The 71,734-nt window shown below is 37.5% G+C and overlaps 2 protein-coding genes across 2 annotated transcripts; one reads left to right on the top strand and one right to left on the bottom strand.

The window, feature by feature from the left end:
• Nucleotides 1-11,723: 11,723 nt before the first annotated feature.
• LOC145149766 (ABC transporter G family member 32-like) lies at nucleotides 11,724-22,540 on the top strand. The gene is made up of 25 exons (XM_079075232.1): nucleotides 11,724-12,285; nucleotides 12,433-12,553; nucleotides 12,658-12,746; nucleotides 12,825-12,909; nucleotides 12,992-13,151; nucleotides 13,276-13,352; nucleotides 13,448-13,501; nucleotides 14,207-14,297; nucleotides 14,374-14,675; nucleotides 15,505-15,783; nucleotides 15,851-16,167; nucleotides 16,245-16,405; nucleotides 16,482-16,585; nucleotides 16,652-16,811; nucleotides 16,897-17,019; nucleotides 17,847-17,941; nucleotides 18,024-18,356; nucleotides 19,332-19,622; nucleotides 19,707-19,790; nucleotides 19,852-19,985; nucleotides 20,109-20,336; nucleotides 20,469-20,640; nucleotides 20,759-21,013; nucleotides 21,104-21,410; nucleotides 22,265-22,540. Exons 1-24 carry the CDS (start codon nucleotides 12,026-12,028, stop codon nucleotides 21,374-21,376), a joined length of 4,248 nt encoding a protein of 1,415 aa, XP_078931358.1. The 5' UTR covers nucleotides 11,724-12,025; the 3' UTR covers nucleotides 21,377-21,410; nucleotides 22,265-22,540.
• Nucleotides 22,541-23,311: 771 nt separating this feature from the next.
• LOC145149750 (gibberellin 3-beta-dioxygenase 1-like) lies at nucleotides 23,312-25,289 on the bottom strand. Its single transcript, XM_079075231.1, has 2 exons — nucleotides 24,667-25,289; nucleotides 23,312-23,962 (listed from the first exon to the last, which is right to left on the bottom strand). Exons 1-2 carry the CDS (start codon nucleotides 25,149-25,151, stop codon nucleotides 23,410-23,412), a joined length of 1,038 nt encoding a protein of 345 aa, XP_078931357.1. The 5' UTR covers nucleotides 25,152-25,289; the 3' UTR covers nucleotides 23,312-23,409.
• Nucleotides 25,290-71,734: the final 46,445 nt, after the last annotated feature.

Raw genomic sequence — 71,734 nt, 5'->3', positions numbered from 1 at the left:
TCCGGACTCAGTTGTAAATATCTATGAAGACAAGGGCTCCGTGGTAATTATTGGGATTTAATTTGAAAGGAAAAGAGAAGAGAGGGTTGAAAATGTCATCATTGAGAATTAGGGTTAAAAAGATAAATTATGGATTGATTTTGAAAAGGATTTGTTGAGGGAGGGGCTGTTTAGTAAAATTCGGACTTAAATTGTAGAGGAATTGAAGGGGAAGGGTTTAAATGGTAAATTATAGACTCCTAATGAAAGGATTCTATGGAGGAGGGGCCGGAACTGTCATTATGGCAAAGATATGATGAGGGACCGGGTATATAACCCTAACGGGAACCCTAACCCTAGAGCGGATCTACAGCCGCCACCATTCCATTAGCCACTTCGCCATCGGGATGTCATCACCACTGTCGGACGACGTGTCTAACCGTGGATAACCACCGAGAAAGGTCGAGTGAAGTTGTACCGGTTGGAGACCGGCGAAACTGATGTCGTGCTTGCCGCCATCATCCCTTTGCCACCTTTTGGCCGCCGCTACTCCGCTGTCGAGGTCACAGATCGTCGGAGGAGCACCAGAATATTCCAGCGTCGTGTGCTCCAAGCCGCCTAGCGGCCACCTTGCCATCGAAGTGCCGCCACAGCAACCTGCTGATGGAGACGATGTGTGCGATCGGAGAGCCACCGTGATCGAAGAAGTAGTCACATTCGTTGTCGTGCGAGTCGGGAAACGATAATGTGTGTGCTGCTGCCGTCGTTCAAACGATGGTTGCCCTACAGTCTTTGCCGCCCTTCCTTTTCCGCCAATACATTGCAACCGCCTTTGTGTCGCCGCTATGGACGTTAGTATCGCTGCTGTCGCCGTCGGGAGCCACCAGGTGGGTGGTTGGATCCATTTGCAAGGGACTAAAACCCTAATGGGCCCAATGAAGCCCTAATTGACCTAAAAGCCCAAACATGTGACTAATGGGCCTAATGAACCTTAATTGATCAAAAGACCTAGCTATTGGGCCTCTTGGGCTAAGATGGGGTTGGAAACCCTAATTAGGGTTTAGAAAACCCTAATATTGGATTTATGGGATTGGACTTATAAGGACCCACATTTGGGCCATTGGAATGGAAGTGTGTATTAAGCCCACTCACACCATATGATTTATTTGGAAGAGTGATGGACTTAATGAATTAAGTCCTTAATGGGGTAAGTAGGGACACTTAACCCTAATCATCATTTTATGTGAAACCCTAATTTCACTTGGGTCTTAAGTTGGGCCTTTCTATTGGGCTTTGGTGATTAGGCCAATAATGGGTCATCCAAGAACAATCAATAGACTAAAATAATTAGATGGGCTTTAGGGTAAGGCCCATATGAAGGTTTGGGCCCAATTTTCCATAGATAGGCCATAGTTTGGGCCTTAATGGTTATATGATATTGGGCCATTAGAATGTCAACTATTGGACTGGACTTTTGGTTGGGCTTTAGAATGAGACCGTGTAAAGGTTTGGGCCCAATTTGGAAAATTGGGCCATGTGTTGGGCTTTGAGCCATAGATGGACTTTTGGGCCTTTGGATCGGGCCTTGGGCTTGAATCAAGCCAAGTTAGGGATAGAGTAGTCTTTTACCCCAAGCATGGATTTATGATTATGAGTTGGAACCCAATTATTAATTGGGTGTTGTTTTGATATTGACAGTTCGGGAACCTGTCATCCAGCAGCTGGATTTGGGTCTGCAGGACTTCAACAGTGTGAGGTGAATTACCTTCCAGTAGCGGTGGGTCTATGGCCACAATGTCGGCCCGCTAGTAGGAGTTGTATGTTAGATGATTGTCTCTGTGATATACCTCTATGTTTGCTGCTACCTGTTATGTTTTATGTGCTAGCATGATATGATGTTATGTGATAGTGGTAGTAGTAGGGGTGAAATAGTCCCCGGTTACCGGTCGATAGGACCGAAGGGGTAGATTAGTACCCAGCTATGCTAGACAGATTATGATATATGTGATATGATATTATGTGGTAGTGGTAGGGGTGAAATAGTCCCCGGTTACCGGTTGAAAGATACCGAAGGGGAGGCAAGCTCCCGGTTACCGGCTGAAAGATACCGAAGGGGTAGGTCGGGAACCCAGATATGCCTGACATGGAGTAGGTCAGGCACCCCAGTATGCCTGACAGTGGGGTAGGTTGAGCACCCCGGTATGCTCAGCAGGGTAGGTCGGGCATCCAGATATGTCTGGCAATATGTGATTGTATGGTATGTGGTATGATGGGGGAACTCAATAAGCTTCGTGCTTATGGTTTTCAGTTTTGGTTTCAGGTACTTCGTTTTGAAAGGAAAAGGAGACGGTTCGATTGCATCGCATCACACTATGGTTTTCCGCATATGAGATCTTTGGGATTATACTCTGATATTGTTTATGATAACATGTTTTGATTATTTCTACTTTGGTTTTGACATGACATGACATTATGGATGTTTTCTTATACTGTTGGTTTTATAATAACTTATTTAAAAACAAAATTTTTGGTCCTGGATTTTGGTATGTTACAAGTTGGTATCAGAGCCTTGGTTTGAGGGATTCGGACACACTCACGGGTGTGTCTGAACTCAAACTAAGGACTTGGTATGAAAATTTTCAAAAGTAAAAACCCTTTTATAAAAAGAAGTTTGAAAAGAATTTGAAAAGAGAACAGAACTTTGAAAAGAACAAAGTGTGTGATGCGTGCAATCATCCGAGCTCAAGTAAGTTTTCCCCAAGATACCCATACATGTTATGTTATGATATGATATGATATGGTTATGAGAACTGCATGTTAGATTAGGGCTGAGGATCTAAGAGGATGCATTATATGCCTATTGTATGTATTTGTAGACTTACATGCTAGTACTGATCAGTCAGTGATAGGATAGCATGTTTAGGTTATGCCTGATTGTATGAGCCTTTGTTGCATGTACAGATTCTTGATTAGAGGATAGAATGATTTGATTGGAATATGATGGTTAGATTTTCCATTGTCTTATTGCTTCTTGCTTTGTGCTTTGTGGGACTTTTAGTAATGTGAGCTAACTACTAAGCGAATATGCTAAGTCACATGTGGCACATGCTGGATAATCTCAGAGTGATAGATTTGACCCTATTCCAGAGCTCTTGTTTGAGTCCAACCGTTCTAGGGATGGGTCTTTTACTCAAAGGATTATCTGATCTATGTTGCATGTGGCTATATTCATGAGGTGGCTAGTTGACATTACTGGGAATCTTTCTGCAGCTGAGGAATGGGTGGGTTTGGGAACCTAGGGAAGCCTAGGATATGTTCCCGTGAGTTAGTAGTAAGGTTCAGTGAGACTTGGGTGTACCAGTTGAGGAAGTGACTTGGAGGATTCGGGAGGATTGCTGAGGAAAGTATGGATAGGTGTTGAAGATAGTATTGGGCCCGTACTACTGAAAGCACCGGATCCATACACAAATCGGTGAGAGTCCTGGAGAATCTGAGAAGCTTCGGGGAGAAGTTTATGACCCGGTTTGGGGATAGAGGATGTTCCAGTTGTTGCAGCTTAGCCATTGGCAAGTGAGTTAGTGAGTGTGGCAGGGTGTCAGACCCTGAAGAATATGATTTCCAAGAAGTTGCAGATGCGAGATCGATTTGGAGCACCCTGGAAAGAGAGGGCTGTTCCGGGTACGTATAGTAGAGGGTCCCGAGAAGAGACCCATGACTTCTGATCATCGGGTGAAAGGACAACAGGGTCGGATTCAGTGCAACACGTTCGGGAAAGTGCACAAGGGAGTTTGTCGCTCCAAGGGTTTAGGCTGATACAGGTGTGGCAGGGTTGATCATGTCAGTTGAAAGGTGATCGGTATTCCTCCAGATGTTGCGGGTATGTCATCTTCTAGTGCTACTAGGTGGATGTTGGGAATCTGTATCGCTTTGGAATTGTGAGTGAGTTTGGATAAGTCAGATCTCGAGTCGGATTCCTACTAGTGTCTGGGTTATCAAGGATCATATATGCCATCCTGCATGTCGAAAAGTCCTTGATGAACCCACAGAGGGACGCATCTTGCGGAGTGGGTTCCGCGCGTACCGTTATCATTCCGGATCTTTATCGGGATCTATGTAGGAGTATTATTTAGAGGATACTCGGTCAGGGTTGGAGTGATAGTTCTCCAGTGAAGTCAGCATTCAGGGGTTCTATCATTGTTCAGGTATGGTCGGTAATTGTCTATGGGTGAACTTTGGAGTTCAAGGCACTACCGTTGTTAGGGAAGGACTGGTAGCATGAAGATAGTGAAGTCAATTGCGAGTGTTAGACGCATGGGTGTTCGGTCATTGGATGTTCAAGAGAATTGAATTTTCGCATGGGCTGTGTTCGGTTAAATCTCAGTGGTAATGCAAGATTGGAAGTAGGAACGAGGATTTGTCAGCCAGAGTGAAGATTGAGGCCTTCAATTGACAACATGGGAGATGGATTGAGGTGTCAGAATGGACCATATTTCTAGAGTACTCATCAAGATTTCCGAGGATGGGCGATCTCAAGGTTTAACCGGTGATTAATCGCTAGCATTGGTAAGCAGGTTGTCATCAGCAGGATATTAGAAAGTGAGAAGGATTGGGAATCCTTCCATTCTTGTGTGCCGTGAAGACTTAGTCGAATCTAAGTGGGGGAGTGACTTTTTGTAAAGTTCTCCAAATGTGAGTTCTGGTTGCACGAGGTGCAATCTCTTGGGCACCTTGTCAACCAGAAGGGTATTCTGGTCGATCCGGCCAAGATAGGGGCCGTGATGCAGTGGGATTCCGAGGTCTCCATCTGAGATTCGGAGTTTCCTGGGTCTAACGAGTTATTACCGGAGATTTATATGGGACTTCTTCGAGATTGCAGTTGGGTTGGGCCCATTTATTTGTATGTTGGACTGGGCCCATTTATATGTATGTTGGGTTGGGCCCATTTGCCTGATTGGCTTGGCCTGTTTATATGTATGTTGGGCTAGGCCCATTTTCTTGATTGGGTTGGGCCCATTTACATGTATGTTGTGTCGGGCCCATTTGCATGATTGGGTTTGACCCATTTGTAGGTACGTTGGGTTTGGCCGATTTACATGTTAGGCTGGGCCTATTTGTATGGTATGTGGTATTTTGGGGAACTCACTAAGCTTTGTGCTTACGGTTTGTAGTTAAAACATTTTCAGCTACTTCCAGTTCCAAAAGGAAGGCTCCGGCTTGACTACACCGCATCCCCTGACGGCTTTTTCCGCACTGATTACTTTTGAGTTACTTTGATGTTTGAGAAATACATTTTTACTGTGGTTGTTTTGTAATATATGACTATATGAATTGATGGTTTAAAAATAAAAAAGTTTGCTACTATTTTTGGGACGTTACAAGACAAAACATCATAAGGTATATAATACTTATGATTTTAGATTAGGCATGTAATCCAAATCAAAATTATTGGATTATCCCACTTCTGAATTCATGTAACCCTAGACCATAAGAGACGAGTTATAGATTTCGGAAAGTGATATAATCACGATCCAAGTATTATTGTTATTTTGAAATCCTTATATCTAACAATGGGTGCTTTGGAAAACTAAAACATACATGGGTCATTTTCTTTCAAACATTTTATCGAACACCTTCAATGCATATGTTACTTAAACCTTTTTTTTTTCTTTCCTTTCTTTTGACATATATGGACATTGTTGACTAGTTTGTCCCTGCATGGATGAAAGGATATCTAATAAGGACCAAAGTTTGATATTTGGAAATGGACTCTCTGAAGTTGCTGATGATGATATTAAAATTTGGGTAGAGAAGGTCTGAGCGATACTTGCGTACAACACCCTATGGAAATGTCTTAGAAGATAGGCTACATGTTAAGAAATGTGTGATCTCTTCAAAACTATTCTCTTAGGCATTTCGTCTAACGCTTTCATTTGATACAATTTTATCAATAAATCTTTATGTAAAACTCAAACTTTTAAACCTAAACAAATAAATTTATCACAAAAATTTGTCAAAAGATATATTGTATATATAAATAAAAAAAATTAATATTTCCTTCATTATATATACAAAAGCGTAAAATAATTTATAAAATTTATAAAAAATATTCCTACATTAATCAACAAAAATATATATTTCTTTATAAATTAATGGTAAATAAAACTTAATTAAATTACATTTAACCTAAACGAAGATGTTATTTTATTTAATGTACTTAATGACTAAATGACATAACATGTACATATATAAAAGTTATTTTTTTATTTAATACAACCATATAACTTGACAAGTTAAGTGATAATTTGGTCATTTTGTATATCAAGTAGGGGTGAGCATTTGGACCGAACCGGATCGGATCGGACCGGCTTTTAGACCGGACTGGTTATGGAGAATATTCTGGACCGTGGACCGGACCGGATGAGTCGTGTCCGTGTCCGTGTCCGTGTCCGGGTCCGGGTCCAAGTCCAGGTCCAGGTCCGAGTTTTCCGGTTCATGGACCCGTTTGGACCGGTACAACTTTAATTGCATAGAGTACAAGTCGTTAAAATAAGTTTTTGGGTTTGATAGAACTCGTTAAAACGAATATGTTGTTAGGTTTGATACAATACAACTTGTAAAAATGATTACATTTCCGTTTCATGCATAACTAATCCACCTTGATGTATAATATTATAATTTGCAAAATTAATTTTCCAAATAAAAGCAACTAACATATAAATCAAGTTCACCAAGATCCCTTTCATATGATTTACTGTCAAAGATGCATAAAATTCAGAATTATAGTCTAAAATAATAGTTAAAAAGCTGAAATTTTTCAGCTTTGATAACTCAACTTTGAAAGACTGTAACTCATTGAATATAATACCAAAATCAACAAAATTATAGTATAAATTCATCTACAAACTGTAAATTAAACGTCGAAAAAAACCGCGTGTCAATCCGACTTAAAACGAACGAGTTATGGTTGTTTAAAAATTTTCACAGATTACAAAATTTTAAAAATGTTGCTGAAAAGCTGAAATCTTTCAGCTTTTATAGCTCAACTTTGAAAGACTGTAACTCATTGAATATAATACCAAAATCAACAAAATTATAGTCTAAATTCATCTACAGAATGTCACTTAAACGTTGGAAAAAAACCGTGTGTCAATCCGACTTAAAAAAGAATGAGTTATGGTTGTTTAAAAATTTTCACAGATTACAAAATTTTAAAAATGTTGCTGAAAAGCTGAAATTTTTCAGTTTTTATAGCTCAACTTTGAAAGACTGTAACTCATTGAATATAATACCAAAATCAACAAAATTATAGTCTAAATTCATCTAAAAACTGTAAATTAAATGTTGGAAAAAATCATGTGTCAATCCGAATTAAAACGAATGAGTTATGGTTGTTTAAAAATTTTCACAGTTTACCAATTTGTTTTTTTTAAATCGGGTCCAACCAGTTCTAAACCCGGTAAAAACCGGACCATAGCGGGAAAAAAACCGGACCGGTTTTGATGGATTCCTAGAACCGAGAACTGGCCAGGGGGTCAAAAAAAACCGTCCGGCCCGGTCCACCGGTCCAAATGCTCACCCCTAATATCAAGAATCTTCATATTGTAATATTATTCCTTTTTTTTTTCAACTTTTCACAACCTCAACAAAGGCATTATCCCTTAATTTTAAGACAAAATTGCAAAAATAGTCCCTATGGTATACATTTTTTTGGGGTTTTAGTCCAAACCACGACTTTTTTGGATTGATGGTCCTTTTGAGTTAGTTTCGTTGCGTTTTTGGTCCATCGGTAAACTGAAATGACTGTAATGCCCTTCTGATATTTTTTTTATGTTTTTTCTATTTAATTTAAATGAAAATAAATAAATAATTAAATTGGATCTCTCTCTCTCTCTCTCCAAATCATCTTCAGAACCTATCTTCATCTTCCTCACACTTCTTCATCCAAAACTACTTTTGTCAAAAATGAAATCGGAATACCTGTAACTGGAAATTCAGATGAAGAAAAAACTCCACATAAATAATTTTTGGGTTTTCTTTCTCGCTCTACAGTATACCAGAAGACCATCTTCTTCATGTTGGAGCTTGAAACTCGCTGGAACTCACCTCCAGCTCCTTTTATATTTGCTAAAATCCACATTCTCCTCCAATTATCTCTGCTGAAATCATAAATTTTGACAACTACACCTACCATATTTTTTGTTTGATGTCCCATAAAGTAGAGAACAAAAATATTGGGTTGATTCTTGGATCTATGCAATCGGATTCCCCCAATCGAAGACTTTAACCCATATGATTAAGGGCTTATAAATCCATTTTACTGGCCACCGAGGTGGTCTCCATTTTATTCACTGACATGGGTGGTGGTGGTAGTCATTCCATTCTCGATGCTTCCTCCATGCTAGTTCGATTCGACAAATGGATTCTCGATGAACACACATAATCGATACAGGTCTGAAGATGATGAATTTGTTGGTGTAAAAATGACGATGACTCAAAGTGTGTGTTCCTAGAATTGATAGGGGGGGGGAGATCGAGATCAAAGTTCTGGTTAGCTTGATAATCGGAACACTTTTCCTGGGTTATCTTCGCATCAAACTCACTCACACATATATACTTGAATCGCAGGTTTTAGGTGTAACTAACCAAAATCAAAATCAAATAGCACCCTCCTGGGTTGTCTTTTAGGAAGAATTACATTTCCAAGGTCGGATTGTGTGTGTGTGGGTCTGGTGGTGTGAAGAGGTTGTGAATACGATGAATGGGTAAGTGAAGTAGAGGGTTCGATGGTGTGGGTGGATTTAAATCCACAGTGTTCAATCTCCGACAAGGTAAGATGCTTCTCCGGTCAACCAATTTTTAGTTCTCCGGTCACATAGAGAGAGAAGCACTGGAAGAATCTAAGCTCCTCTTTGTTCATTACCAGTTAACTCATCTTACTAAAGAAGAACTTATGAAGGTACGTATGGGTTTAACTGGGTTTAAAGAAATGTGTATAGGATGGGGGAGGTATACGGAGGAGAGAGAGAGAGAGAGAGAGAGAGAGAGAGAGAGAGAGACCCATATTTTTAATTAATAAAATATTAAATTAAATAGAAAAAACAATATATATATATATATATATATATATATATATATATATATATATATCAGAAGGGCATTACAGTCATTTCACTATTCAGAAGGACCAAAAACACAACGAAACTAGCTCAAAAAGACCATCAATCCAAAAAAGTTGTGGTTTTGACACGGGGACCATTTTTGCAATTTTATCTAATTTTAATTTCTTTTTTCTAGAGTAAACTACATAAATGGTCCATGTATTTTGGTCAGATTTATAGTTTTGGTCCCTAAGTTTAAAATTGGTAGGATATGTCCCTATGGTTTATAAAATATTACAGTTTTGGTCCTTACTTCATATAAAAAGACTAACTTACCTTTTCTTTTTCTTTTTCTTTTTCTTTTAACAACTTATTATTATTATTATTATTATATAACAATTTTATTTGTTCTTTCTTTTAATAGAATTTGTATAGATTTCTTATAAAATTATTTTTATTTTTTTAAATTATATATATATATATATATATATATATATACGGTTTTATGCAAAAAAAAGTCTCATTATTTTGGGAAAAAGTTTTAATAAAGTCCAAAGAGTATTTTTTTTAATAGAAAAGTCCCGATTATTTAACATTTTGCCCAAATTAACGAAAAATTCATTTTTTATATTTTAACAGGAAATGAAAATTATGTGATTTTCTCAAAATAATAGGACTTTTCTGTTCAAAAAAAACTTTTAGGACTTTATCAAAAAATTTCTCAAAATAATAGAACTTTTCCGCAGAAAACCATATATATATATATATATATATATATATATATATATATATATATATATATATATATATATATATATATCATATTGTTATTTATTCTTAGCTTTATTTATTTATCTTTCTTTTTGTGGTTTAAATATCTTTTAATATTTTTGGCGTCTTATTAGAATATACGATTTAATATTATTTTTTTACGTTTTGTTCGTCCACATTATATAACGTTTTTTTTATGTTCTGTTTGTATAAACAAATTAAAATAGAACCCCAGATAAATATCAAACATCAAATATAATTATTTAATGTTGTTTTTTATGTGTTTTTCCTTAACATCATTCGTTTATGTGTTTTACTTTTTGTTATTCAGCTTTAAGAGGTTTTAACTATCATACCGTCATAACATCTATCAAAATAAGAACTATATTTTAACAACTATTTGATAGAAGAATAATCTTAAATAAAATATACTACTTGTTAATACTCATTAAGTATATATTGTTTGAAATAATAAAAAATTCCTCTCATATTTATTTTAACAAAATAAATAGGATTCAAATTAAAATACTAGGGAAATTTTTTATTATTTGAGACAATATATATTTAGTGGGTATTAACAAGCGGTAGATTTTATTTTATATTATTATTTAAACAAATAACTATTAAAATATAATTGTTATTTTGATAGTTGTTATGACGATATGATAGTTGTTTATCCTAATATTTAAAATTATTCGTTTAAAAAATAGCAATAAAACTTCTTAAAGCTGAATAAAAAAAAGTAAAGTACATAAATGAATGATGTAAAACACATAAAAAACAACAATAAATAATTATATTTGATGTTTGATAGTTATCATGGGGTTTTATTTTAATTTGTTTATTCGAGCAAAACATTTAAAAAATAGTTATATAATGTGAACGAAAAAAACGTCAAAAAAAATATTAAATCGTATATTCGAGTAAGACGACAAAAATATTAAAAAAATTTTAAACTACAAAAACAAAGATAAATAAATAAAACTAAGAATAAATAACAATATGATATATATATATATATATATATATATATATATATATATATATATATATATATATATATATATATATATATAATTTAGATAATTAATTTTGAAAAAATAAAAATAATTTTATAAGAAATCTATACAAATTCTATTAAAATAAAAAACAAATAAAATTGTTCAATAATAATAATAATAATAATAATAATAATAATAATAAGTTGTTAAAAGAAAATAAAAAAGAAAAAAATGTTAAGTTAGTGTTTTTATATGAAGTAATGACCAAAACTGTAATATTCATAAATTATAAGGCTATCAGTTTTTAAACTTAGGAACCAAAACTAGAAATCTGACCAAAACACAATGACCATTTGTGTAATTTACTTTTTTCTATACCGCAACATTGTTCCTTGTAATTTCATTTTCTTTATTTTAAGAAAACTATTGATGTCTATTTATTTGTTTCCGTCTAGAATGTGGAACAAAACATAAGTGAAATTTGATATACATGATTTTATTAATTTTTGTTTACTTTATATTATTTTTGAGTTCAAATGTTGTGGTTAAATATAATTTTAATATATCAAGTAAAGAAAAACTTACGGTTTTCGTTTATAGCAAGTTTTAAATAAACACTTGCTACTTGTTCAGTATTAATTTTCAGACAAAAAAAATCAATTACTCATATTCAAAGGGTTTATTCACTAAAAAAGAAAAATTATATACACAACACAAATTTAAAAGTTTAAACATACATCATTTGTTTGCTTAACAATTTTAAAAAATAATAATAATAATAAAAAAAAAATAAAAAAATAAAAGCATATATGCCGAACCCAAAAATCAAGAGGGAAATTTAGTTTTCCCAACTGCTTTTAACAACTTCGGGACAACCAGTCAACCCTCATTCATTCTTTCCCAATTCTCACCAATTCAACCTAAAACCCTAAATTCCATATACTCTCTCTTTCTAGGTTGAGTGTCCCCTTCAATTCTGCACCGAATTTCACTTTTTGATGGAGAAAAAGTTATACAATTAATACACAGAAGCTTCTTACTTCAACAAACTACCCTTCTCTTTTCAAGCCTTCAAAGTTGTTGAGAAAATGGGAAATTTTCTGAACGCCTTTACCTTAAATCCCCCACAATTCTCAACCGTCTTAGTATGGTTTGTTCAATCAATTCATTACGACAATGTGGGATTCTCTTGGAAACCTCTTCGTGAGGACGCAGGATAATGACGATGAAGCGCTCAAATTGGCTGCATTGCAGAGGTCTCCGACTTTTGTTAGGGCTAGAACTTCTGTGTTTAGGAATTTCGGAGGTGAGTTTACTCTTGTTGATGTTAGTAAGCTTGATGCTGAAGAGAAGAAGGTGGTGTTGGATAAGTTGGTGCATACAGTGAACTCGAACCCTGGGTTGTTCTTTGATAGGATTCGACAGCGATTCGATAAGTAAGTTTAGTTTAACAAATACTTCTTCTCTGTTATTCTTCTTCTCATCATCTTATCGTTATGTTTAGCATTAACAACATGAATATGTTATATTCAAAACAACTTTTTTTTGGAGAAATAAGACTTGCTATTCATGTACATTTCTAGTGTTGATCTCAAATTTCCAAAAGTGGAGGTGCGATTTGAAAACCTGGAGATAGATGCATTCATTCATGTTGGGAGCAGAGCTTTACCCACCTTGCCAAATTCTGTATATAACATGAGTGAGGTAGATTTTGGATGAATAAACTCGTATTTCTTTTTATTTTATTTTCTTAGGATTTGCTGTGTTGCATATTTAATTGACATATTACCCTGTAACACCTTTGCAAGGCTTTCTTGAGGAAGTTGAGGATTTTTCCTGGCAGAAGAAAGAAATTAAGCATTTTAAATGATGTTAGTGGCATCATTAGGCCTTCAAGGTAAACTTTTTTCAACAATTTACTTAAATACCCTCAAAAGTCAAAACTAGTCAATGTTAATTGGATATAAACTTGCAGATTGACTCTCCTCTTGGGTCCCCCAAGCTCTGGGAAAACAACACTGCTTTTGGCACTTGCAGGACGCCTTGGGAATGGATTAAAGGTATCTGAAATTTGTTTAGTTTTGTGAAGAATTAATGTTCATATTTATGATGAAATTTAAAAAATTGTTGCATTTTGTGAAGTTATCTGGAAAGATCACATATAATGGACATGAATTAAACGAATTTGTGCCTCAAAGAACTTCTTCATATGTTAGTCAGAAAGATTGTCATATGGCTGAGATGACAGTTAGAGAGACTCTTCAATTTGCAGAATCTTGTCAAGGTTTTGGTTATAAGCAAGGTAAACTCAAGGTGATCATACCATTTTTTTTTCTGTCTTTTATTAGATTTTGTTCCAATATATTCTATTTCAAGTTTCAACATCCCTAATGCATGAAATATGGTATTATGAAAACTTGATACAGATATGATTATGGAGCTTCTAAGAAGAGAAAAGAATGCTGGAATTAGACCCGATGAAGATCTTGATATATTTATAAAGGTGCATTCTTTTTTTTTTTTTTTGTGCTAATAATCCCTTAATTTTCTTCAAGACTGTGTAACTTTATCTATAATAAAGTTTATTTTTTCCTACAGACAGTGGCACTTGGAGAAGATAAGACGAGTCTTGTTGTGGAATACCTTATAAAGGTACACTTTTTAATGGTTTCAATTTAGAATTAATCACAAAAATGATCAAAATTGGTAAGTTCATATAAACAATGACCTTTTGGAAAATTTATTACAAATTGACCACTTGTTTCATGATTTTTTTGCAAAATACCTTTCTTCATGATTTTGCTTTTTCAGTGGTCCCCACATCATATTTCACAAAATATTAATCTTTTTCGCGAAAATGACATCAATAATGTCATTTCGGGAAAATTAATTTACAAAGTTATTTATTTATATTTATAATTTTCTTTTTCCAAGGTGGTCATTTTGTGATAAATGTTAAAAAGCTAGTCATTTGGTGTAATACCCTTTACTTCTTTTGATCATTTTTGTGATTAACTCTTCAGTTTATGGTTTTTATTTTGGGAAATTGTCAGAAAAGTCCTAATATTTTCAGGAAAGTTACACTTTAGTCCCAAGATTTTTTTTTTGAACAAAAAAGTCCCGATTATTTCATTTTGGCTCAAGTTTACAAAAAAGTCCTTTTTTTTCTTTTAACAGGAAATGACATATTATCGTGTTTTTAAAAATAATCGGGACTTTAATGTTCAAAAAAAAAATCTTGGGACTAAAGTGTAACTTTCCTGAAAATATTGGGACTTTTCTGACAATTTCCCTTTTATTTTTTAATTATCATATTGTACTTCAATTCAAAGATAAAATCCTGACATGTATACAAAGATTTTAGGATTGGATATATGCACAGATACACTAGTAGGAGATGAGATGCGTAAAGGGATATCTGGAGGTCAAATGAAACGGTTGACTTCAGGTAAGTAAATATTCCATTTCATATAACTTTTACTATTTTTGTGAATTGAATAATAATTCACCATTAATTTACACAGGAGAACTACTAGTAGGGCCCTCAAGGGTTCTTTTCATGGATGAGATATCAACAGGGCTAGATAGTTCAACCACATATCAAATCATCAAATATCTTAAGCACTCAACTCGTGCCCTTGATGGGACAGCTGTCATCTCCTTATTGCAACCAGACCCTGAGACATTTGAGCTTTTTGATGACTTGATTTTATTATGTGAAGGTCAAATTGTATACCAAGGACCTCGTAATGCTGCTCTTGGTTTCTTTGCTTCTATGGGCTTTCATTGCCCAAAGAGGAAAAACGTTGCAGATTTTCTTCAAGAGGTACACTTGAAGAAAAATAGGCTTCTGTGGCTAAAGTATACAATATAGTATACTGATTAATGAGTCGTGGATACTATGGTTGTGTTTGGCATACCACAGCTAGCTGATAAACTAGCTTATTTTTCGAGTTTTTTTAAGTTGTTGTGTTTGGCAAGCCAAAAGTAGCTTATAAGCTAGCTTTTTAAAAGGGAAATCTCCGATAAAGTCCCAATATTTTGGGCTAGTTTACGGTTTAATCCCAACATTTATTTTTTGAACAGAAAATACCTGATTATCTAATTTTATACGATAGTCTGTCATTTTCTGTTGAAAAAAAAATAAGGACTATTTCGTTAATTTCGACAAAATATAAAATAATCAGGACTTTTCTATTCAAAAAATAGAAGTCGAGACAAAACCATAAAATGACCCAAAATATTGAGACTTTATTGGAGATTTTTCTTTTTAGAAAGCTACTTAGACTAGCTTTTCAAGTGCTTTTTTAAAATATTCCAAATATACCCTTAATTAATTATAGAAAACTCATTATCCTAAATGTCCTTTTATGTCATTTTATATATTTCATCTAGCTTATCAGCTAGTTTTTACCAAATGTCATTTTTTATCAGCTAACCTATAAGTTCACGGCTAGCTTTTCAGTTATCAGCTAGCTTTTTAACTAACAGTTAGCTTTTACCCTAGCAGCTAGCTTAGATTTTGGAGGGAAACTAATTAAAAATTGTATTTGAGTCTCTGGTACACAATTTATTAAGTACTCTTGGAAACTATCAATTACTTTCCTCATAACATTTTCTTATGATTCACATTTTTCAAACTTGATTACATTCAGGTTACATCAGTAAAAGATCAAGAACAATATTGGGCACTCGATGAACATTACACTTATGTTTCAATTGAGAAGTTTGTAGAAGCATTTCAATCAAATTTCCTTGGTCGATCTTTATCACGTGATTTATCTCTTCCATTTAATACACATCATAATCATCCATCAGCTCTTTCTACCTCCACCTATGGTGTTAACAGAATGAAGCTACTCAAAATTAGCTTTTCATGGCAGATGTTGCTTCTAAAACGTGATTCATTTGTTTATGTCTTCAAATACTTTCAAGTAAGTTCTTAATCTTTGTAAGTTTTTAACAAAGATAAACAAACTGTTGATTGTTTGTTTTTTTCAGCTTATGTTGGTTGTTATAATCATGACAAGTGTGTTTTTTCGTACAACAATGCATCATAATTCACTTGAAGATGGAGGTGTTTATCTTGGAGCTCTTTACTTTGCAATAGTTATGATTTTGTTTAATGGATTCATGGAAGTTCCAATGTTGATAGCTAAACTTCCTGTTATCTACAAGCATAGAGATTTACACTTCTACCCCTGTTGGGTTTACACACTTCCTTCATGGATTTTAAGTATTCCATCATCAATTATAGAATCCGGTGTTTGGGTAATTGTCACATACTATCTTGTTGGGTTTGATCCTCAATTTTCTAGGTATATTTTCAAGATTTTCCCTTTTCTTACTTTTGTTATGTTGCATCTTATTAAAATAACATATTTTCTATATGTAGATGTTTGAAGCAGTTTGGATTGTATTTCTCTTTGCATCAAATGTCAATAGGGCTTTTTCGTATGATGGGATCTTTAGGAAGAAATATGATAGTTGCAAATACTTTTGGATCTTTTGCTATGTTGGTTGTTATGGCACTTGGAGGATTCATACTTTCTAGAGGTATAAAATATAAATATAATTATATACATCTCAATATTATTATTACTAAATCAAATTTAACAATTATGAAATGTAGATAGCATTCCTGCTTGGTGGATTTGGGGTTATTGGGTTTCCCCTTTGATGTATGCTCAAAATGCGGTTTCTGTGAATGAATTTTTAGGAGATACTTGGGATAAGGTAGTTATCAACTATTTGAATTTATTTTTTTTTACAAAAAAAGATTTAAAGATTTATGAAATGTAGGCAAGTGGAAACAACACAAACATTCCTTTAGGGACATTGTTATTAAAAGTGAGAAGCTTGTTTCCGGAAGATTATTGGTATTGGATTGGAATTGGGGCTTTACTTGGTTACACTATTCTATTCAACATTCTCTTTACTTTGTTCCTTACATATCTCAATCGTAAGTTTTTTTTTCTCTTTATGTGTGATTAAATTATCTCATATTAGGCTCTAACAATGTTATTATTTTATTTTTTTAAATAAAGCTATTGGAAATCAACAAGTGGTTATCCCTCGGGAAAATACAAAGTCACAGAAGAAAAGAAATGGGCTTGTATCCGCTATTATTGAGTTAAAAGATTACCTACAATGTTCACCATCATATCCAGGTTTGTGAGGGAAAATTTTAATAATAAATATATATTTTAGGGTTAATATTAAAAAAATAAATAAATAAACCCTTATGTTGTATGTTTTTTCTGGATTAAACCTCAAATTTATTTTTGCCGGAAAAAGACCTTTTTTCATTTTTTACGAAGGGTTAATTTCAAAAAAGACCTTATAATTTGTGTTTTTTTTTTCAGATTAAACCTCAAATTTATTTTTCGCCTGAAAAAGATCTTGTTTTTTTTTTTATTTTTCCCAATCTAGCCCTTTTAGTCATTTTTTGCCAAAAAAAATTGTAAAATGTGAGGGTTTTTTTTCGAGAAAAACTAAAAAAGTTGAGGGTTTATTTGGAAGCATTTAGAAGGTTAAGGGTTTTTTTCGGAAAAAAAAAACAAAACAAAAACAAAGTTGAGGGATTTTTCAGAAAAAATGAAAAAATACAAGGCCTTTTTAAGGCGAAAAAAATTGAGGTTTAATTTAGAAAAAACACAAAATGGATGGTCTTTTTTAAGATTAACCTTTTATCCGAAAAAGCCCTCAACTTTGTATTATTTTCCGAAAAAAAAACCCTCAACCTTCTTAATGCTTCCAAATAAACCCTCAAACTTTTTTGTTTTTATTGAAAAACCCCTCACATTTAACAATTTTTTTGGAAAAAAATGACTAAAAGGGCCAGATTGAAAAAAAATGAAAAATACAAGGTCTTTTTCAGACAATTTTTTTTTGAGGTTTAATCCGGAAAAAAAAAAGCCATAAAATATAAGGTCTTTTTTGAAATTAACCCTATATTTTATTAGATCAAAATTTAACCTTTCTCATTTTACTACAGATACTGAAGTCCAAAACCAAAGAGGAATGGTTCTTCCATTTCAAGCTCTCACAATGACCTTCCGGAACATTAGTTATTACGTGGACATCCCAGGGGTATATCAGTAATTCAGTAATCTTTACTTTCCAATTTTCATAGTAACAAAATTTTAAATTCTCCGTTGTTTGACATTTATAGGAGTTGAAGCAACAAGGTCTATCAAATGACAAATTACAATTGTTAGTGAATGTAACCGGAGCATTTAGGCCAGGTGTCCTCACGGCATTGGTTGGTGTTAGTGGTGCTGGTAAAACTACCCTTATGGATGTTTTAGCAGGTAGAAAAACGGGTGGGCATATCTCGGGTCAAATATTTGTTTCAGGGTACCCAAAAAATCAAGAAACATTTGCTAGGGTTTCTGGTTATTGTGAGCAGAATGATGTTCATTCCCCATGTTTGACTGTTCATGAATCATTAATATTTTCGGCTTGGCTTCGATTACCTTCTGATATCAACATGGAAACAAGAAGGGTAACTTTTTTTTTACATTATCTTACTAATTACCATCATTTGATAAAAAAAAAATTGTGCCTTTTTTTTTGTTTAATTTGAGAGTTTTAATCGAGTTAATCACAAATATGACTAAAATTTGGAAGGTCGTTTCACAAAATCACCACCTTTTTAACATTTATAACAAAAATCGACAACCTATTTCGCGAAAAATACTTTCTAATTTGTGAAATTGTTTTTGTTTTTTTTTGTGAAAATGACATTTTTTCATAAATATTGTTTTCTCAGTATTTTTTTCACAAAATAATAAAAATATATCGGACTTGGCTAACATAGGGTGTGTTTGGTTGTGGAAAATTGTTTTTTTTTTTTCTAGAAAATGTTTTCAGAAAATAGAGTTGAATTTTCATGTTCAGTTTTCAATGAAAATTTTAAAAAATGTATTTGGTTGAAACAGGTGGAGTTTTCATTTTTTATTTTAGAAATTTAGGAAACTTTTGAAAACTGTAAAAACCACTCTTCTAATTTACATACAATTTAGAAAATAGAAAATTTTCATTTTCTTGGAAATTTTTTGAAAATTGAATCGACCAAACGCATTTTCAAATTTCTCATTTTCATTTGAAAATTTTCCACAACCAAACGCAATCATAATTATTTCTTTCAAATGTAAACAAGATTAAGCTTTGTCTCATGAAATTTCATGTTCACTTTCTTGGAAGACTTTTTTTTATCAAATTTCACGAAATATGTAAAAAAAAGACTCGAACCCACAACCTTTCCCTGAGAATCCAAACACCTTAATCAATTTTTCTTAAACTTCAAAGAAATATTTATGTTACCCAATCTCTTGAACTTTTTTTCATCTCAAAAAGCAACAATTTTTTTCCTCATGTCGCTTTCTTGAATAAAATAAGAATATCGCAAAATATGACACGAAACATGTGGTGATTTAGTGAGATGAGATTCCGATTTTTTTGATTTGAATTTGATCAGGAGTTTGTAGAAGAGGTTATGGAGCTTGTTGAACTGAATCCACTAAAAGGTGGTTTAGTTGGGTTACCTGGTGTAGATGGATTATCAACAGAACAAAGAAAAAGACTAACAATTGCTGTTGAATTAGTTGCTAATCCTTCTATTGTCTTCATGGATGAGCCTACTTCTGGACTCGATGCTAGAGCTGCTGCCATTGTTATGAGAACTGTCAGAAATATTGTCAACACTGGTCGCACCATTGTTTGCACCATTCATCAACCCAGCATTGATATTTTTGAATCATTCGATGAGGTACCCTTAATCTTAATCTTAATCTTAATCTTCATTCTTACTTTAATTTTTACTTTCACTTCCAATTATCAATTTGTGTTGTAGTTGTTACTCATGAAACATGGGGGGAAGCTCATATATGCTGGACCTTTGGGCACCGGGTCCCACAAAGTTATTCAGTTTTTTCAGGTTGGTATTTTATATTATTTATTTGCAAAATGGCAAATTTTTTAAAAATTGTTATTTATAGGGAGTAAAAGGAGTTTCCAAGATCAGAGCTGGATATAATCCTGCTGCATGGATTCTTGAGGCCACTTCAACAACAGAAGAAAATCGCCTTGGTGTAGACTTTGCTCAAGTTTATCGTGAATCAGATCTATATCTGTATGTCAATCTTTTCTTTAATAATACAATTCTATAATTCATAAATATAATATAGAAATAAAAGAAATTACTGTTTCGCCCTTTTTCTTATAACGGATGTATTTCAAAATTTTACTTTTTCAGGCAAAACCAAGAATTAGTTGATAACTTAAGCAAACCAGATAGAAAGTCAAAGCTGTTGACCTTCCCAACCAAATATTCTCAAACATTCATAGGCCAGTTTTTCGCATGCCTTTGGAAACAAAATCTATCGTACTGGCGGAACCCACAATATACAGCTGTACGCTTTTTCTACACAGTCATCATCTCATTAATGTTCGGGACCATGTGCTGGAAATTCGGTACTAAAAGGTATCTCTCTTATTTTAAATTTTAAAATTTTAATTTAAAATAGTGTCACGACAGTAACAAGAACCAAACACTTCAAGTGTATTATTCAAATATCTAAAATCCGACATTCCTTCTTTTATTCTTGTTCAACAGGGAAACACAACAAGACATTTTTAATGCAATGGGATCCATGTATGCAGCAGTCTTATTCATCGGAATCACCAACGCCTCTTCCGTCCAACCAGTTATTTACGTCGAACGCTCCGTTTCCTATCGCGAAAGGGCGGCCGGAATGTATTCCGCCTTACCATTTGCATTTGCGCAGGTATTTGTCTCGTGGTCCCAAGCTTATAAAAGGAGTCCAAGGCTTTGGTTTCAGTAAAATACACTTGAAGTGTTTGGTTCTTTTTACTGTCGTGGGTGACAATATTTTATGTTGTCAGGTTGCAATAGAGTTTCCGTACGTGTACGTACAGTCGCTCGTATACAGTGTTATCTTCTACTTTCTAGCTTCGTTCGAATGGAATATGATGAAGCTTTTTTGGTACGTATACTTCATGTTCTTCACGTTGCTGTACTTCACTTTCTTTGGAATGATGACAATCGCTGTCACCCCCAACCACAACATCGCCGCCATAGTTGCCGCCCCTTTTTACATGCTTTGGAATCTTTTTAGCGGATTCATGGTTGTCCGAATGGTAACTCAACTCCTCTCATTATTTATAATTTTTCTCAAATGGGAAATTATTAAGTCAATAAATGATATGTTTTGGGTTTTAAAACTACAGAGGATTCCTATATGGTGGAGATGGTATTATTGGGCTAATCCAGTGGCTTGGAGTTTATATGGGCTGCTGACATCACAATATGGAGATGTGAATGATCTTTTGAAACTTGCTGATGGGTCCCATTCAGTTCCATTGAAACAGTTTCTTGAAGATCAGTTTGGTTACAGACATGAATTTTTAGGTGTTGCTGCAACTGCTGTGGTGGGTTTCTGTTTGCTTTTTGCACTTGTGTTTGCGTTTACAATGAAATCGTTCAACTTTCAAAGGAGATGAAGGCTTTTAATGGATCTTGGCTCTAACAAATGAGGTAAATAAAAAAATTTATTAAGTTTTTGGTTCTTAGCAACCTACTTTCAGTTATATGTGTATTAAACCATTTCCAACTCATTACCCATTACATTATTTTTAACACCAAAGAGATTTTTTTTTCGTTCTAATTTATATATATTTAAACTACTATAATTTGGTAATTTATGATATTAGATGACATGTATGTTAATGGACTGATTTATTTAAATTTGTTTTTGTGTTTTAAATGATTGAAAAGTAGTAAATCTTTAAAATAAGTTTGAAACATAAAAATGTAACTTAATTTATGCCATTAAATAATATAGATTGAACCTGTAATAATATTACAAGTAGCAATTATATATTAGTTCATAAATCATTATACAGTTAAATAAACTAAAAATACATGCATTCATGAAAGACCAATTTGTAAAAAAAAAAATTGTTTAAACAACAAATATGGTGCAAATAAATAATAAAACACAAAATTTGGGTTGGAGAGGTTTAACACCAAATAATTTGGTGTAAAACATAATTTTATTTTTAGCATCCTACTTTCATTTCTTTCTATAACAAGTTAACAACATTTTACTTTCAATTTATTTTTCTTATTAAAGCATTGTGCTTTGAAAAATCAACACAAGTATAACATTGCATTTTCAAGTTTTTTTTTACAAAGGATGTTATACCTTAAAAAATCTACCTTATAGCAGTGGAATTTGCTTTATATTTTGTTGACATTGTTATTTATAATTGTGTAGAGTTTTTTAAGTACAATATTACAATAAAAAGAAAAGAAAATGAAACTACATTGTTATTTATTGCATTTAACCCTTCCTATATCAACTGATGTTTGTTTTGTGTTGTGTGCAGCTCGAATAATGCAATTTTGTTTCAACATAAATATACGAAAAAAGACTAGTGGAAGGATCACGTACAGATGATAAAGGATAAATCCAACGATAATAATTATACCTTTTATAATTTGAACAATATTTTGGGTTTGAGTTTTAGAGGGATTTATGTATTGTGGCTATTTGTATATGGTACTGAAATGGATTTTAGGGTTAAGTCATGTGATATCAAGATTTTAAGTAAGTGTTCGAAACTAGAATTTTATAAGATCGATTATAAAATTATAATTATCAAGTGTCTCGTACAGGAATTTTAAGATGTAATAAAATTACTCACTGAAAACAAAAGGTATATACGTTATGCATACCCAATAGCTTTTTGAGCTTTTTGATGGTTTGCACATGATTTTATTCAATGCTTAAGAAAACTAAAGGTTAATAACATAAAAGATGTTCATTCAACTTTTTGCATTTTTTTATTTTTTCCGAAAAACCCATCAACCTTTTATTTTTTTCCGAAAAAGCTTCAACTTTATATTTTTTCCGAAAAACCTCTCGACTTTTTATTTTTATTTCGGAAAAACCCTTGCATTTGACAACTTTGTTCGGGAAAAAACTGTTAAAATTGTCAAATCGAAAAAATGCAGTCTTTTTCAGGGAAAAAAAATAAAGTTGAGGTTTAATCGGAAAAGAAAACAATATATAATTAAGGTCTTTCATGATACTAATCCAAAACTGAAACCAATTATAAGATTTTATTCAAACTTTCCATTTGAAAGAAAATTTAGCAAATATGTAAGAAGAGTGGTATACAAATATAATATTAAATACAGCTAAACGAATAATATTACACAGAAAATGTTATTGTTTTTGCACATGTTCAATTACTTTTGAAAGAAAAAAGAAAAACCTTTTAATAAAAAGATTAATAGTAAGTTAACTTAAATCTAAAGGTTGGATATTATATGACTGTTTCTACTATATATAAAAAAGAGTGTTTTCTGCGGATATTAAATAAATAAAATCAGATATGATCAATTATAGAAAAACATGCTGCAGAAGATAATATTCGGAAATATACCAACATTTATTTCCCTTGAAACATTCTTATTTCACTTTATTGGCCAAATTACATGTAAAACTGTGACAAATTAAAAAAGAAACTTATATTCGAATCAAGGATAGAGCCTTATCGTTATATGTGGCTTTCAATCTTATATACTCTTTCACAAGCAAAGATCTGAAACAAGGGTCTTGATAATTAGACAAAGGAGCCAATGTAGACTCAATCGGAGGTCCATAAAAGTAAGCAACCGATATTCTGTGCTTTGACTGATTCACCATGGCTCGATGATAAACAACTGGAAATTTTGCGTTAGAGAATATATGCAAAAGGTCACCTACATTCACCACAAATGCACCTTCAATGGGAGACACAGGACTCCACCCTAACCCTTCAACAAAGATCTCTAAACCTGTTATACCATATTGGTTCAAAATGGTTAAGAGGAGGGAATCTGTGTGAGGTGCAAGACCAAGGGTGCGACTAGGATTAGGGCACGATGGGTATGAATTAAGTTGAAGTGCACCATTAGAGCCATGAGTTGAAGTTGCCCAATTTATTTCTTCTTGTGTTACATCTAATGTTTGAAGGCTTAGAAGTAAGAGTTTGTGGGCAAGTAGTTTCATTTGGTTTTGGTAATCATCCATGGTGTCACTACAATATTCATCAAGTAAACAAATTCATTAGTGATGTAAGCATTAATTAATGTACAAAATACAAGGCAACAACAGATCATAAAATAATGAATATGATGCACAATTAATCGGTGTTGCATACGTTGATTGTTTTCATTTATAAGTAGCTAGCTAGATAGGTGTTATATATTGTATTGATATGAATTTATGATGAAATAGATAAATCGGTTCGATGTAAATGATTACATATATAGTCTATAACATATATTGTATGTGTGTGGCTTTCCATATTTGTTACAAATATATTATACATAAAAAAGTAAATTTATTAAGATCGGAATATTAGTAGTTTGTTTTAACTAATGACAAAACAAGGGCCACTTGTGTTTGAAAATTGAGATAAATGATTATATATGACAATGAAGAAAACAAAGAGATGATCATCTGTTTAATTAAACTCTTTATAATGAAAATATTTATAGTTTTGATGTAACATTCAGTAAAAAAATATATATTATTTTAATAGAATAATAGTACAAAGTTTGGTACCATTTAAATGCATGTAATTAATATATAGATTAGTAGCTGCCGTTCCACAAAAAAAAATGTAATTCTAATTTTACACCCCTGAAAAAAATGCATATTTTATGAAGCATTACATCACATATACGTGCATGAATTTGCATGAAAAGTTGAAAACTTTTAGTCAAAAGTCAAACTTACCAAAATCTTTGGTAATCATGTGGCCAAAGAACCTTAGCATCATCAACACAAGAACCCATGATGGTGAATCCTTCATGCCACATACACTTCGCGAAGAACGGCGATATCCTAGGCAAACCATAGCCCGTTGCTCCAGTTGGTGATCTCAACACTTTGCGCTTTTCATGAGTCGTGAGAGCAAAAAGCCTTCGTGCTTCAAACTCGACCTTTTTTACCAACTCCAAGGGTACTCCATGGTTAATGACTTGAAACATGCCCCAAGTTTTACATGCTTGACCAATGAGATCTATTGCACAAGGATCGGAGAGGTCGATAACTGGAATCAATGAATCACGAGGGTTGTTGGTTTGAATCTTTTGATGTGATTCATCGGACTGAGACCATAGATGGGATTCCGGGACCCCATCGATTGATTCAAAGTCAAGAGGGATGATATTGTGAGAGAAGGTGGTGCCATCCTCATAGACTTGGGAGAGAGTGTTCATAATCACAAGAGTTTTTGAATCACTTTTATGATCAATGGTAGATATAAGAAGTGAACATTCTTATATATATATAGGTGTATATTGGATCTCCATTCATTGATCATATTAATGTACTATACCATCACCAAGGAGACATAACGATGATCACTTGGTATTAAAATTTCAAAATGGAATTGACCCAAATTTCAATGTCATAGGTTGGGGTGGGGTCTACTGTTCAAAAAATATATACGAATCTATATTTATCTTTCTTATCCGGCAAACAATTACTTTTTAGAAAGTTTTACTATATATACAAAAACTCTTGTTTGTACGAGTTAATTTCCAAATTAAGTTTGTCTTTTTATTCATAAGAATCTTTACGAAACGTGTGACACATTGATTTTGATGCATAAACTTCCCTTTTCCTTATTTATTTTTGAACATTTTCCTTTTTCTTACTAATCAGGTTTTATTATTTAAATTGATTCATAGTTAAAAGCTCTTAAATTATGTGTTAAGATCAGAACCGCACTTAATTATTTAGTTATGATAGAGCCTTAATTGGGTGTCTTCAATATTTCCGATCACTATACTACCATTGGAGTCCAAAATGATCAGATTGATGACGAGTTTTACTATGTTTTTTATGATGAAGTTTATTTAATATACGATTTTATACTAAATAAATATTGCATGGCTCATTTACAAGATACTTTGAAGGGACTATTAAATTATAATAATATCATCTAACTACAAAATATTTTTTACTAATCTAAATGAGTAAAAAATTTAGAAATATAATATTTTAATTACAAAAAATATGATATTGCAATACAAAGTAATGAAAATGGAATATTAAAACACATAAATAAATATAAGTGTGTTATATATTAAATAAAATACTACCTTAACAAATAATATGAAAAAGACATTTTTGTTGACAGTGTGATAATTGTTTTTTTTCTGTCACCTAAAATACTTTAAAACCATGATAGTCATATTATAAACAAAAATAAACATAAATTAAGCTTAATAATGCATGTGGATTTGTAGTTGGCAAATTTTGGATCGAGTGATGTCTTTATGTAAACTTGGATGGTTTTGAAGCCACTTGTAAACTATGGAGAAGATAACAAAACTAAGAACAAAATATGACAAACTAAAATTGAATTGGGGGGATTTTATTATGCTACAATTTTGGGGGGTTCTCTTTGGACATTAACAAAATAGTAAAAGATTCGTCAGCAGATGCAAAATAGAATAATTATTTGTGATTGGAATTTTAAAAAAAAATATATTTTTTGTTTGTATTCAATCTAGAAGTACAAAATCTCGTTTAAAAAGAATGACTGTATACCGATCACTACATCTACACTTGGTTGATTATGATTTATGAATATCAAAAACAATTTTATTATTATGTTATCCGTTGATTTAAATATGTATTGTGACTTTCTTTTTCAGACGGACACAGTCATCAATGATATATTAAAAATAGAGCTATTCAATAAAATACCATATCGGTAGGCTGGTGTTTTTACCACATAACCACGTTTTCGACTGAAATTAAAAAAAAAAAAAAAAAAAAAAAAAAAAAAAAAAAAACTCTTATATTGAATCTAGTTTATGAAAAATCTTAAACTAAATTTTATTTATAGAAAAACATGGTTAAAATTTGAATAAATTATTTTGGTCGGTTCTGCAGATTTAGTTGTTATCTTGTTTTGTTTTTTTTTAAATCAAAATATTAGAACTTTTTTGAAAATTACCGAGACTTTTATGAAGATCGCCTTTAAATATTCACTTTTCACTCTCAATAGATGTGTTTTAGCCAATAGTTGTTAGCAAGTAAGATATGAAGGTTATATGGTACTTAGGGAGGAGGGTAAGGGAGGTACCGGCGGTACCTCCAAGTTAGGACACCTTCTTGAGTGGTTTCAATATTTTGGGTTGAGTGGGTTATATATGCGGCTTCGTTAACCTGTATATCATTTTCAACTCATGCAATAATCACTTGTACATTATGCATCAAAACTTGTACCAAATCAATTTTTTATATTATTTAATTAGTTTTTAACTTATTTTGTATATTTTTAATATTATGTAAATTAGTTTTGTATAATTTTTATTAGTTTGTGTTTATTTTAAAATAAAAAATTAAGTGAGTTGAGTGGGTTGGGAAAGATATGATTTCCATGTGTTGTGGGTTGGGAAAGATAGAAGAGAGAGAATAGAGAAATGCTAATGTGACAGTGGGTTGAGAGGGTTGGGAGGGAAGGACTCCCTCCTCCCTTAGAACATCAACATGAAAGAAACATCCATAAAATGCATCTCACCATAACAATAACAACAATGCAAATAAAGCAAGAAGGAAGTACTTAGTTTATTTTTTCATTACTAGAAATTAGCTAACAACGGTAGTTTCTTTTATTTATTAAAAAATGTTTTAATTTTATAAATGTTTTGTTAATAATATATATATATATATATATATATATATATATATATATATATATATATATTAATTCAAGGGTAATTTTCAGAAAAATTTCAATATTTTTGTTATTAGTTAAAAAATAGGGTAATCTTCAGAAAAAAATTAATATGTTGACAAAATTAACGAAAAAAAATAAGAGATATTGCATAAATCTGCGAAACCGGCCAAAAAAAAGTTTTTCCAAAGTTTTAGCCGGTATTTTTAATAAGCCTACATTACCACATCTGTAACATCCTAAAAATAAAGGTAAAATTTTCATTTTTAAAACCCAACCAAAAACCATATTTGTTTACAAAACATTGTTCTCAAAAGCAATAATCACAAATCAGAATATCTCCAAAATTCAATAACATAAAACCAGAAGGATGTGCATGATCACGCATTTGCTTTCCTACGATCATCTGAAGTACCTGAAACATAAAACTTAAACCGTAAGCCAACGGTTAGTGAGTTCTCCCAAACTACCACACACAACCAATACAAATAACAGCACGCATATATGAGCCTTCAGCCTAACTGGACCGCCTCGCATGGCCTATAGTCTATCTGGACCGCTCTCTGGGCCTTAGGCCTGACTGGACCGCCTCGCAGGACTTCATTCTATCCGGACCGCCCCGAGTATCTTGGCATTCAGCACAAAGCAGGACCGCCTCAACCTAACAAACCATAACATGTCGACATATATACAATAGCAATCAATAACTAGCAACACAGGTAATCATACATATCTACCAATCTAACGCATACTTAGGGAATACAGGTAATCATACAGATCTACCAGTCTAACACATACTCAACATAACATCAATCTAATATATCAGGATACAAAATCCAGTGGGCCGGCCTTGGTGCTTTCAACCCACAAGTATAGTGAAAAAAACTCACCTCACAGTCTGACGAAATAACTGAACAACACGCTGCTCTGAATATGAACTCTACTGATCACCTTTACAACAAATAGTGACCAAATCTCAATCTACAGCTCAAAATACCCAAAATACCACTAAGTCAAACTTGGTCAAAATCCTGGTCAAGTTCAAAGGTTAAAAATTCAACCGAGTTAACTCAGGCTGAGTATGCCCGACGTACTCAACTATTATACCCAGCATGATGCATTTCACTCGGCCAGAAAAGCGGGGTCTCGACTAGGTACATGCAGCTTACCATAAGGTACGCCCAGCATACGCACCTGCCAACTTGTCCTTCTAATAAATGCTTAATCTATTAAGTCATTTCATCCAAAGCCCATATCTAATCCCAAATAATGTTCTAAATCATAAAGTTTCCAACTTTATGATCTTGCATGGCTATCAAGTGTCTAAATCTTAAAACCCTAACTTCTTAACCCATTAAGACATCATAACCTTTGCATGGTAGGAAAAGAAGGGCCAATATCCCTTTTTATCACTCTAGGCACTCTAAAACATCCAAAAGGACAACTCATTTGGTCTAAAGTAGCTTCTACCCAAATGGACCAATATTATGGGGCTAATAACACAAAAATCCACATCTAACAAGATCTAAAGAAATAACCAACAAGTTCAGAGCTTTATACCTTCTGGAGGTTACTCAAGTAGTGTAGAACTCAGATCTATCTACCAAGCTTGGAGTTTCTTCATTGCTTTTCAATGGCGTCCTTCTTTTAAGAGTGGACAACAACACCAAAAATGAGCTCAAAACACCACCAATGGGGATTAGGGTTTGCAAGGGACAATATGGGCAATGGAGGTTGATGAGGGGAAGAGGTATTGTGTGACATCCCCAAATTCGTGGTCATTTTAAAAATTTTATTTATGCTTATTTGAAAATCAGAGTATTCATTTTAAAGAATAATATTGAAACATCCCTAAAATACCACCCAAAAATTTCGTTTTTTTAAAACATTGTTAAAACCATCATTCAATACCAAAGTGTGAAATTCATAAACTATGTGTTTCAAAATCTCATAATATCTATCACATGTCAAATCTCATGTCAAATGTCATATCAAAACATCAGAATAAAACTCCCAGGCTGAAGACTGTGGTGTGTGCCATGCGATCATCCTGAGCCCTTCCCTTTGCTAGTAGAAGTACCTGAAACCAAAACTGAAAATTGTAAGCACAAAGCTTAGTGAGCTCCCCCAAACTACCACACATAGCATATACCAAGCACATAACTCTAGGACTACTCCCAACTACATCGGGACGAATCCCAGCATCGGCTTACCCGGCATCGGACTCCTGCCCGACATCGGGCTCACCCCGGCATCCGACCGCATCGGGCATCGGGCTCACCCCGGCATCGGGCTTACCCCGACATATACACAGCATAACATATATTATAAACATATAATCTGCATCGGGATTTCGCCGGCATCGGACCGACGCCCGGAACACATAATCATAACATATAACTAGCATACATCGGGCTTACCCCGGAACACATAACACTTAAAACGTAAACATGCATGAATCACAAAGACATCAGGCATACATAACTACTTCTCGGGACCGCCCCGGCATCGGACCGAGGTCCGGAACATATAAACTGCATCGGGCTAACCCTGGCATCGGGCTTACCCCGACATACTCTACAACTTAAACGGGCCGGCATTGTGGCCGTAGACCCATTCCTACTGGAAGAAAACTCACCTCGTGTAACTGGCTGCTGAACACTAAGTGGAAATATCTGACTGCTGCTTCGGCGACTCTTCGGCTATAATTTCCACAATGACACTTAGTCAGAAACCGACAACTATCCTTAGGGTAAATTGACCATTTTACCCCTGGCTAAAGTCCACATCCTGGTCAAAGTCAACTTTCCAGTTGACCGGAGTCGTCGAGTTGGCCCGCCAACTCGCCGAGTCCCAATCCTTTCATCAATCCCCAACTCGTCTCCACTCGTCGAGTTTAGCAAAAACTTGATGAGTTCTCCTTCAACTATTGTTGGGTTTTGAGCATTCTAACACTCCTAAGTGTACATGCAACCCTAAATACCTTGGATCTATGTTTTTCTCTATTATACATGCAAATATGAACATCCAAGGTATTATACTAACTAGCATACAAAACTTTGATTCATATGAAATATAACAAGTTAGAATACATACCTCTTTTGATGTAGAATGACTTCATGAAGCTTGAGTGCCTAGTGCCCCAAGTGTGACACCTCAAATGGTTCACACAACACCAAATACACTTGGAATAACTTGATAGAACATCACACTTCATAAAAATCGGCTAGCCCTTCTTATCACTCTAGTGGCCGATTTTATCAACAATAAGATGCTTATATAGTTAGTGACAATTAGGGTAAACCCTAATTGTCATGGATTTCCATTTCCTTGGATCCATGGGTTCAAACATACCATGGAGCATCCATGGAGCATATTATGGGTTTTAGCCCAACTTGACAATCCATGGAGCATTAGCCCACTATACAAGTATGGGTGATTTACACAATCAACTCATATATTTAATTAGTCTTCTTTTGATCACTTAATTAATTCTAGATTAATTCTTGATCAATACTAATTAAATAATCTTATTAATATATTATAACTTATAATATATTAACAAACCTTAAGTGTTATTTCTCTCATTATAGTCTATCCAAATGCATGATGTCATGCAACCCAAATGGACCATGTCGGGCCGGGTCAAGTCTTACCAATTATAATTATGGACTTAGACATTAATCCAACAGTCTCCCACTTGGATAAGTCTAAAACTATTATTGCGTATGACTTCAAGAACCGACTGGCAATCGTAGCTCTCAAAAGCTTCCGTCGAACTCTGACCTTGTCGATGATCTCTGACCTTTGTCAATGACTTGTCCATTAGATAAGTGATCATATATTCCTCCATTCTAGATATCATATGGACTGAGACATGGATTATCAATCATTCTCTCTGTCCATTTGCTGTTTCCCAATTTCCGATTTATTATGACTGACTGATTGAACAAATCAATCAGTCCTGGCTTGGCCAAGCACTCACATGTGTCATCGCTAAATCATCGAGGGGCCCACAGATATCGCTTTTATCCCGAAGGTAAAAGGAATGGATAAACTTCGACTCATATGGCTTGTTCTACTACTTGTTGAATCATACACAAAGGCACGTTTTATAACATCGAGTTACCAATGCGTTTTCGTGCAATCAATGTATAACCAACTCATAGTAACAACTCATATCTCTAGGTTTTAAGAATATAAGATATTATCGTCTCATGATCACTCGTGATAAAATCCATGAAGTGATTCAAATGAGCGTGGGTTGAATCCAATACTCAGAACTTATGAGCACTCATGAGCGTTGTAGCACAACTTTGTCCAACATCTTAGACCTCTACAAGCCAACCCATGACAATCTTGATTCATATCTACTTCCAACATATGACCGACTGTGGATGGTTTGAATAACTTAGTCATTCGGGAAGAATAACCTAGTTTACTCTGGAAGTCAAAACATGCAAAATGAAACACAAGAATAATTGAATCCAATATGGTATCAAAACCTATGAATATAAGTAAGACACTTTTATTTATCACCATACTGATTACTCATTATTTCATTGTTTCGGTTTTATCAACTTTATACTTGAATTAAAAAACACTAGTTGTCCCATGCTCCAAGCATGTACACTATGTTTTTCTTAAACAATAGCTTTGCCATACACCAAGTATGCACTCTATGTTTGTCTATGATCTTTACTTTGTGAACTCGATCGATTGAGCATACTTTCAATGATTCTCTTTTCACACTCCCAAATCCTTATCAAAAAATGTAAGAATTCCAAATTCCTATCATTTATCGAAATTTGTTTAGATTTTAAACTTATATGCACTGACCTCTTGTACTGAAAGTGTACAAAGTTACAAAGACTTGTCAACAATAATTATAAGGTATTCCAATGGAGTTCAACTCCATGGAAACTAAGTCTCATATTCAAGGTACATTGCTTTGAACATGCTTCTTGCATTAAGTTTTCTAATCTTACACAGTGAACTTCCACCTATGGAGACAACTCCATATTCTCATTTTGACTATCACTTCTGAACAAGAGATGCCTCTTTTCAGAATATGTCAATATGGTCCTTCCAATATTAACAATATACTTCCAACTGTCCTTGAGCAACCAATCTTTGGTAAACCTTAGATTGTCCTCGATAATTGCTTAATCCTTTTAGTCATATCCAATTCTAGACCTTTTCCCTTCTTAATGCCTCTGGGCATTTGGAAAATTTAGAAAGGACAAATATTATAGCACATGCAATCGATCCTGTACCCAAAGCAAATGGGACACGATTCATGATGTCTCACATAAAGACATGATTCTAGACCAGTCTTTTGCTACAAAAAAAATTTATTTGCCATGTTCTCTAAATTTGACTATGAAGAGGGATGCCATAATCATAATCGAATTTTGAGAATGCAATATATGGAATTTCCTTAAGTTGAACCAATCCAACATGAAATTCATATATATATATATATATATATATATATATATATATATATATATATATATATATATATATTCTTGACTAAAGATGATTAAGGTATCAATCTAAGCCTTTAGAACTGAAATGAAGTATATCCTCTCCCTTAATTATAGCAAAACAACTTTTTCAACCCTTGCAACTTCACGAATTGAAACTTTTGTTTTCTATAATTAACATTGCTAACTTGCAACACTAACAATAATTATCATGCTCCCACTAACATGATGATTATTAGCATAACACTTATGCTCCCACTAGCTTTGACATGTACTTAGAAATCAACTGGACTTCTAGAAATCAATACTTTATTGACTTTCTTACCCAAGTTCAGACTTCTGGTACGAGATTGCTTTGATAAAACACATTTCCTTAGATAGCATGCATGTGTGTCTAAACAATTTCAGAACTATGAAAAGGGATGTCGTAATCATAGTCTCAATTGTTTAGACCTTTTGCCATCTGCTTTAAATCTACTTGATGGAAGTGTTTTCCCCACCATCATTTTCATGAATCGGAGAGAAACCTTATGACCCTTAGATTTTATGGTGTATGTGTTCTTATCCACGTGAATTTGTCAAAACCATAATCACAAGACTAGGTTAGTGACAAATCCAAACTCATATGGATTGAACTTGTGCTATCTTAACTTCTCGCCACCTGGCAGTACAGGGCCTGCCATTGCTTCCAAGTTGTTATGCAACCAACTGAGAACTCTAAGAACTCATATGCAAAGCCAACTTTAACTAGAATGGGCACAGAAATAGAAATATCTCAACACGATAGGTTATAAACCTCACGTCGTGTTCTAGTGTTAAACTACAGGTTTTTATTCTTGATTAGACCTTGAAGCTTTCAGAATCTCTAAGACTCCCACTGTCCTCTTGACATATAAGACTATCTTGCCAAATATTCAAGAGATAGTGCAACTTCTTTATCAAGACAAACAATTCACACACTTGGCCTTAGTTGGTCTTTGTTTAACCCAAAACATCACAACTTACCAATTTAAAATGTACAAGAGTAGGACACTTTTACTCTTCCATTTGACAAGTGTTTTAAACCTTTCTTTAGATATGTCACTCAACTTACAGTCTTGGAGTATGACTCTAAGACTTATTTTGAAACGAAGTATGACTCATCTTCTCGATTTAACCATTTCAACAATTCATAACTCCTCTTCTTAGTCATAATAATGCACTAAGATGTCCTTAGAAGACCAATTGTGATGTGGTTCTTTAATCATTAAGATGATCACAAAACATGATACTAAAGTACTCTCCCATCTTTTCAGATTTGAGAAACTTTTATCTTTCTGCCTAATTTGATTCTTCTCATTCGTTCTTCCATACATTGAGACTTTTTCCAATGTTTCAAAATTATACTTAAACTTGTAAGTATAACCATATTTACTAAACTTTAGTAAATCATGACGAATAGTCTTAACGAGCTTTGTGGTGGACATGACCAGTGCACAAGAATGTGTACTCGATCCCTTTAGTCCTTTACTTGACTCACATATCTATGTGAACAAGTAATTAGTCTTGATTTTCCAATGCTTGAAAGTTCTCATTCATCATACTATTCAAATTGTATGATTCCAAGTTTCGGTCCAATTGAAACTTGGGCGATGAGGAACTTTCCTGATTTGGTAAATTTAGACACTACCACAAATGAAAGAATCAAATCCATTTTCCAATATTGCTGTCAGTGGAATCATATAAGCAGCAATTTTCCACAAATGCCATTGTAAGGATACTTCAAATAAATAAAATTAAACAATTTTCTTTTATTTTAAAACTTTGCGGAAAAACTTATCCTTACAATCCACATGGAAAATTATTGTTATCTATTCCTTAGCAATATATCATAACTTCTTAAGCAACTGCTCAAAATTCTGATGCGATCGAAATCCACCTGCGCGATCAGAATCAGCATATACTTCCTTTAAGATTTCTCTCTATTCTTTGATTCTTAAAACATCAACATGTGACCCAGTCACATCATGTAATGAGGATCTCAGAATAGAACTTAACAGAGTTAGATAATGGGCTCTACCTGATGTAGAGTCAAACTTATTGACTTTAACATCCTTAGGTAAATTTGGCAGCTTTGCAATCAATGCCCCTTCCTTTGGCAAAATAAACATATGGACCCTTTGGTAATGGGACTATCTCAGACTTAGCCTTTCTCTTTACCATTTGGTCAACCGGGTTGACTATGGCCAATCCCTTTCCATTGGGAAGAGAATGCTTTTTCTGGATTTCCAGTGTCACCATTGTCACTGTCCATAAAGTTTTTGGGAAGTTGATCTTATAATCAAATTTGCTTTACTATCGTTCCAAATCATTGCTGATTCAGCAGCACCAAGCAAATAGATATGATCATTAAGGTTCATGTCATAGTCTGTTTCATAGTAGTCCCAAAGGAACTCATTATGTGACTTAGAAAGTGATTGAACATCCAACTTTCTCAAGACTTTGACACCCAACTATCCCGACTTGTCAATATGTGACTTCATCTCTAAGATGTGATCACACATAGACCTTGCTTGCCATTAGGGCTTGAGTGACCTTGAACTTGTGGGTTAGGGAGAATAATTGGAGGAGGTGGAGGAAGTAAAGTTCCAAGAGATTTGGGAAGATCATAGATGTCTGAACTAGACATCTTTTGGGAGATATTCAAGATAGTTGATCTAAAGTCCTTAATATAACACCCAATATGAAATATTAAGGCTAGGATCCAACAACCTATTTATAACTGGAAGAGGGATGCCGTAATCCGAGTTATAAAATAGTTGAAGGTAGGTAAATGACGATTTACCAATTTCCACCATGAAAAACAAAATAATTTAATTAGGTTTTTACTTGGATTTGAAACTCCTAGATCTTTCGAGATTCATTGAACTTTTCAATGGCATGTTTCAATCTCGAGTGTGCCCTTCAGGTTTTATGACTGGGATGCCGAGGATCACAAAACAAGGTGTGAAGTAACCATGCAAATTACTTGGTACTCTTAAATGTTTATCACCCAACCAATGTGCCGGTAAACCACACACGCTCCACCGGCCTATGATAAACTTTAAGAAACCCTTTGCCTACCTTGTTAAATCAAGCTAGTGTGCCGGTAAACCACACGCGCTCCACTAACCGACTTAATCAAAGTGCAAAGTGTAATTTCATGGGTTAGCACCTTATTCACATTTTCCTAAGCTGCCATTTTATAGGCAACAACCTTATACCCCCTTATAGACCGGCTTCGTGAATGAGGCCTACTAATGGTAAGACTGACTTGCTCTTATACATATATATATATATATATATATATATATATATATTATTAACTTATAATATTATAAAGTATAAGGGTTGAATTTTAACTTTTAAAACTCTAAGGGCTTAACTTGGAATTAAAGTATTCTTGAGGGAAACTTTACATATTCCAAAACTTGAGGGCAAGTTTTGAAAATATTCAAAACTAATTAATTCCATAACTTATGTGTTTAAAGTAGTTTTAATTAAAAAACTCTTCAAGTTCCATAACTTGAGGACAAGTTATGGAAGACTTTAAACTAATAAAAGAATGTAACTTTTCTTTATTTTTGTAACTTATGGAACTAATTAAGGTTACACATTTTATTACTTAATGAAGTGACTCTTGAACCTCCATAACTTGAGGACAAGTTATGGAGTCATAAAGTCATTCAATGAAGACAAGACTCTTCATTTTGTAACATTTGCCAACTTTTATGAGTTTTAAGAAACTTTAATGTGACTTTTCATGTAACTTGAGGACAAGTTACACAAACACATTTTAGAATCATATCTTTGATTAAAATGGATTGAAAACAACAATTTCTAATAATTTTTCTATTAATCTAAGAAACTCATAAGAACAAGATAATTTAATCAAACTTTTTCATGTAATCAGACTAACCATTAAACTAATACAAAACATGAATCTATTGACAATTATCTTTGAAATTGGATTAGAATGAACATTACCACACCAAAAACAGGTTTATGGGTTCAAAAACAGCTTATGGTAATGTTCCTAGTCCATTTCTAGCCAAAAAACTCGAAGATATGCTGTCAGGGGCTCCTACTCGTCGAGTGTATGAACCTACTCGACGAGTAGGATGATTTTCTTCATGGACTCGGCGAGTTCATCAGTGGACTCGGCGAGTCCAGTGCTCAGATAGCCCGAAAATCGACTTTTTCAGCATTTTTCAGCACTTTGCATCAAGTATAACTGAAAACAAGCCTAGGCTCTGATACCATTGTTGGGTTTTGAGCATTCTAACACTCCTAAGTGTACATGCAACCCTAAATACCTTGGATCTATGTTTTTCTCTATTATACATGCAAATATGAACATCCAAGGTATTATACTAACTAGCATACAAAACTTTGATTCATATGAAATATAACAAGTTAGAATACATACCTCTTTTGATGTAGAATGACTTCATGAAGCTTGAGTGCCTAGTGCCCCAAGTGTGACACCTCAAATGGTTCACACAACACCAAATACACTTGGAATAACTTGAGAGAACATCACACTTCATAAAAATCGGCTAGCCCTTCTTATCACTCCAGTGGCCGATTTTGTCAACAATAAGATGCTTATATAGTTAGTGACAATTAGGGTAAACCCTAATTGTCATGGCTTTCCATTTCCTTGGATCCATGGGTTCAAACATACCATGGAGCATCCATGGAGCATCTTATGGGTTTTAGCCCAACTTGACAATCCATGGAGCATTAGCCCACTATACAAGTATGGGTGATTTACACAATCAACCCATATATTTAATTAGTCTTCTTTTGATCACTTAATTAATTCTAGATTAATTCTTGATCAATACTAATTAAATAATCTTATTAATATATTATAACTTATAATATATTAACAAACCTTAAGTGTTATTTCTCTCATTATAGTCTATCCAAATGCATGATGCCATGCAACCCAAATGGACCATGCTGGGTCGGGTCAAGTCTTACCAATTATAGTTATGGACTTAGACATTAATCCAACAACTATGACCTTGGGACAATCTTTATCTGACTCGTCGAGTTCCTCCTTAACTCGTCGAGTTTATCTTCATCATACAAACGTGTCTAGTCTTTGACTCGCCGAGTTGTATGAACAACTCGTCGAGTCCGTCTTCATGAGTTGGGAGATGGCCTTGGACTCGCCGAGTACGTTCCTGCACTCGCCGAGTCCCATGGTTTCCAGATCCATGGCTTTGTCCATTTCAATGAGTCCCTTCCCTGGACTCATCCAAATCCCTTCTGAACTAAATGGGTTCCTCTGAGTCATAACAATTTTGGGAACCATCTCTCGACTCGCCGAGTCCATGCATGTACAAGTCTAATAATTCGATTTCTGATGTGCAAAACTCATCCAGAAGGTAGATCTAGGCTCATAAGATCGGTATGACGCGTAAAGTCATGAACTTTACGTTCATGCATGGGACTTTTATGCTCAAAGGACCAAAAATAGGGTTTATTTCATACTTGGGGTTCTCATGGCCATAAAGATGGCACCTTTATGCCATGAGGACCCTCCAAGCTTCCAGATCTGTGTGTAAATCGACTTGGGACGTCCAAGTCCCAAGGATCAAGCTCCTTGGACCCAAAACCTCATAAAGATGACCACAAGGAGATCTAAGAAACTACAAGTCAAGTATGAGGCTTGATTACCAGAAAGTGAAGAGAAGCTGATGTTGTTCCTGGATCTACAATCTTATCTTGAAGTCCTCTTTCTTCCTCTTCTTCTCACAATGTAACGCCCCGATTCTCAGGTATTGTTTAAATAAGATTTATTGGGTGAAGCTCTACTCGACGAGTTGGTTGACCTACTCGTCGAGTAGCAGCGGGGTGGGATCGCGTGTTAAGTGACCTACTCGACGAGTCCATATTGGGACTCGACGAGTAGGAGCTGGCAGATGAAACCCTAAATCCCGAGGTTTTGCACCCTATTTAAGGAAGCATAAGCCTCCTTTGGCCTCTTTGCAGTCCTTTGAGAGCTCAGAGAACCCTAATTCATGTGGTGTTTCATTCTTGTGTGCGTAAAGCTTTGGAGAGGAGATCTTGTGAGGAAATGAGTGATGGGTTTTCAGCATTCTAACACTCCTTTGGTGTACATGCAACCCTAGAAACCTTGGATCTATATTTGACTAAGATACATGCAAATAATTATTTTTCCAAGGTTCTTATCCTAACTAGCATGGCATGGGGTACTTGAATCAAATAAAACTAGTAGAATTACTTACCTTGTAGTAGTAGTTGATTGCTTGGAGTTTGAGAGCCTAGCACCAATAATGTGGATGCCTCAAATGGAAGTCACAAATCACCATAAACTTGGAAACTTGAGAGAATAGTCACAAACTTCTTGAAATCGGCCCTCTTAGTTTACACATATCAACTAGTATGATTTCAAGAACCAAAGCCTCCTTTATATAGTGTGGTGGATTAGGGTTACATCCATGTAAACCCTAATACCCATGTCTTTTCATTTCCATGAGATCCATGGGTTAAAGCTCCATGGAGTATCCATGGACTTTCCATGCAAGCCTAGCCCATTCCAAATAAGCATTAGCCCACACTATATAAATACAAGAGCCCATATTTAATTAGTCATACTTTTGATCTCTAAATTTCTAGATTAATTATAGATCAATACTAATTAAATAATATGATTTTATATTAATATATTAGGACTTATAATATACTAATAAATCATAACTTATACTATTCTCAAACGATTATCCATAAATTGTTCGGGTGAAGTGCAACCCAAATGGACCATGCCGCGTCGGGTCAAGTACATACCAAATATAGTTATGGACTTAGACACTATATCCAACAGTCTCCCACTTGGATAAGTCTAATAACTATAGTTGCAAGTATGACTTCAGGAACCGATCAGCAATCGTAGCTCTTTAAACTCTGTTGAACTATGAAGCGCCATTTTAGATAAGTGGTCATATAATCCTCTGTTCTAGATATCAGCCGGACAAATACATGGAACATGGTCTTGCTTATTGTCTAGCATTTGTTTCCCGATTTCCGATTTGTTTGACATAGAACTTAACTGAACACATCAATTTAGTTCTGACCGGGCCCGGTACATAGGTCAAAACAAAATCATCGAGGGGCCCATATATCGCTTCTAATCCTAGAAGGAACATATAAACTTCGACTCATATGTTTGCTCTACTACTTGTTAAACTACACACAAAGGCACGGTTTATAACATCGAGTTACCAATGCGTTTTCGTGCAATCAATGCATAACCAACTCATAGGCAACAAATCATATCTCTAGGTTTGAAGACTTATATGATATTACCGTCTCACGATCACTCGAGATAAATTCCATGAAGTGATACAAGTGAGCGTGGGTTGAATCCAATACTCAGAACTTATGAGCATTCATGAGTGCTGTAGCCCCGCTTTGTCTAACATCTTAGACCTCTACAAGCCAACCCATGACAGTCTTGATTCATATCTACTTCCAACATATGACCGACTATGGAGAGTTTGAATAATATGATATAAACCATAACATAATTATTCTGGAAGTCAAAACATGCAAAAAGAAATAATAGTAAACGATTGACAAGAGATAGCAACACTTTACTCATAAATAACAGCTTTTATTTATCATCAAATGTCAATTACATTTTACAAATTTCAAGATTATCTAACTACTAAAACTAATATCATCCTTCAGCCCTATGCTCCAAGCATGCTGGAGATGCTTAGCCCGAGTCAGTCCCTTCGTGAGGGGATCTGCTGGGTTCTCATCCGATGATACCCTCTTTGCCACGAGGATTCCTTCTTCTATTCGATGTCTGATGAAGTGATATTTTCTGTCAATGTGTCTGGATCTCCCATGATCTCTTGGTTCCTTGGCTAAGGCAACCTCACTATTGCTGTCACAAAAAATCTCCATTGGCTCCTTTATAGCTGGTATAACTCCAAGGTCTCCGATGAAGTTCTTTAGCCATATAGCCTCCTCTGCTGCCTCGCTTGCTGCTATATACTCTGATTCACAAGTGGAATCAGCCACTGTCTCCTTCTTGGAACTTTTCCAAGTAATTGCCCCTCCGTTTAGAGTAAAGACCCAGCCCGACTGAGAGCGGAAATTATCCATGTCAGTCTGAAAGCTAGCATCACTGTACCCTACAACTCTCAAGTCCTCACTGCCACCGAGGGTAAGGACCCAGTCCTTAGTCCTCCGTAGGTACTTGAGGATATTCTTTACCGCAGTCCAGTGTGCCTTGCCAGGGTTCCCCTGATACCTGCTAACCATGCTCAAAGCAAAGGCTACATCAGTTCGAGTACACGTCATAGCATACATGATCGATCCTACAGCTGAAGCATAAGGTATTCGACTCATTTCTGCTATTTCAGCCTCAGTATTAGGGCTTTGTGTCTTACTTAATCTGGCGTTACTCTGGATGGGTAACTCTCCTTTCTTGGAGTTATGCATGTTGAACCTTTTCAACACTTTGTCCACATTGGTGCTTTGACTAAGTCCAATTAGTCTTTTACTCTTGTTTCTCGAAATCCTTATCCCTAGGATATAGGCAGCTTCTCCAAGGTCCTTCATAGCGAAACACTTCCCAAGCCAGGACTTTACTTCCTGCAGGGTTGGGATGTCATTTCCTATGAGTAGTATGTCATCCACATACAGTACCAAAAAGTTGACTATACTCCTACTAGCCTTGATATAGACACAAGATTCATCTTCACTCCTTGAAAAGCCAAATTCTTTGACTTTCTCATCAAAGCAAAGATTCCATCTGCGAGGTACCTGTTTTAATCCATAAATGGATTTCTCGAGCTTACACACTCTACTGGGGTACTCTGTACTGACAAAACCCTCTGGCTGAACCATGTAAACATCTTCAGCCAACTTTCCATTAAGGAAAGCGGTTTTGACATCCATTTGCCATATTTCATAATCATGAAATGCAGCAATGGCTAACAGAACCCTAATAGACTTAATTTTGGCCACTGGTAAAAAGGTCTCATCATAATCAACTCCCGGAGTTTGAGAATAACCCTTTGCAACCAGTCGTGCCTTATACGTGTGTACATTACCATCCATGTCGGTCTTCTTCTTGAAGATCCATTTGCACCCAACTATCTTACGATCAGGTACATTGTCAACCAAGTTCCAAACTTGATTGTCATACATGGACTGTATCTCGCTATCCATAGCCTCTTTCCATTTAGCAGCCTCAGGGCCTGCCATGGCTTCCGTGTAGCTGTTAGGCTCATCCAGATTTACCAGTGTGTTATCACTGATAAGTGTCTCACCTTCTGCAGTAATATGAAAACCATAATAATGCTCAGGTGCATTCCTAACTCTGGTGGAACGCCTCAGAGGTATAGATTCTTCAGTCGGCTCAACAGGAGTTTCCTCCTCAGGTTGAGGGCTAGGGTTTGAGGTTCCTTCAAAACTTGACTCTTGAATTTCCTCAAGGTCAATTTGCCTCCCACTGTCTCCTTGGCTCATGAATTCTCTCTCTCGAAAGAATCCTCTTCTTGCTACAAAGACCACATTATCACTGGGTCTGTAGAAGATGTAACCAAAGGATTTATGTGGGTAGCCGATGAAAATACACCTTTCACTTCGGGGTTCAAGCTTATCGTGAGTCTCGCGTCTCACTAAAGCCTCGCAACCCCAAATCTTGATGTGGTCTAGATTGGGAACTTTTCCAGTCCACACCTCGTGAGGTGTTTTGGCAACCTTCTTTATAGGGACTAGATTAAAGATATGGGCGGCAGTCTCTAAGGCATACCCCCAAAATGAGATTGGTAGCGAAGCTCGACTCATCATGGAACGAACCATGTCCAACAAGGTCCGATTGCGCCTCTCAGCTACACCATTCAACTGTGGTGTCCTAGGAGGTGTCAATTGTGAGACAATCCCACATTCCTTAAGATAGTCAAGGAACTCAGTACTAAGATACTCACCACCACGATCGGATCGAAGCATCTTAATGTTCCTGCCCAACTGATTCTCCACTTATTGCTTAAACTCTTTGAATTTCTCAAAGGTTTCTGACTTATGCTTGATTAGGTAGACATATCCATATCTACTAAAATCATCAGTAAAAGTCACATAGAACCGATTAGCATCTCTTGTGGCGGTTCTGAAGGGTCCACACACATCCGTGTGTATGAGGTCCAACAAACCTTCACCCCTAGCACAAGTGCCAGTAAAAGGTGACTTTGTCATTTTACCAAGCAAACAAGATTCACAACTATCATCTGACTTTAGGTCAAATGACTCCAAGACTCCATCCTTTTGGAGTTGGCCTATGCGTTTCTTGCTTACATGTCCAAGACGACAATGCATAAGGATGCTTTATCTAAGCTAGTGGAAGAGTTAATACACAATACATTATTTCCTAGATTATCTACAACAGATACAGTTTCATACACGCCATCACAAGGTAATGCTTTAAAATAAAGAACATTATTAAAGAAAGTATCAATACTACCATTATTATTATAAAAAAAAAGGTAAAACCTTGTTTATACAATGCATGAAAGGAAATAACATTTCTTGCCATTTCTGGCGAATAATAACATTTATTCAAATCTAATGTAAACCCACTATTTAGCACTAAGGAATAAACTCCTATCTTGGTGACAGGTGAAGCTTTCTTGTTTCCCATGATCAAGTTTATCTTTCCCTGCTCCACATTCTCACTTCTTTTTAGTCCCTGCAAATCACAACATATGTGAATACCACAACCTGTATCAAGGACCCAAGACTTAGAATGAGGTGAGTTATTAGACAATATAGTGTATATATCTGCATGGTTGGGTTTTACTTTCCCATCCTTCAAATCTTGCTGGTACTTTGGGCAGTTTCGCTTCCAGTGCGACTTTTCATGGCAATAGAAGCATTCAGCCTCATTAGGGTTAGCAGAAGGAGTGATAAAACCTTTCTTGGTTTTGCTTGAAGAGGAGCCTTCAAGGGTCTTACCCTTGGTACCCTTAGAAGGGTTCTTTCTCTTCTTCCCTTTGCCATGCCCGATTGCCAAGACATTGGCCGTAGTTGGAGTAGGAGTAGGAGTAGTAACAACTGACTTACCCTTTAGACGACTTTCGGCGGTCTTCAAGAGTCCTTGAAGTTTGCTGAGGGTGACTTCTTCCTTGTTCATGTGATATGTCATGCGGAATTGATCATAACACGATGGCAAGGAGTGAAAAATGATGTCTATTGCTAACTCCTCAGGGAAGTTCACATTCAGCTTCAGTAAACGGTCCACATACCTTTGCATTTTCTGCATGTGGCCCGTGATGGGTTCACCATCCTTTATTCGGGTTGTTATCATGGAGGAGATTATTTCATATCGCTCTTGACGAGCACTTTGATAGTAGCGGTCCATCAAGTCCTGGTGCATCTCAAAAGGATAATAGTCCTCATAGGACTTTTGGAGCTCGGCTGTCATGGTGGACATCATGATGCATGCCACTTTTGTAGCATCTCTTTCATGTACCTCATATTCAGCAAGCTCTTCAGGAGTAGCAGTTGGCTCGGGTACCTTCAGCTCCTTGTCGAGAACATATTCTTTGTTCTCATACCGAGTGACCATCCTGATGTTTCTGATCCAATCTGTAAAGTTGGACCCATCAAAGATGACTCTCCCATAAAGATTCATGAGAGAGAAGGAGCTAGTAGGGTTTGAGCCAGAAACATTGTTATTGGAAGACATCTGAAAAGAAGAGGGAATAGATTAGATTAGATATAGAGATAGTCCTTAACAAAACACCCAAATGTAATATTAAGGCTAGGACCCAACACAATATTTTATAACTTAGAAGAGGGATGCCGTAATCTAAGCTATAAGATATTTGAAGGTAGGTGAATGACGATTCACCAATTTCCACCATGAAAAACGAAATATTTAATTAGGTTTTAATTGGTTTAGAAACTCCTAGATTCTTTGAGATTCATTGAACTTTCTTCAATGGCATGTTTCAATCTCGAGTGTGCCCTTCAAGTTTTGTGACTGGGATGCCGAGGATCACAAAACAAGGTGTGAAGTAACCATGCAAATTACTTGGTACCCTTAATGTATTACCCATAAATCGATGTGACGGTTAACCACACACGCTCCATCGATACTATGATAAACATTAAGTCACCCTTTACCTACCTTGTTAAGTTCAAGTTAGTGTGCCGGTTAACCACACACGCTCCACTAACGACTTAAACAAAGTGTAAAGTGTAATTTCATGGATTAGCACCTTATTCACATTTTCCTAAAATAACTAAGATTGAGAATTCAATAAAGTTTAGTTACTTTAGTATTATCATTATACTTTTAATGAGAATTTATAAGTCCTTGTCCTACCCGTTCGGCTAACGACCCTCCACCAATCAAGGAAGCGGTGGGTGAGAGTGGACACCCATTAAGTTGTCATTTTATAGGCAACAACCTTATACCCCCCTTATAGACCGGCTTCGTGAATGAGGCGTACTAGCAGTAAGACGACTTGATCTTATACATATATAAATATTATTAAACTTATAATATTATAAAGTATAAGGGTTGAATTTTAACTTTTAAAATTCTAGGGGTTGGAACTAAAGTTTTTAATATGACTTTACATGTTCCAAAACTTGAGGGCAAGTTTTGTAAAATTTCAAAACTTTTCATTTCTCATAACTTATGAGTTAATGGTTATTAAAAATGAAGACTCTTCATTTTTTGTAACCTATGTATTCTTTTAATGGTTATTTATAAATGTGACTTTTGGTTATCCATAACTTAAGAACTAGTTATGGACTCCATTAAAACACATAAAGATCAAGAATTAATCTAATCAATTATTAGCACATAATTTCTATGATCTTCTAAACTCATATGTTTATGAATGTTCATATCAAAAATTTCAAGAATCGTAAGTACATATACAAAACTTGAAATTTTGATACGAGCTTTTGAACAAAACTTCGATTTTCAAGTTTTTTTTTTTTTTTTTTTTTTTTTTTTTTTTTTTGCATCAAGTATCAAATAAACAAACCTGGCTCTGATACCACTGATGAGTTTTGAGCATTCTAACACTCCTACGGTGTACATGCAACCCTAGAAACCTTGGATCTATGTTTGACTAGGATACATGCAAATAATTATTTTTCCAAGGTTCTTATCCTAACTAGCATGGCATGGGGTACTTGAATCAAATAAAACTAGTAGAATTACTTACCTTGTAGTAGTAGTTGATTGCTTGGAGTTTGAGAGCGTAGCACCAATAATGTGGATGCCTCAAATGGAAGTCACAAATCACCACAAACTTGGAAACTTGAGAGAATAGTCACAAACTTCTTGAAATCGGCCCTCTTAGTTTACACACATCAACTAACGTTATTTCAAGAACCAAAGCCTCCTTTATATAGTGTGGTGGATTAGGGTTACATCCATGTAAACCCTAATACCCATGTCTTTTCATTTCCATGAGATACATGGGTTAAAGCTCCATGGAGTATCCATGGACTTTCCATGCAAACCTAGCCCATTCCAAATAAGCATTAGCCCACACTATATAAATACAAGAGCCCATATTTAATTAGTCATACTTTTGATCTCTTAATTAATTATAGATCAACACTAATTAAATAGTATGATTTTATATTAATGTATTAGAACTTATAATATATTAATAAATCATAACTTATACTATTCTCAAAAGATTATCCGTAAATTGTTCGGGTGAAGTGCAACCCAAATGGACCATGCCGGGTCGGGTCAAGTACATACCAAATATAGTTATGGACTTAGACACTATATCCAACAAGGAGCTTGGGGAAAACAAAAGGGCTAGGAGCAAGGAAGTGTGGGAGATCATAAATCTACCTCAAATAACATCATTTGGAGGTATCAAGTCGCCATCTTTTCTCCTTTTTCTTTCTAGACCTCTTTTGGTTGAGATCTAGGGTTTTTATGGTTTGCTTGAGATGGTAATGGGGGATATGAGCTAGATCTGAAGTTGTAACTTCAGATCTGTAACCTTCTTGGGTTCTAGAGTCATAAAGCTCTGATTTTGGTCGAGAATGAGGCCCTCCTTGTGCATAAAACCCCATTAAGAACTTAGTTTTGGCATTAAGAGCCTTATTAGTCATGCATGCACGTAAAGTTTGCAACTTTACGTGAAAAGCATGCCCTAGAAGCTTGGATCTGTGATTTGGAGCCGCTGCATGGCTCAAAACAAGTCTGTATGGAAAAAGGACTGAATGGACTCGGCGAGTCGCAAGGTTGACTCGGCGAGTCACATGAAGATGGCCGTGAACTCGACGAGTTGGATGAACAACTCGGCGAGTCCGATGAAGATCACCATAAGACTCGACGAGTTGAAGAACAACTCGGCGAGTCGGATGAGTTTTCCCTAGGATATGTATGCGTGTGTGCCCGTCGAGTGGCAAGGAGGAAACTCGACAAGTGGCCTTAGAGTTTGAACGGGAATCGAAGGAACTCGACGAGTCACCCCGATGACTCGGCGAGTGGAATGTGCTTCGAGGAACTCGGCGAGTTGGGGGTCAACATGGACTGTTGACCTTGACTGAGGACTTTGACCTTGACCAGGGGTTGACTGGTGGGTTATAGAGTGCCTTATAGATTTAAGGACTTATGAGTATACTGTACTATGGTCATAGGTGGTGGAGCCTGTGTCAAGTGATCCGAGAATTGGAGCTTACCTTTCGAGTCGGCGTCTGCAAGGTGAGTTATCCTCACTATATCGATGGGGTCTACGGCACCAAGGCCGGCCCTTTTAGTTGTTATTGTTATGGTATGCTACATATGGTTTGGTCTGCTAGATCGGAATCAGGGTAGACAGTATGTTATGATTTATGATCCGTAAGGATTGGTATGTTAGTGACCTGCTAGGTCGGTACTCTAGTTACGAGAGGATTCTATGGTTGATGATCAGTATGACAGATATGTTTGATGTTTGTATATGCCAGTATATGATAGTTATGCGAACTTGGTTATTTGCTTATTGGTTGGGTTGAGGCGGTCCTGCTTTGTGCTGAAGGCCAACATACCCTATGAGCGGTCCGGGGAGACTGCAGGCCCACGAGGCGGACCAGTCATGCCGAAGGCTCGGGATAGATTCTGATAGACTGTAGGCCCGGTAGGGCGGTCCAGTCAGGCCGATGGCCCAGTATGCATGAATAGATTCAGATAGACTGTAGGCCCGGTAGGGCGGACCAGTCAGGCCGATGGCCCAGTATGCATGATTGATTTATTGATTGTTACTGATATGGTATTGTCAGTGTGGTATTGGTATTTTGGGGGTAGCTCACTAAGCCCTCGGGCTTACAGTTTTCAGTTTATTGTTTCAGGTACTTCAGGAGATCGTGGCAAGGCGAAGGCGTGACCGTACCGCTCCTCATCCTTATGTTATGATTTTGGGACACTCTGATGGATATTGATTTGAAAACATTTTGTAAACAATACTATTTGACTTTTATTTGTGATTTAAAAAGTTTGAATTTGGCGTGAAATTTTTGGACGTTACACACAAGCTTCAAATACACCAAGTAACTCTCAAAATCACAAAGAAAACTCAAGTTCACTTATGGAGGATTAGGGTTTCAGGATTCCTGCTCTGGAGGTGATGGAGGTTGGACAAGAGGCCTATAATGTTTCTTAAATAGGGTGTAAACCCTAAATATTAGGGTTTCCCCCAGACTGGCCTACTCGTCGAGTCAAGGCGTGGACTCGCCGAGTAGGTCACTTAAACCCGCGTCCAAACCTGACATCTACTCGATGAGTTAGATATACCACTCGTCGAGTAGATCATATAAAATGACATTTAATGAATTAAATATGTACCGGGAACGGGGAGTTACAAATATTGCGGAATTTGTTCCCAGAAAACATGATAAATATATTATCAAACCATTTCCGAATAAATGTATTTTTGTTTATATTAAAACTTTGGGATGTCATCGTCAATACAAAAACATAAGCATAAACAGACCTTACATTCATTTACACTAGTGATTTACATCTCCTTTAATCTCTCAGTGTAATTTAGCTTCGTATCGATACCTGTGATACAAATAAACTGAGTGGTCAGGTTGGGAAACCTGGTGAGTACATTGGGTTTTCAACCCACAATAATAAAGTTATTATGTTTCATCATCAAACAATTAACCCAATTACCCATCCCCATTATCTTCTTTATTTCTTAAGGATCTACCCTAAGAATAATCTATCATTCACTCATTCATTCATAAGGATTGTCCTAAGGAATAGGCACGAAGTCCATCGCTGCCAGGGTTTATTCAACAGGCACTAAGTCCATAGCTACCAATGTTTGTTTGTGAGGCACTAAATCCATAGCTTCCAGGGTTTATCTCTTTTATTGACAATATTTTTTTAGGGAGTCCACCCCCAATTCATGTCAATGGGTTTTTAGTTTACATTTGGTGAACACATCGTTCACAACACCTACAGGTTGCGAGCCTGCTAGTGTTCCACTGGACTGTTTAGAATAGTCTGTGGTTGTCATCTATACTCTGATAGATGAATGGGTCATCGCTTGGGCCATAGTTTCTCATCATCTTTCACCTCTCATCATCTATATCGTCTTTCATCTCGTCTTTCCTCTCTCACCTTATCTCATCTTTAATCTACCCATCTTTACCCATGATAATTATAGGTATAAAATATATATACAGTTCAAATCGAATAAAACATCTATTTGTAAGATGAAAGTACCTATGCGCTCACTTGTTAAAGTAATGACTCGAATTTTGGACAGCACTTCGTTTCTAACAATCATCTTTTCCTTCGACGAAACCTAGCATTATTATTGTTAAGTTTTAGTATAATATTTTTTACGACTAATTAAATCAAGGTCTACGAGCGTTATTGTTTTATAAGTGTTAAACAATACTTTTCAACTACTATGTACAGACAGGGGCCAGACATGAAACACCGAAGGGCAAGACCATTTTGGCATTATAGCACTTCTGAAATCCAACAGTCCTATGCGACATTTCAAACCACATTCCCCGTACTGCGAGTAGTTAAAAGATATTATAATAACACTTTTTATATTATATTTTATAATATATATATATATATATATATATATATATATATATATATATATATATATATACTAGATGTGTGCCCGCGCAAAGCAGCGGCGATAAATAGTATATTGTCAGAGTATCCATAAAATTTGAGCAAATTTAAAAGTTTTTAAAACGTTTCAAACCACATGGTTATTACAAACTTGTTTTTCAAAATAGTATATTGTCAGAGTATCCCATAATCAAATCATAAAAACATAAAATGTGAGGAGCGGTACGATCACGCCTTTGCCTTCCCGCGATCATCAGAAGTACCTGAAAAAATAATCGATAAATGTAAGCTCGAAGGCTTAATGAGTTACCCCCAAAATACCAACGTCATACAGTCATAATCGTAACATATAAGCAAACAGATACAGCATGCATAGTGAGCCATCAGTCTGACTGGACAGAATCCCGGTCCTCAGTCTATCTGGACCATTCTCCGAGCCCTCGGCACGTCTGGACGACCCTCCTCGGGGCGTTCAGCCTATCCGAACCGCTTGCTGGGCCTTTGTGACAACCGTCAAATTCTGGTCAAGTCAAAGTCAAATAAGGTCAACAAGCCAACCCGGTCAACTCTACTAACCCTTGTATACTAGGGTTTACTTTATGTAAATACTGTACAACTCACTATTTTGATAAGAAATCATCACTTGAAAAGTTCGTATTTGTAGATTCCTTGAACCCTAATAGGGGTAAGTGAGGTAGCAAAGCGATAAAACACTATTACATACCCTTCGGGGGTGTGTAAGACTCTTAAACATGGCTTAACGGGGTTGACGGACCTTGCGTTACAAAGCCAAACGCTCAAAAAGGTCATAAAAGAAGTCTCTCCCAATCTCTTTCACTCTATCTCTCTCCACCTCAAATCTCTCCTAAATCTCTCTAAGTATGTGAAATCTCTCCTAAATCTCTCTCTGAATGAGAAATCTCTCCAAGTATGTCAAATATCTCCCAAATCTCTCTAAGTATGTGAAATCTCCCCCAAATCTCTCTAAGTATGTGAAATCTCTCCCAAATCTCTCTAAGTATGTGAAATCTCTCCCAAATCTCTCTCTGAATGAGAAATCTCTCCAAGTATGTCAAATCTCTCCCAAATCTCTCTAAGTATGTGAAATCTCTCCCAAATCTCTATAAGTATGTGAAATCTCTCTCAAATCTCTCTCTGTATGAGAAATCTCTCCAAGAGTGTGAAATCTCTCCTAAATCTCTCTCAACTTTTTATAATCACTCGGGGCATCCCGACCCTCGAATTTGACGAAAACAGCTCGAAAACGGAAGTCTACGCGAAAAACAGTCTTAAGGAGCCGAACCTTCTTAGGAACCGAACCTTCTTAGGAACCGAACATTCTTAGGAGCCGAAACCTTGCATCAGAACCGAAACCCTCTCAGCCGAAATGGACCGAGGGTTCGGTCTATTTCGGTTCCCTGACCATTCCGAACCGAGACCTGACCTTCGGCTCTCCCCTTCCCACCTTCGGTCCGAGAGGCGACCCTGCACAGCCGAACCCTACTCTTGGTTCCTCTTCTACTTTTGGTTCTAAGGGCTAGGACCGAACCTCCGGCCCTGAATTTCGGAAATTGGCAGCTTTTGCCCGGTTTTCAATATTTTTAGCGTTTTGAGCCCGTTTTTCGAGTTTTTATCACGGGATTTTCACCCAAACTCGTCTTTTAACATAATAAACCCTAAATATTCATATTTAATTATATTTTTAATAAAATCCTTACTTAGGAATAAAAATCTAATGGGTATGGCTTAGAGGTGGAGTGTTGACCTTGTTTTAGTGTATGACACAAGCAACCACCCCATGCGCACTCCATGAACCACCCTTGTCCTTCCACCCTACCTAGTCCTTCCATAGTACTTTCCCACCATTTGACCAGCCGCACTCTTAGTCAAATGCTGAAAACTCTTATCTCTCATCATATTACTCTCATTTCCCTCATTCTCCACCAAAGAACAAACTTCATTTTCTCTCACTTTCTCTCTCTAAATTTCGAGATTCAAGGCTATTCTCCAGACTTTTCTTCTACTCTTGGTAAGTATTATCATCCTCCATATAATTATTTCACTCCTTTCTATTCAAATCATGGGTTGCTTACACAAACTTCATCATATTTGTGTTAGTTCTTCGAATCTTCAAGCAATCCTCTAAGTGTTCTTGAGTTGAACACTACTTTTCTTCAACATCCACCCACTGAAATCACACAAGGTGAGTTCATACCCCTATCTTTTCACGTTTTTCTCAAGTTTTAAGGGGGGGAATACATGTTAAAACACCAAGAAGTTAACTAAACTCAAACAACAGCTTACATCAGAAAAGTTTAACTCCATTCACGGACTGTTTTGGTCAACTTAAACATTTTAGTTTTCAAAACTATATTAGATGCAAATAGTTCAGGTTCATACCTTTAAAATTACTACTTGCACATCTACATACAATTTTTCTACAAATTATGGTGATTTTTACAAAACTGCCTATCATTACAAGAGCAAATCCGGACCAGTCTGTGAATATGGACTTTTTCACACAAGTGAGAGGTCACTAAAAATCACAATAAAATTTATGAACAAACTAGACACATTTTCCAAACTCTCAGAATTTACGGATTCTGATTTGGACCTTTGATGATTTTTCTATAAATCTTCTAAGAACTGAAATAGAAAGGTTAACACTAGAACAATGCTATCAGTTCATTTACAGCTTGTAACTCGTTGAGCAAGGTGTGTATCATCATATGCATATATGTGTTATATTATATGTCATTTTGTCTTGGTAAATAGACATACATCAGAAAACAAATGGATTTTTACCTCCACAAGTATGGTAATTAATTATAATAAACAAAGTTTATATCCATTGCATACAAACATTTTGATAAACTAATGTAAGTATAGTTTATGTTCACTACTACCATTATTTGATAAACTATCATAGGTATAGTTTATGATACACTTACACAACAAGTTCATTACTAAAGGTTTCATTTACACAAAAATAAAGGGTTTTCATTCACTACATGTCAATCTGTTAATGACTAAATCGTGAGACACTCGCTTCATGTTACTTAACAAGTAATACACTTTAAGACCTGTATTGTAACCAGAGTCTCTTGTAGGGAGAGCGTGATAGTTGTATATAGATCTATATTTGGATTGACACCCCACACCTTGCTGTTAGATACAGTGGGACCTCGAGGTCTACGGGTGACAAATGTCATAACGTTTCCGACGCCTGAAGAACGTCGTTTCAGGCCAACTAGGTCATAGTATGGTTATAACAACTCACCTCGCAACTGTCGTTTGAAACTGGAAAGTTCAACCCCCAGATCACCAACACGAACTCCACCACCTATAGTTACCATAAAACCCTTTTTCGTAAATTTCCAAATTACCAAAATACCCTCAGAAGTTAACTGGTCAACTCTTGGTCAAAGTCAAAGTCCACAGTCAAAGTCAACAGTCCATGTTGACCCGACTCGTCGAGTGTAGTTCACCGACTCGTCGAGTCCTTCCTGAACTCGAGAAGTCGTGAAATCCTTGGTTGGCTCGTCGAGTTCCCTACAACTCGCCGAGCCTATGCGTGTCCAAAGGTTCGGGAGAAACCCTAGCCGACTCGCCGAGTCATTCACTTGACTCGCTGAGTCCAAGGCAACCTTCATCTGACTCGCCGAGTTGTTCATCCAACTCGTCGAGTACATGACTATCTTCATATGACTCGCCGAGTCGACCTTGCAACTCGCCAAGTCCCTTAAATCCTTTAACCATACAGATGCTTTTTAAGCCATGAAAAGGTTCCAGATTACAGATCCAACCTTCCAAGGCCTGCTTATCACGTAAAGTTGCAAACTTTACATGCATCCAAAGCTCCAAGGCCCTTAAATGAAAAAACTAAGCTTGCAATGAAGTCTCACACTTGAGGGAAGGCTCATACTAGGCAAGGCTGACGACTTCATGGATCTAGGGGTCAAAGGGAGTCCAGATCTGAAGTTACAACCTCAGATCTTAGCTCAAACATAAGAAGCCTTTCATAAAACCCATCCAAAAGAGGTTAAAAGTGAGATGAGCCAAAGAAGCAGCTTAATACCTTCCAAAGAGTGACAACTGAAGAATCTCTTAGCTCCCCACGATTTCCTAGCCTTGATTTCCTTGTTTTCCCCAAGTGTTTCCTTCTCCAAAATCCCTCCTCCAAGCTTGAACACACCAAAAGATCACACACACTTGACTTAGGGTTTAAGAGGGACAAGAAGCAGTAAAGGGGAGGCTGGGGGAGGCCAATGATCCTTTAAATAGGGTGCAATACCCCGAAATTTAGGGTTTCATCTGCCAGCTACTACTCGTCGAGTCCCTTATTGGACTCGGCGAGTAGGTCACTAAAACACGTGAACCAACCCGCTGCTACTCGACGAGTAGGGCAACCAACTCGTCGAGTAGACCTTGAAAACAAGAAAATTCTTATATTAATTCCATACCTGAGAATCGGGGCGTTATAATTCTCCCCCACTTGAACTAGACTTCGTCCTCGAACTCTGCCGCGGTGAACAATTCCGGATAATGCTCCCGCATCTCTGCCTCTAGCTCCCACGTCCACTCGGACCCCCTCCGATGCTCCCACTGTACCTTCACCAAAGGTATCTCCTTGTTCCTCAAAATCTTCATCTTTCTCTCCAGTATGGCCACAGGCCTCTCCACGTAATTCAGGCGCTCATCGACCTGAATATCATCCATCGACACCACCGCCTCCTGATCCATAGTGCACTTTCGCAGCTGCGAAACGTGGAAAGTGCTGTGGATCCGACTAAGCTCCTCCGGCAGCTCTAGCTTGTAAGCCACCTTACCAACCCTGGCAATGATCCTGAACGGCCCAATATAACGGGGACCCAATTTTCCCCTCTTCCTGAAGCGGATCACACCCTTTCAGGGCGAGACCTTCAGGAGTACCATGTCACCGACCTAAAACTCTAACTTGGAGCGGCACCGGTCGGCGTAACTCTTCTGCCGACTCCAAGCGGTCTGCAGCCGCTGCCTAATCTGCTGAATCTTCTCGGTAGTCTGCAAGACCACCTCCGTCCAACCCATCACCTGTGACCAACCTCACCCCAACAAACCGGGGTGCGACATCTCCGCCCGTACAACAGCTCGAAAGGCGGAGCGCCAATGCTAGAATGGTAGCTGTTGTTGTAGGTGAACTCTGCAAGGGGTAGGTGTAAATCCCAGCTCCAACCGAAGTCAATAACACAAGCCCTCAACATGTCCTCGAGGGTCTGAATGGTTCGCTCGCTCTGACCGTCAGTCTGTTGATGGAATGTTGTGCTGAAGTGCAACCGCGTGCCCAGTTCCTCGTGAAACTTCTGCCAGAAACGGGAGGTAAATCGAACATCCCGGTCGGAGACAATGGAGACCGGAACCCTATGGCGAGCCACGATCTCACGAACGTACACGTCGGCCAATTTCTCGGCCGATGAGCTCTCCCGTATGGCCAAGAAATGGGCACTCTTGGTCAATCGATCCACGATGACCCATATAGCATCAAATCCCTTCGTCGTCCTCGGAAACTTGGTAATAAAATCCATCGTGATATGTTCCCATTTCCACATGGGGATCTCCAGGGGCTGCAGCTTGCCATGCGGCCTCTGATGCTCCGCCTTGACCATCCTACAGGTCAAGCACCTCTCGACGTACCAAGCGATTTCTCGCTTCATGCACGGCCACCAGTAGCTCAAACTCAAATCCTGATACATCTTGGTGGCTCCCGGGTGAATGGAGAAGTGAGACTTATGAGCCTCCTCCATGACCGTCTATCTGATCCCACCAGTCATCGGAACCCACACCCGACCGCATCGGGTTAATAATCCCCGGCTATCCTGCACAAACCGGGTGTTCTCACCCCTAATCCTCTCCGACTTCCAGTTCTCTGGCCGCATGCCCTCGACCTGAGCATCTCTGATCAAACCCACCAGCGGAGAATCCACCGTTATCCTCATACATATCGCTGGGTTGGAAGTCCGAGCTGACTTGCGGCTTAAAGCATCCGCAACCACATTCGCTTTACCAGGGTGGTAAAGGATCTCGCAGTCGTAGTCCTTGACTACATCCAGCCACCTGCGCTGCCTCATGTTTAGGTTTGGCTGATCCATGATATGTCTCAAGCTCTTGTGGTCCGTGTATATGGTACAACATACCCCATAAAGGTGATGCCTCCATATCTTGAGGGCGAACACCACCGCTCCCAGCTCCAAATCATGTGTAGGGTATCGTGTCTCATGCGGCTTCAACTGCCGCGACACATAAGCTATCACTCGTCCCCTCTGCATGAGGACTGCCCCTAGACCTGTGATGGATGCATCACAAAACACCACAAAGTCCTCGACTCCCTCCAGGAGTGTCAAGACTGGAGCCTCGCATAATCGCTGTCGGAGGGTCTCAAACGCCATCTACTGCTCAGGGCCCCACCGGAAATCCACCCCCTTCCTCGTCAGACGAGTCAGGGGTACTGCAATCTTAGAGAAATCCCGAATAAATCTCTGGTAGTACCCCGCTAAACCCAAAGAGCTACTGATGTCTGAGGGAGATTTCGGAACCTCCCACCGCATAACCGCCTCAATTTTGGCCGGATCGACCAAAATCCCATCCTGGTTAACGAGGTGCCCCAGGAACTGGACCTCTCGCAACCAAAACTCGCATTTCGAGAACTTGGCATAAAGTCGTTCTCGCCTCAGAACTCCCAATAACTCCCGAAGATGCGCCTCATGCTGCTCTCGGGTCTTGGAATACACCAAGTTATCGTCGATAAACACTATGACCGAGCGACCGAGCATCGGTCTGCAAAACCGATTCATCAGGTCCATGAACACTACTGGTGCGTTGGTGAGCCCAAACGGCATCACCACGAACTCGTAATGTCCGTAACGAGTTCGGAACGTGGTCTTCTCCACGTCTTCCTCTCTAACCCTGACCTGATGATACCCAGACCTCAAGTCTATCTTGGAAAACCAAGATGCACCCTGCAACTGATCAAAGAGATCGTCTATCCTCGGGAGTGGATAACGTCTCTTCACCGTTAACTTATTCAACTCCCGGTAATCAATGCACATCCGGTGCGCACCGTCCTTCTTCCGGACAAAAAGAATTGGTGCTCCCCATGGAGAACTGCTAGGTCGAATGAACTGATTGCCCAACAGTTCCTGTAGTTGTGACGACAGCTCCTGCATCTCTGGCGGTGCCAATCGGTATGGCTCCTTAGCGATAGGGGCCGCACCTGGCACCAGGTCGATCCTGAACTCGACCTGCCTCTCCGGAGGTATCCCTGGCAACTCCTCTGGAAATACATCTGCAAACTCCCTGACCACCGGAACATCGGAAACCGAAATCTGATCCCTAGCTCGCGTATCCAATACATACGCTAGGTAACCTGCACCCCCGTGCTGAATATACTGCCGAGCCCTAGCGGCTAAACAAAACCCTGACCCCGATCTGGTGCCCTCGCCATATATAATCAACTCTCCCCCACTTGGGGTTCGAACCACTACCCGCTGACCCTCGCAAACAATCATGGCACCGAAATGACTAAGCCAGTCCATCCCCACAATCACGCATACATCCCCCATGGGGATCAGAATCAAGTCTATCGGAAAAGGTACCCCGAAGATCTCCATCTCGCACCCTCGGTAGATCGAAGAAGCAGAAACCCCGTGTTCGTTGGCGATAGAAACTCGCAACGGACACTCTAGCTCGCCTACCGGCACTCTCAACTCCCTACTAAATGTCTGAGATACAAAATACCGACTCGCTCCCGAGTCAAATAAAACCAGTGCAGGTAAGGAGTTCACTAGAAACGTACCTAACCACAGGTACAACAGATAAGTATACAACATATATAATAAATGAGACAAAGGATAGAAACATATCGGCAACCATATCTGGTGCTGCCCTGGCCTCCTCCGCTGTAAGATGGAAAGCACACCCCTAAGCTCTCGGGGGCACTGTTCGACCCTGACTCCCGTCAGTAATCCTCAATGTAGCCGGCGCTGGAGCCTGGGCCGGCCTGGCTGCGAGCTGCAGACAGTTGGTCTTCACGTGACCAACCTGACGACAGTGGTAGCAGATCCTCATATCCTGAACCGGGTCCATCTGACGACAATCCCTCGCATAATGCCCCTTCTGGCCGCATTTGCGGCATCCGCTACCAGACCTACAAACCCGCGTGTGCCCCTTTCCGCACTTTCCACAAGTGCGGCCCTGATGTCCCCCTATCCGGGAATCAGCGGTCTTAGACCGCTTTGGCGCCGGCTGCGCCTGTGCCGGGGCCCGACCCTGATCTCTCAGCTGTAACTGAATCTCAAGCTCCCGCCGCCTGGCAGCCTCCTGTAACTCCAGAAGCGTATCACAACACTGAGTCGCCACAAACTGTCGAATATTCGTCTTGAGCATGCTCAGATAACGAGTCATCTGAGCTTGCTCAGAAGCAAACTCCGGGCAGAACATCGCCCTCTCAGTGAACATACGGGTGATCTCCGTCACCGTCTCCTAATCCTGTCTCAACTCCAAAAACTCATGAGCTAACCGTTCCCGCTCGACTCGGAGAATGTAGCGAGCGCGGAACATATCCCTGAACTGCTCCCAAGTAACAGCAGTTCTCTGCTCGTCTGAATACGACCCAGTCATCAACCTCCACCAGTCCTTTGCCCCGGACCTCATCAAGTTCAGGGCACATCTGACCTTCTGGTCAGTAGGACATAAGCATGTGAAGAAATATACCTCCACGTCAGACAGCCACCTCATGGCTTTGATGGGGTCCTGAGTCCCATCAAAAGTAGGGGCTTCGTGTTGTCGAAGTCCCGATACTGGAAAACCCGGCCGGCTCCCAACCCTGTCGCTGATATAGCCGTTGTAGCTGCTGCGGCAGCCGCCTCAATGAGGGTTGCATAACGATCATCGAAATACTCCACCATGGTGGTCTTAATAGACCTGAACATCTCTGGAAACTCGGCCCGGAACAGAGCAGCAACCTTATCATGCAGGATCTCCCGGATCCTGTCGTCCATCCCATCTGGCCTCATTTGGCCGATAGTCTCGGGCGCTGACGGAGCCCCCTGTCCGTCCTCTCTCTCTCCTGATCCTGATCCCGAACTGGATCCAGTCACAAAGCACCTGGTCATCACCATTCTTAAACATAACACAAGATATCATATAATCCATACAAAGAACTGGGACCCAACTCCCGACAAAACCCTAGGAGTTGTGACTTCCTTGCTACGCGTATGGGTCCTATGCTTTCAGTAGTACGGGACCATACTACCTTCCACACCTACCCATATTTGTCTCAAGTATCATCACAACACCCCAAAAATATATATAATCATAGCTAGCACTCAAGCCTCATTCTTTGAGGAAGGCTAAATATCTTGAAATCGGCGGACTCATCGCAAACAACCTACCCATCCATGAAACTTCCACCAACCCTGCAGCACTCGTGTATGCTAACCATACATAACGCTGGACCCTATAGACTTTCGAATACTTGGTCCTGCTCTAAGCCCACAACCAGACAAGGAACAAGAAATAAAGCCAAACCAAACATTCTCAGGCTATAAGATCTTAATTATGTACAGTCGTGATGCATACACTAAGCAACTACAGTAATGATGTCAATTTCATATAAGGAAAACCCTAGGCTATCATGCATCATATAATCAGGCAATTTCATCATGCAATTCCTAGAGATCCCTAGCCTAGTACTAACATGTTGTTCTACTCATATCTCATAACTCAATTAACCCGTAAGGTATTTTGGGGTCTATTCGCAAGCTCCGGCTGATCGTACCCTTGCATCCTCCTTTTATTATTTTGAATACATTAAACCTTAAAAAATCATTTTATAACCTTGTCCTCAGTTTGAGACTGGAGACACATGAGTGTTTCCTCCAATTCACTCAAACTAAGGCTCTGATACCAACTTCTAACATCCATAAAATTTGAGCAAATTTAAAACTTTTTAAAACGTTTCAAACCACATGGTTATTACAAACTTGTTTTTCAAAATAGTATATTGTCAGAGTATCCCATAATCAAATCATAAAAACATAAAATGTGAGGAGTGGTACGATCACGCCTTTGCCTTCCCGCGATCATCAGAAGTACCTGAAACAATAATCGATAAATGTAAGCTCGAAGGCTTAGTGAGTTGCCCCCAAAATACCAACGCCATACAGTCATAATCGTAACATATAAGCAAACAGATACAGCATGCATAGTGACCCATCAGTCTGACTGGACCGACTCCCAGTCCTCGGTCTATCTAGACCGCTCTCCGAGCCCTCGGCACGTCTGGACCATATCCGGACCGCTTGCTGGGCCTTCGGCCTGACTGGATTTGCCTGGCCCGGGCCTGCAATCTACCCGGTCCGCCCAGGGTGTCTTGGCCAACTGCACACAGCAGTACCTGCCTCAACCCTTTCCCCAAACCAACCAACATGTTCACATACCAACATATAAACAAGTAAACATGCAGCTCTAACAGATCACTAACATAGCAACCATCCTATAACCAGGATACTTATCTAACCGATCTCTAGCATAGCAACCATCCTAAACCAAGATGAAATCTAGCATGGCAATAGCATAACAACCATCCTAAACCAAGATGTAATCTAACATGGCAACCATCCTAAACCAAGATGAAATCTAGCATAGCATTAACATAGCATCCATCCTAAACCAGGATGTAAATCATAAAGGGTCGGCCTTGGTGCCGTAGACCCTGTTGATATAGTGAGGAGAACTCACCTCGCAACTGTCGTTTGAAACTGGAAAGTTCAACCCCCAGATCACCAACACGAACTCCACCACATATAGTTACCATAAAACCCTTTTTCGTAAATTTCCAAATTACCAAAATACCCTCAGAAGTTAACTGGTCAACTCTTGGTCAAAGTCAAAGTCCACAGTCAAAGTCAACAGTCCATGTTGACCCGACTCGTCGACTGTAGTTCACCGACTCGTCGAGTCCTTCCTGAACTCGAGAAGTCGTGAAATCCTTGGTTGGCTCGTCGAGTTCCCTACAACTCGCCGAGCCCATGCGTGTCCAAAGGTTCGGGAGAAACCCTAGCCGACTTGTAACACCCCAATTTTCAAGGCTAAAAATTTCATTTTTAATTAAGTAATCATGTGAAATCATTTATCAAACATTGCTAATATTATATTAATTCATAAAACCATTATGTCGTGTCTCAAATCATATCATCGAATAATAGTAATAATTAGAGTACAATCCCAGAAAATTCAATGCGGAAATCATGCGTGAGTGTGATGTGTCGCTACCGCGCCCGATCCTTCCCTTTTGCTGAAGATGTACCTGAAACAAAACTGAAAACTGTAAGCACGAAGCTTAGTGAGTTCCTCCATCATACCACACACCAAACAATAACATAATGTCAGGCAATTCTGGGGTGCCTGACTACCCAGGTCAAGCCATTCTGGGGTGCTTGACTTACCCAGGTCAAGCCATTCTGGGGTGCTTGACTTACCCGTCGGTCTATTTCGCCCGACTACCGGGGACTATTTCACCCCCTACCACTACCACGTAATAATACAACACACATATACTACCAAACAATTTTGGGGTGCCTGACTACCCAGGTCAAGCCATTCTGGGGTGCTTGACTTACCCGTCGGTTCTTACGACCGACATACGAGGACTATTTCACCTCCTACCACTACCACATAATATCATAACATAAGCATACTGTCAGGAAATTCTGGGGTGCCCGACCTACCCTTCGGTCCTAACGACCGAACTTGGGGATTATTCTCCCCTACTACCACTATCACATATAACATATCATGCTAGCACATAAACATATCAGGTAGTAGCAAACCTAGTTAAGTATCACAAAGATGATCATCTAACATACAACCCCTACTGGTAGGTCGGCATTGTGGCCGTAGACCCACCGCTACTGGAAGGTAACTCACCTCGATGTCGTGCAGTATCTGAAATGTCCTCGGCGTGAAAGTCGACTCCCTTCGACTCCTCAATCCCTACATGGCAACCCTTCTAAATCATCAATTCGAACATACAATCCAAAACCAGGGTCAACTCAATTCAGTCAAAGTCCACGTTGGTCAAATTCAACATCCAGTTGACCTGACTCGCCGAGTTGGTCAACCAACTCGTCGAGTCCATACCCCTCTAACTCGAACCAATCCCCGACTCAACTCGTCGAGTCTAGCAAGAACTCGACGGGTTCTTCTTCAATCATACCATTGGGGCCATCTTCATCCGACTCGCCGAGTTCGACCTTGAACTCGTCGAGTTCATCTCCCTCATAAGAATGTGTTCATCCTATGACTCGCCGAGTTGTATGAACAACTCGTCGAGTCCATCTTTAAAGATTGGGAGATTGCCTTGGACTCGCCGAGTCTGTTCATCCACTCGCCGAGTCCTATGATTCTCAGGTCCCTTTACACGCCTAAACAACTAAGGGGCTTCCTCCCTAACAACTGGTCCATCCACAGAAAGGATTTGGTGGTCAATTACACTGCGACTCGCCGAGTTCCAAGAACAAATCGTCGAGTCCATCCTCGACCAATACTATACAGTCGATTTAAATAGGTCTTAACACACCAAAACCATAGATCTGGCCTCCTAATGTCCATTTTACACGTAAAACTACGAACTTGATGTCCATGCATGGTGTTTTTGGCTCAAAAGGCTATAAAATGGGGTTTATATGATGCATGGGTCTCCCATGGCCATAAAGTTGGCACCTTTATGCCCTGGGAATCCTCAATGGTTCCAGATCTGAAGCACAACCGACATAAACAAGCAAAACTGAACATAGCTTCTCAAAAACTTAGAAAATGTGGAGAAATAGCCCCAAAACAAGATCTAGGAAATAGATGGCCAAGGTTCAAGCTTTTTACCTTGAATGGACTGAGAATGAAGCAAAACCTTGGGATCTACTAGCTTCCTCTTGATCTCCTAAGGTCTCTTCTTCTCCTTCAACTTGAACCACACACAAAAAGGCACCAAAAGAGCTCAATTCACTCAAAGATGGTTTAGGGTTTCAATATAGGGTTTCTCTGAGTTGGAAGGGTGATGGAGGCTGGGTTGGGACGAGATTAAGTGTTTAAATAGGGTGCAAACCCTAAATATTAGGGTTTTGTCCAGACAGCTCCTACTCGTCGAGTCGGTCTTCCGACTCGTCGAGTAGGTCACTTAAACCCCCGATCCAACAGTCGAGTCTACTCGACGAGTTGGGCCTCCAACTCGCCGAGTCCTAGAGTAAATCGTAACATTTCAATGAAATTAAATACGTACCAGGAATCGGTTGCTACAAATCTCCCCCACTTATTTTAGACTTCGTCCTCGAAGTCTACCGCTGATTCTGGAAAAAGCTCGGGGTAGTGCTCCTTCATCTCATCCTCTGGCACCCAAGTCCATTCTGATCCCTTGCGGTGCTGCCGTTGCACCTTCACCAGCTCCACCCTCTTGTTCCTCAGGTCCTTCGACTTCCTGTCAAGGATTGCTACTGGCCGCTCGATGTAATTCAGGCTGTCATCCACCTGAATATCCTCCAAGGGTTCAACTGTCGAGTCGTCCACCAGTCACTTCCGTAACTGGGAGACGTGAAACGTACTGTGAATCTTGTTGGGTTTTAGTATACTACAACATCCTATGGTGCACATACAACCCTAAATACCTTGGATCTATGTTTTCTCTATTATACATGCAAATATGAAGTTTCCAAGATATTACCCTATACTAGCATACAAATATCATATACTTGGGTAATAAAATAGATAGAATACATACCTTTTTTGATGTAACTTGTCTTCATGAAGCTTGAGTGCCTAGTGCCCCAAGTGTGACACCTCAAATGGTTCACACAACACCATGAACACTTGGAATAACCTTGAGAATAAGGATACTTTGGTTCTCTCTAGTGAAATCGGCCTTGCCCTTTTGTGTACACACACTAGTTACAATTTTACCAACCAAGGACATCTTTATATAGTGTGGAGATTAGGGTTAAACCCTAATACCCATGACCTTTCATTTCATATGATCCATGGGTTAAACACTCCATGGACTATCCATGAAAGCTTAGCCCAACCTAATTGAACTTTGCCCATCACACACATATATCTTAGAGTCCATATTTAATTAGTTCCTTTTGATCACTTAATTAATTATAAATTAATTCTTGATCAATACTAATTAAATAATATGATTATATATTAATATATTAGAACTTATAATATATTAATATAAATCACTAGTATCCTTTTTCCTCATCTTGTCTATCCAATTGTCCTGATGCCATGCAACCCAAATGGACCATGTCGGGTCGGGTCAAGTCTTACCAATTATAGTTATGGACTTAGACATTAATCCAATAGTCTCCCACTTGGATAAGTCTAAAACTATTATTGAGTATGACTTTAAACCCCGACTAGCAATCGTAGCTCTCAAAAGCTTCTGTCGAACTCTGACCTTGCCGATGAACTCTGACCTTTGTCAATGACTTGTCCATTAGATAAGGGATCATATATTCCTCCATTCTAGATATCATATGGACTGAGACATGGATTATAAATCATTCTCTCTGTCCATTTGTTGTTTCCCGATTTCCGATTCATGACGACTGACTGATTGAACAGATCAAATCAGTCCTGGCTTGGCCAAGCACTCACATGTGTCATCATTAAATCATCGAGGGGCCCACAAATATCGCTTTTATCCCGAAGGTAAAAGGAATGGATAAACTTCGACTAATAAGGCTTGTTCTACTACTTGTTGAATCATACACAAAGGCATGTTTTATAACATCGAGTTACCAATGCGGTTTCGTGCAATCAATGTACAACCAACTCATAGTAACAACTCATATCTCTAGGTTTGAAGAATATAAGATATTATCATCTCATGATCACTCGTGATAAAATCCATGAAGTGATTCAAATGAGCGCGGGTTGAATCCAATACTCAGAACTTATGAGCACTCATGAGTGTTGTAGCATAACTTTGTCCACCAACTTGGACCTCTACAAGCCAACCCATGACAGTCTTGATTCATATCTACTTCCAACATATGACCGACTGTGGATGGTTTTGAATAACTTAGTCATTCCGGAAGAATAACCTAGTTATTATGGAAGTCAAAACATGCAAAGTGAAACACAAGAATAAATGAATCTAATATGGTATCAAAACCTATGAATATAAATAAAACACTTTCTGTTTATCACCATACTGATTACTCATTATTCATTGTTTCGGTTTTATCAACTTTATACTTGAATTAAAACACTAGGTGTCCCATGCTCCAAGCATGTACACTATGTTTTCTAAACAATAGCTTTGCCATACACCAAGTATGTACTCTATGTTTGTCTATGATCCTTACTTTTGTGAAATAAACCAATTGACCAAACTTTCAATGATTCTAATTTCACACTCCCAAATCGAAATCTGTTAGATTTTAAACTTAAATGCACTACCCTCTTGCAATGAATGTGTACAAAGTCACAAAGACTTGTCAACAACCATTACAGGGTATTCCAATGAAGACCTACTCCATGGACACAAAGCCTTATGTTCAAAGTATGCATTGCTTTTAACATGCTTCTTGCACTAAGTTTTTTCTAATCTTACACAGATTGCTTCCATCTATGGAGACAACTCTATATTCCCATTTTGACTACGACTTTTGAACAAGAGTTGCCTCTTTTCAGACTATGTCAATATGGTCCTTCCAATATTAACAGTATACTTCCAACTGTCCTTGAGCAACCAATCTTTGGTAAACCTTAGATTGTCCTCGTCAATTGCTTAATCACTTTAGTCATATCCAATTCTAGACATTTTTCCCCTTAATGCCCCAAGGCATTTGGAAAATTCAGAAAGGATAAATATTATAGTACATATAATCAATCTTGTACCCAAAGTAAATGAGACACGATTCATGATGTTTCACATAAATACATGGTTCTCGACCAGTCTTTTGCCATAATAATTTTTTGTTTGCCATATTCTCAAAATTTGACTATGAAAAGGGATGCCGTAATCATAATCAAATTTTGAGAACGCAATATATAGAATTTTCTTAAGTTGAACCAATCCAACATGAAATTCATATATATATTCTTGACTAAAGGTGATTAAAATCTCAATATAAGCTCTTTAGAATGATTATAAACTCAATCTAAGCTTTTTAGAATTGAAATGAAGTATAATTTCCTCTCCCTTAATTATAGCAAAACAACTTTTTCAACCCCTGCAACCTCACGAATTGAAACTTTTGTTTTCTATAATTAACCTTGCTAACTTGCAATACTTATCATAATTATCATGCTCCCACTAACATGATGATTATTAGCATAACACTTATGCTCCCACTAGCTTTGACATGTATCCAGAAAACAGCTGGGCCTCTAGAAGTCAATACTTTATTGACATTCTTACCAAAGTTCAGATTTCTGATACTAGATTGCTTTGATAAGACTTTATCAAAATCATACACCTTATCTTAGATAGATCACATGTGTGTCTAAACAATTTCAGAACTATGAAAAGGGATGTCGTAATCATAGTCTCAATTGTTTAGACCTTTGCCATTTCTCATAAGTCCATGTTAGTGTGCCGGTTAACCACGCACGCTCCACTAACGACTTTGAAACTGCAAATATCACAATTGCTATCTACTTAAAATCTACTTAGTGAAAGAATTTCCTCACCATCATTTCCATGAATCGGAGAGAAACATTATGACACTTAGATTTTATGGTGTGTGTGTTCTTATCCATGTGAATTTGTCAAACCATAATCACAAGACTAGGTTAGTGACAAATCCTAACTCATATGGATTGAACTTGTGCAATCTTAACCTCTCGCCTCCTGGCAGCACAAGGGCCTGCCATTGCTTCCAAGTAGTTATACAAACAATTGAGAACATGTAGAACTCAATTATATATAGCCAACTTAACTGGAATGGGCACAGAAATGTCAACACGATAGGTTATAAACCTCTAGTTGTGTGCTAGTGATGAAATACATGTTTTATTCTTGATTACTTCTTGAAACCCTTTCAGGATCTTTTAGACTCCCACTGTCTCCTTGACCTATAAGACTTTCTTGCCAAATATTCAAGAGATAGTGTGGATTCTAATCAAGACAAACACTTAACACAATTGGCCTAAGTTGGTCTCTATTTTATCCAAAACATTACAACTTACCAAATTCAAATGTACAAGAGTAGAAAACCTTTTACTCTTACATTTCACTAGTGTTAATAAACCTTCTTTAAGATGTGTCACTCAAGTTACATTTGTGGTGGGCTTGATCAGTGCACAAGCATGTGTACTCGATCCCTTAGTCCTTTACTTGACTCACACATCCATGTGAACAAGTAATTAGTCTTAATTTTCCAATGCTTGAAAGTTCTCATTCATCATACTATACAACTTGCATGATTCCAAGTTTCGGTCCAATTGAAACTTGGGTGATGAGAAACTTTCTTTATTTGGTAAATTTAGACACTACCACAAATGAAAGAATCAAAACCATTTTCCTATATTACTAGCAATGGAATCATATAAACAACAATTTTTTTCACAAATACCATTGTAAGGATACTTCAAATAAATAAAATCAAAAATTTCCTTTTATTTTAAAAACTTTGCGGAAAAACTTATCCTTACAATCCATATGAAAACCTTGTTGTTATATATTCCTAAGCAATGTGTCATAACTCCTAAGTAACAGCTTCAAAATTCTGATGCGATCGAAGTCCATCTTCGCGATCAGAAGCAGTATATACTTCCTTTAAGCTTTCTCTCTTTTCTTTGATTCTTATAACATCACCATGTGACTCAGTCACATTATGTAATAAGAATCTCCAAATAGGAGCTTAACAGAGTTAGACAATGGACTTTACCTGAAGTAGAGTCAAACTTATTGACTTTAACATCCTTAGGTAAATTTGGCAGCTTCGCAAACAGTGCCCCTTCCTTTGTCAATTTTAACAAATGGACCCTTTGGTAATGGTACATGGGACTATCACAGACTTAGTTTTTCTCTTTACCATTTGGTCAACCGAGTTGACTATGGCCGATCCCTTCCATTGGGAAGAGAATGCTTTTTCTGGATTTCCAGTGTCATCATTGTCAATGTCCATAAAGTTTTGGGAAGTCGATCTTCTAATAAAATTTTCTTTACTAGCGTTCCAAATCATATCTGATTCAGCAGTACCAAGCAAATAGATAAGATCATTAAGGGTCTTGTCATAGTCTGTTTCATAGGAGTCCCAAAGGAACTCACTATGTGACTTAGAAAGTGATTGAACCACCAACTTTCTCAAGACTTTGACACCCAACTCTCCCGGCTTGTCAATATGTGACTTCATCTCCAAGATGTGATCACACCTAGACCTTGCCTTGCCAATAGGGCTTGAGTGACCTTGAACTTGTGGGTTAGGGAGAATAATTGGAGGAGGTGGAGGAAGTAAAGTGATAGGTTTTGAGCATTCTAACACTCCTATGGTGTACATGCAACCCTAGAAACCTTGGATCTATGTTTGACTAAGATACATGCAAATAATTATTTTTCCAAGGTTCTTATCCTAACTAGCATGGCATGGGATACTTGAATCAAATAAAACTAGTAGAATTACTTACCTTGTAGTAGTAGTTGATTGCTTGGAGTTTGAGAGCCTAGCACCAATAATGTGGATGCCTCAAATGGAAGTCACAAATCACCACAAACTTGGAAACTTGAGAGAATAGTCACAAACTTCTTGAAATCGGCCCTCTTGGTTTACACACATCAACTAGTGCAATTTCAAGAACCAAAGCCTCCTTTATATAGTGTGGTGGATTAGGGTTACATCCATGTAAACCCTAATACCCATGTCTTTTCATTTCCATGAGATCCATGGGTTAAAGCTCCATGGAGTATCCATGGACTTTCCATGCAAGCCTAGCCCATTCCAAATAAGCATTAGCCCACACTATATAAATACAAGAGCCCATATTTAATTAGTCATACTTTTGATCTCTAAATTAATTCTAAGTTAATTATAGATCAATACTAATTAAATAATATGATTTTATATTAATATATTAGGACTTATAATATATTAATAAATCATAACTTATACTATTCTCAAACGATTATCCATAAATTGTTCGGGTGAAGTGCAACTCAAATGGACCATGCCGGGTCGTGTCAAGTACATACCAGATATAGTTATGGACTTAGACACTATATCCAACAGTCTCCCACTTGGATAAGTCTAATAACTATAGTTGCAAGTATGACTTCAGGAACCGATCAGCAATCGTAGCTCTTTAAACTCTGTTGAACTATGAAGCGCCATTTTAGATAAGTGATCATATAATCCTCTGTTCTAGATATCAGCCGGACAAATACATGGAACATGGTCTTGCTTATTGTCCAACATTTGTTTCCCGATTTCCGATTTGTTTGACATAGAACTTAACTGAACACATCAATTTAGCTCTGACCGGGCCCGGTACATAGGTCAAAACAAAATCATCGAGGGGCCCAGATATCGCTTCTAATCCTAGAAGGAACAGATAAACTTCGACTCATATGTTTGCTCTACTACTTGTTGAACTACACACAAAGACACGGTTTATAACATCGAGTTACCAATGCATTTTCGTGCAATCAATGCATAACCAACTCATAGGCAACAAATCATATCTCTAGGTTTGAAGACTTATATGATATTACCATCTCACGATCACTCGAGATAAATTCCATGAAGTGATACAAGTGAGCGTGGGTTGAATCCAATACTCAGAACTTATGAGCACTCATGAGTGTTGTAGCCCCGCTTTGTCTAACATCTTATACCTCTACAAGCCAACCCATGACAGTCTTGATTCATATCTACTTCCAACATATGACCGACTGTGGAGAGTTTGAATAATATGATATAAACCATAACATAATTATTCTGGAAGTCAAAACATGCAAAAAGAAATAATAGTAAACGATTGACAAGAGATAGCAACACTTTACTCATAAATAACAGCTTTTATTTATCATCAAATGTCAATTACATTTTACAAATTTCAAGATTATCTAACTACTAAAACTAATATCATCCTTCAGCCCTATGCTCCGAGCATGCTGGAGATGCTTAGCCCGAGTCAGTCCCTTCGTGAGGGGATCTGTTGGGTTCTCATCCGATGATACCCTCTTTGCCACGAGGATTCCTTCTTCTATTCGATGTCTGATGAAGTGATATTTTCTGTCAATGTGTCTGGATCTCCCATGATCTCTTGGTTCCTTGGCTAAGGCAACCGCACTATTGCTGTCACAGAAAATCTCCATTGGCTCCTTTATAGCTGGTACAACTCCAAGGTCTCCGATGAAGTTCTTTAGCCATATAGCCTCCTCTGCTGCCTCGCTTGCTGCTATATACTCTGATTCACAAGTGGAATCAGCCACTGTCTCCTTCTTGGAACTTTTCCAAGTAATTGCCCCTCCGTTTAGAGTAAAGACCCAGCCCGACTGAGAGCGGAAATTATCCCTGTCAGTCTGAAGGCTAGCATCACTGTACCCTACAAATCTCAAGTCCTCACTGCCACCGAGGGTAAGGACCCAGTCCTTAGTCCTCCGTAGGTACTTGAGGATATTCTTTACCGCAGTCCAGTGTGCCTTGCCAGGGTTCCCCTGATACCTGCTAACCATGCTCAAAGCAAAGGCTACATCAGTTCGAGTACACGTCATAGCATACATGATCGATCCTATAGCTGAAGCATAAGGTATTCGACTCATTTATGCTATTTCAGCCTCAGTACTAGGGCTTTGTGTCTTACTCAATCTGGCGTTACTCTGGATGGGTAACTCTCCTTTCTTGGAGTTATGCATGTTGAACCTTTTCAACACTTTGTCCACATAGGTTCTTTGACTAAGTCCAATTAGTCTTTTACTCTTGTTTCTCAAAATCCTTATCCCTAGGATATAGGCAGCTTCTCTAAGGTCCTTCATAGCGAAACACTTCCCAAGCCAGGACTTTACTTCCTGCAGGGTTGGGATGTCATTTCCTATGAGTAGTATGTCATCCACATACAGTACCAAAAAGCTGACTATACTCCTACTAGCCTTGATATAGACACAAGATTCATCTTCACTCCTTGAAAAGCCAAATTCTTTGACTTTCTCATCAAAGCAAAGATTCCATCTGCGAGGTGCCTGTTTTAATCCATAAATGGATTTCTCGAGCTTACACACTCTACTGGGGTACTCTGTACTGACAAAACCCTCTGGCTGAACCATGTAAACATCTTCAGCCAACTTTCCATTAAGGAAAGCGGTTTTGACATCCATTTGCCATATTTCATAATCATGAAATGCAGCAATGGCTAACAGAACCCTAATAGACTTAATCTTGGCCACTGGTAAAAAGGTCTAATCATAATCAACTCCCGGAGTTTGAGAATAACCCTTTGCAA

This window comes from Lactuca virosa, chromosome 1 (assembly GCF_052849685.1).
Source record: "Lactuca virosa cultivar CGN04683 chromosome 1, Lactuca_virosa_CGN04683_v6, whole genome shotgun sequence".
Classification (NCBI taxonomy): Eukaryota; Viridiplantae; Streptophyta; class Magnoliopsida; order Asterales; family Asteraceae; genus Lactuca; species Lactuca virosa.
Note: the sequence above shows the minus strand (reverse complement) of the source record. Positions and strands in the feature narration are given on the sequence as shown.

What these genes read in the sequence shown, in the direction of transcription:
- LOC145149750 (XM_079075231.1), bottom strand. Translation starts at nt 25,151, where the DNA reads ATGAACACTCTCTCCCAAGTCTATGAGGATGGCACCACCTTCTCTCAC. An exon ending in CATGATTACCAAAGATTTTG is followed by an intron (nt 23,963 to 24,666) that starts GTAAGTTTGACT and finishes TGAATATTGTAG; the next exon opens with TGACACCATGGATGATTACC.
- LOC145149766 (XM_079075232.1), top strand. Translation starts at nt 12,026, where the DNA reads ATGTGGGATTCTCTTGGAAACCTCTTCGTGAGGACGCAGGATAATGAC. An exon ending in GCCTTGGGAATGGATTAAAG is followed by an intron (nt 12,910 to 12,991) that starts GTATCTGAAATT and finishes CATTTTGTGAAG; the next exon opens with TTATCTGGAAAGATCACATA. An exon ending in CGTGAATCAGATCTATATCT is followed by an intron (nt 19,986 to 20,108) that starts GTATGTCAATCT and finishes TTACTTTTTCAG; the next exon opens with GCAAAACCAAGAATTAGTTG.